Source organism: Aotus nancymaae, unplaced genomic scaffold, assembly GCF_030222135.1.
Source record: "Aotus nancymaae isolate 86718 unplaced genomic scaffold, 86718_ANA_hifiasm-v0.15.2.pri h1tg000028l, whole genome shotgun sequence".
NCBI classification, from domain to species: Eukaryota; Metazoa; Chordata; class Mammalia; order Primates; family Aotidae; genus Aotus; species Aotus nancymaae.
Genome location: NW_026988441.1, coordinates 27,215,187 through 27,284,062, shown reverse-complemented (window position 1 = coordinate 27,284,062; position 68,876 = coordinate 27,215,187). Strand labels below are relative to the sequence as shown.

Here is a 68,876-nt window from a genome sequence, read left to right as displayed (position 1 = left end):
TGGCCTCTCTGAATGTCCATTTCACAGCCAGCCCTGAGGGGGCAGCTCCAGACTCGAGTCAGGGAGACAACTTGGGGACACCTCCCACGACAAGGCACATGTCCTCCTTCTGATAAAAAAAGTCCGGGCCGGGCACGGTGGCTCACGCCTGTAATCCCAGCACTTTGGGAGGCGGAGGTAGGTGGATCACGAGGTCAGGAGATAGAGACCATCCTGGCTAACATGGTAAAACCCCGTCTCTACTAAAATACAAAATATTAGCCGGATGTGGTGGCACACGCCTGCAATCCCAGCTACTCGGGAGACTGAGGCAGGAGAATCGCTTGAACCCAGGAGGTGGAGGTTGCAGTGAGCTGAGATCACACCACTGCACTCCAGCCTGGGCGACAGAGTGAGACTGTCTCAAAAAAAGAAAAAAGGACTGGGCACGGTAGCTCACGCCTGTAATCCCAGCACTTTGGGAGGCCGAGGCGGGTGGATCACCTGAGGCCAGGAGTTCAAGATCATATTATGATTAGCCTGGCTAATATGGTGAAAATACAAAAATTAGCTGGCATGGTGGCGCACACCTGTAGTCCCAGCTACTCAGGAGACTGAGGCACAAGAATGGCTTGAGGCCAGGCGCGATGGCTCACACCTGTTATCTCAGCACTTTGGGGGGCTAAGGCGGGTGGATCACCTGATGTCAGGAGTTTGAAACTAGCCTAGCCAACATGGTGAAACCCTGTCTCTACTGAAAATACAAAAAATCAGCCAGGTGTGGTGGCAGGCTCCTGTAATCCCAGCTACTCAGGAGGCTGAGGCAGGAGAATCGTTTGAACCCGGGAGGCGGAGGTTGCAGTGAGCCGAGATTGCACCACTGCACTCCAGCCTGGGTAACAGACCGAGACTGTCTCAAAAAAGAAAAAAAGAGGGTGATGGGGTTTTGGTATGTTGCCCAATCTGGTCCCAAACTACTGAGTTCAAGCAATCTGCCTGCCTCAGCTTCCCAAAGTGCTGAAATCACAGTTGTAAGCTACCATGCCCGGCTCCCCAAATGTTTTAAATTAGCCAGGCATACTGTCATGCCCCTGTAGTCAGAGCTACTCAGGAGGCTGAAGCAGGAGGATAACTTGAGCCTGGGAGGTTGAGGCTGCAGTGAGCTGAGATTGCACCACCGCACTCCAGCCTGGCAACAGAACAAGATCCTTTACAAAAAAAAAAAGGCCGGGCGCGGTGGCTCACGCCTGTAATCCCAGCACTTTGGGAGGCCGAGACGGGTGGATCATGAGGTCAAGAGATCGAGACCATCCTGGTCAACATGGTGAAACCCCGTCTCTACTAAAAATACAAAAATTAGCTGGGCACGGTGGCGCATGCCTGTAATCCCAGCTACTCGGGAGGCTGAGGCAGGAGAATTGCCTGAACCCAGGAGGCAGAGGTTACGGTGAGCTGAGATCACGCCATTGCACTCCAGCCTGGGTAACAAGAGCGAAACTCCGTCTCAAAAAAAAAAAAAAAAAAAGTCATCTCCTCAGAGAGGCCTCCCTACCTTCTCACCAAACCTGGACAGCACAGCCCTTGTGGTATGGCCACAGTCTTAATCTGTGACTCCATGGTCCTCTGTGCCACCAGCAAAGATCTCACATGACCTCCTGATTCTTTCTTTTTTTTTTTTTTTGAGATGGAGTCTCACTCTGTTGCCAGGCTGGAGTGCAGTGGCGCCATCTCGGCTCACGCAACCTCCGCCTCCCAGGTTCAACTGATTCTCTGCCTCAGCCTCCCAAGTAGCTGGGATTATAGGTGTCCGCCACCACGCTCAGCTAATTTTTGTATTTTCAATAGAGACGGGGTTTCTCCACGTTGGCCAGGCTGGTCTTGAACTCCTTAGCTCAGGTGATCTGCCCGCCTCAGCCTCCCAAAGTGCTGGGATTATAGGCGTGAGCCACCGCGCCCAGCCAAGTGATCTCCTGATTCTTATGTGTCCCCACCTTGAGCCTGTGGATCCCCTGACAGTAAAGACATGATCCCCACTGTGACCCCAGCGCAGAGCCCAGCACATAGTAGGCACTCAGTTAATGTTCGTCACACGAATCCATGACTCAGGAGGCCTCGGATGAATGGTAGGGGTTTTATTTAATACTAATTTTTTATTTTTTTGAGACAGAATCTCAGCTCACTGCAAACTCCGCCTCCCAGGTTCAAGCTATTCTCCTGCCTCAGCCTCCTGAGTAGCTGGGATTATAGGCGCGTGCCACCATGCCCGGCTAATTTTCATAATTTTAGTAGAGACAGGGTTTCACCATGTTGGTCAGGCTGGTCTCGAACTCCTGAACTCGTGATCCGCCCGCCTCGGCCTCCCAAAGTGCTGTGATTACAGGTGTGAGCCACCACGCCCAGTCTGGGGCTTTATTTTCTCAGGTTCTGCTCCTCCCCAGGCACCCCAGCCCCACCCACGCCCCCATCTCTGTTGGCTCCTTGGGGCTCACTCCTGGAGGTGGTGGGCAAAGGCCGATCTGTCGTTCACGGACCCCTGAGGAAGGAGCACACAGGGAGGCATTCAGACACCAGAGGGTTTTGCAGCCCAGGCTGGCCCTGCTTGGGAAGGCAGCTCCCCCAACCCTCCGCCCTCCCCAATCAGCCTTGGCCCCAGGGCTGAGCCCCCAGCCCAGCCCCCACCTTACCATGGACATCTCATCCAGCCTCCCAAACTTGGACTCATCCCGGTGGCAGAACCTCACAGCCATGACCACAGACCCGATGACCAAAAGAGACACCAGCAAACACACGATCACTACCACGCCTGGGTCCCTGTGTAACTCTGGGGGCCCAGTGTCACCTGGAGCTGGGAGAAGGGACTCAGAGTCAGCCCTGTGCCCCATTCCCCCGAATCCTAAGACACCTGCCAGGGCCCAGAGCCTTTTAAGTCTGTTCTCAGGAAGCTGGGCTCTCTTTCCTCTCCCATTGAGGATGCCACCTTTTTTTTTTTTTTTTTTGAGATGGAGTTTCACTCTTGTTGCCCAGGCTGAATGGCACCGTCTCAGCTCACTGCAACCTCCGCCTCCTGGGTTCAAGGGATTCTCCTGCCTCAGCCTCCCGAAGAGCTGGGATTACAGGTATGCGCCACCATGCCGAGCTAATTTTGTATTTTTAGTAGAGACAGGGTTTCTCCATGTCGGCCAGGCTAGTCTCGAACTCTGACCTCAGGTGATCTGCCCACCTCGGCCTCCCAAAGTGCTGGGATTAAAGGCGTGAGCCACCACGCCAGGCATAGGCTGCCACCTTTTAACCATTTATTTTAGAGACAGGGTCTCACTCTATCACCCAGGTTGGAGTGCGATGGTGCGATCATGGCTCATTGCAGCCTCAATCTCCTGGGCTCGAGCAATCCTCCCACCTCAGCCTCCTGAGTACCTAGGATTACAGGCATGCACCATCATGCTAATTTTTTTTTTTTGAGATGGATTCTCACTCTGTGCCCAGGCTGGAATGCAGTGGCTCAATCTCAGCTCACTGCAACTTCCACCTCCCGGGTTTAAGCGATTCTCCTGCCTCAGCCTCCCAAGTAGCTGGACTACAGGTGCACGCCACTACACCCAGCTAATTTTTTTTTGTATTTTTAGTAGAAACAGGGTTTCACTGCATTAGCCAGGATGGTCTTGATCTCCTGACCTCGTGATCTGCCTGCCTCAGCCTCCCAAGTGCTGGGATTACAGGAGCGAGCCACCGCCACCAGACATGGTCTTGCTCTGTCACACAGGCTGGAGTGCAGTGGCACTATCCCAGCTCACTGCAACCTCCATCTCCCATGATCTAGTGATCCTCCGTCCTCAGCCTCCCCAGGACCTGAGACTACAAGTGTATGCCACCACACCCACCTAGTTTTTGTATTTTTAGTAAAGACAGGGTTTTGCCATGTTGGCCAGGCTGGTCTTGAACTCCTGACCTCAGGTGATCCGCCCACCTCAGCCTCCCAAAGTGCTGGGATTACAGGCGTGAGCTGCCACGCCCAGCCATTTTTAAATTTTTTTTGTAGAGACAAGGTCTTGCAATTTTGCCCAGGCTCAAATATGTAATGTATAACCTGTCTCCCCACCACAGAAAGTATTAGTTTCTCTGTTTGCCCATCACTGTGTGCCCAGCCCTGACATACACTAGGCGCTTAATAAATGCTCATAGCATGAAAGACTTTAGACAGTGGAGCAGACAGGGAAACCCTTCCCAGAGCATTCTCGGGGCTGTGCCCCCACCTGGTGGTCAGTTCCCAAACTGCATCCTGGTACAACCTCCCCCTCCCTACAAACACCCAAATCGCTCTCGTTTTGTTTTTTGGTTTTTTGTTTCTTTGTTTGAGATGGAGTTTCGCTCATGTTGCCCAGACTGGATTGCAATGGCGAGATCTCAGCTCACTGCAACCTCCGCCTCCCGGGTTCAAGCGATTCTCCTGCCTCAACCTCCCAAGTAGCTGGGATTACAGGCAAGTGCCATCACACCCGGCTAATTTTGCATTTTTAGTAGAGATGGAGTTTCTCCATGTTGGCCAGGCTGGTCCCAAACTCCTGACCTCAGGTGATCCACCTGCCTCGGCCTCCCACAGTGCAGGGATTACAGGTGTGAGCCACCGTGCCCAGCCCCAAATCTCTTAATACTCACCAGGGCCAGGGCCCTCTGAGGTCTGGTCAGTGGAGGTCAAGGGCATGGAGGAGGGGTCCGCTCCGGGGCTGTGGGAAGTGAGGCTCCAGTGCGGGGTCAGGGATTCAGAACTGGGGAGGGTGGAATGGGAAGAAGGGGTGAGCTCTGCACTGGGGGAGCTGGAACTGGGGAGGGTGATTGTCTCTGGTTGTGGGGAGGAGAGAGTCATCCTTGAATCTGTGGAGCTGGGGCTAGGCTGAATGGTAGGGGTTGCTTCTGAACTTGAGGGGCTGAGGTGGGTCGTGGAGACTGTCTCCAACCTCAGGGGGCTGGAATAGGTGCTGTGGGTTTCTTCTGAACTGAAGGTGCTGTGGGTGGAGGGAGAAGAAATCAGAGAGGTGAGAGTTGGCATCTCCGGACTGTTCTCCAAGGTTGCAGTATCTGGAAAGAAAAACATCATTGGAAGCTGGATGTCGTGGCTCACGCCTGTAATTCCAGCACTTTGGGAGGTCGCAGTGAGAGCATCACTTAAACCCAGGAATTAGAGACCAGCAAGACCCTCTCTCTCTCTTTTTTTTCTTTTTTTTTGAGACAGAGTCTTGTTCTGTCACCCAGGCTGGAGAGCAGTGGTGCGATCTCTGCCTCCCAGGTTGAGGCGATTCTCCTGCCTTAGCCTCCCAAGTAGCTGGAATTACAGGCGTGCACCAACACCCCTGCTAATTTTTTTTCTTTTTTGTAGATACAGGACCTGGCTATGTCTGCCCAGGCTGGTCTTGAACTCCTGGGCTCAAGCGATCCTCTCACCTCAGCCTCTCAAAGTGCTGGGGTTACAGGCATGAGCCAACCCACCTGGCCTTGTTAGTTTCAAGAGACAGAGCCTCACTCTGTTGCCCAGGCTGGATTTGAACTCCTGGGCTCAAGCGATCCTCCTGCCTCAGCTTCCCAAGTAGCTGGGAGTACAGGCGCGTGCCGCTGAGTCCGGCTCCCTTTAGTTTTAAACCTACAGTTCTATTCTCTCCATCTTTGGAAAAGATGGCTTGATTTTTCTCCTTGGTCCTTGTCACCCTCCAATATAGGATACGTTTACACTGTTATTTTCTGTTTCTCGCACTGGGGTGTCACTTAGCAAGGCAGGGATTTCTGCCCGTTTGTTAACAACTGTGTCCCCAGTGTCCACTTCAGGGTGTGGCAAAGATCAGCGCCCAGTCCATGTTTGTTTGTTTGTTTGTTTTTAAGACAGAGTTTTTGCTCTGTCGCCCAGGCTGGAGTTCAGTGGTGCGATCTTGGCTCACACAACTTCTGCCTCCCGTGTTCAAGTGATTCTCCTGCCTCAGCCTCCTGAGTAGCTGGGATTGCAGGTGCACACCACCACATCCAGCTAATATTTGTATTGTTAGTAGAGTCGGGGTTTCACCATTTTGGTCAGGCTGGTCCCGAACTCCTGACTTCATGATCCACCCTCCTTGGCCTCCCAAAGTGCTGGGATTACAGGCATGAGCCACCGCGCCTGACCCCTGTTTGTTTTTGTTTTGTTTTGTTTTTGAGATGAGTCTTGCTCTTGTCACCCAGGCTGGAGTGCAGTGGCGTGATCTCGGCTCACCGCAACCTCCGCCTCCTGGGTTCAAGGGATTCTCTTGCCTCAGCCTCCTGAGTAGCTGGGACTACAGGCGTGCGCCACCATGCCCAGCTAATTTTTGCATTTTTAGTTTCCCCGTGTTGGCCAGACTGGTCTCGAACTCTTGACCTCAGGTGATCTGCCTGCCTCGGCCTCCCAAAGTGCTGGGATTACAGGCGTGAGCCACGTGCCCGGTTTGTTTGTTTGGTTGGTTGGTTTTGCCTCTTTCAAGAAAAAACGAAAAAAGGAAAACACTGTAAAAGGTGCAGGGGGCGGATGATGAAGCCTCTGGCCTCTCTCTGGAGGCCTCTTATTCTCATAGATAGTAAATGCCCAGGTCATAGGGAGACCGGAAGGATTTCGGACACCATGTGAGCGCTCGGGGAAACTGAGGCTCCCCCTGAAATTCATGCTCCTCGTCTGAAGTCCCACAGCCCAGGTTCAAGTGCAGATCAGTGCTTCCGGCCTCTCGGCTGAGGGTTCTAGAAGCCCTCTAGACACGGGCAGTGACTGCACCCCAGGCAGTGTGTAAGGTTTGTTCTTGGGTTCTTGCCGAGTTTAAAAAGGAAGAAACTGAGGCCAGCACAAGAAGATCCAATATGAAGGTTTATTCAGGCTCCCGGGCAAGATTCCACAGCCTGACAGGAGGGGCTGGAGAAGTCACAGGGACTCCTGGCAGACGTGGGGTTTTATAGGGAGTGAAGGAGCTCGATTGGTTGTGGGAGAGCAGGACTACTATTGGGTAAAGTTACAAGCCTTTGTTTGCATACAGGACTTGGCTGCTATTGGTTAGAATTACTCGGCTGCTATTGGCTAGAAAGACTCGGCTGCTATTGGCTAGAAAGACTCGGCTGCTATTGGCTAGAAAGACTTGGCTGCTATTGGCTAGAAACACTCGACTGCTATTGGCTAGAAAGACTTGGCTGCTATTGGCTAGAATCACAAGACCCCGCTTGCATACTGGGTTCTTTAAGGGAAAGCCAGGCTGTTCGAGAAAGGGAGAAGGGAACATGCCTGAGCATGTCCGAGCTTTTGGACAAAAGGTGGGGGGGGTGTGCGTTCGAGCTCCCGGTGAGGCAACCGGCCTTACACGGTGCGCTAGGCAACTCCTTTAAACCTTCTGGGACTCAGTTTCCTTTTCTGTCAAGTGGAAATCATGAGAAGCTGGTGCCTCTGACAGTTCCTCGTCATTCAGGCTCATAGTGGGTGTCCACAAGCCAGGTGCCCCCAGCTATTGGGGAGGCTGAGGCAGGAGGATCGCCTGAGCCCAGGAATTCAAGGCTGCAGTGAGCCACGATCACACCACTGCACTCCAGCCTGGGCGACATAACGAGACCCTGTATCTACAAAAAGATAAAACAAAAATTAGCCAGGCATAATGGTGCATGCCTAGTCCCAGGTACTCAAGAGGGTGAGGTGGGAGGATTGCTTGAGCCCAGGAGTTCGAGGCTGCAGTAAACCATGATTGTGCCACTGAACTCCAGCCTGGGCAACAGAGCAAGACCCCGTCTCTAAAAAAAATACAGTAGAGGCCAGGCACAGTGGCTCATGCCTGTAATCCCAGCACTTTGGGAGGCCGAGGCAGGCAGATCATGAGGTCAAGAGATTGAGTCCATCCTGGCCAACATGGTGAAACCCCGTCTCTACTAAAAATACAAAAAATTAGCCCGGCATGTTGACATGCACCTGTAGTCCCAGCTACTCCAGAGGCTGAGTCAAGAGAATCTGTTGAACCTGGAAGGCGGAGGCTGCAGTGAGCCGAGGTCCCACCATTGCACTCAGCCTGAGCGACAGAGAGAGACTCTGTCTCAAAAAACAACAAAAATACAATAGAATAAAAACATAGTGAGTGCACAGTGACACTCAGCTATAAACATCCACTTATGGCTGGGCGAAGTCGCTCACGCCTGTAACCCCAGCACTTTGGGAGGCTGAGGCAGGCGGATGACCTTAGATCAAGAGTTCGAGACCAGCCTGGCCAATGCAGTGAAATCTCGTCTCTACTAAGAATACAAAAATGAGCCAGGCATGGTGGCAGTTGCCTGTAATCCCAGCTACTCAGGAGGCTGAGGCAGGAGAACTGCTTGAACCGAGGAGGCGGAGGTTGCAGTGAGATGAGATTGTGCCACTGCACTCCAGCCTGGGTGACAGAAAAAGACTCCATCTCAAAAAAAAAAAAAATCCACTTATGAGCTCAGAGGTCGGCCCTAACTTTCTCCAGGTACCCCAAGGCTAACCTCTACTGTAATGGAAGACACAAAGACACAGGCGCTGGGAACGTGTCTCTGGAACCCACCCTTGTGCACGTTGGTCCGGCCACTTCCTGGCTCCCACACCATCCCAGGCATGGAGTCCAGGGAGCAGGCTAAGGGTGGGTAAGCAGTTCCGGAGCCGCCTCCCACAGCTACTTCCTGCCCAGTTCCAGGTGGCTGCGCTTCTTGGGTTCCTTCATCAACTCCCTGCCCCGCCCGTCCACTCTCCCTCGGCCAACCTTCATGCTTCCTCCTTGCCGCACCCCAGGCAGCAGAAATGCGGAAATAACACTCAGCACTGGCCCTGAGAGGGGGCTGGGTCCACATGCTACCCTTCCCAGATCTCTATGTGGTCCCTCAGGCCCTGTGGGGATCACAACTGAGTCTAGAAGAGGCATGGGACTCAGGTTGGACTTCATCCCCATTTGACAGATGAGAAACTGAGGCTCAGAATAGCAGAGGGTCTGGCCTGAGGTGACTAAGAAGGTGGACAGAAGGCCCCTCAAGGAACTTCGTCCTCTGTTTCTGCTGAAATGAAGATGATTCAGAGGCCATAGTGGACCCCAAGCCAAGTCAGAATTCTGGGGAGCTGAGCACTTAGCAAACTGAGGAAAAGCAGTGGACTTGGAAAAGGAAGAGTTGGCCGGGCGCGGCGGCTCACGCCTGTAATCCCAGCACTTTGGGAGGCTGAGGTGGCCAGATCACAAGGTCAGGAGTTCGAGATCAGCCTGACCAACATGGTAAAACCCCTTTTCTACTAACAATACAAAAATTAGCCGGGTGTGGTGGCACGTGCCTATAATCCTGGCTATTCCGGAGACTGAGGCTGGAGAGTCACTTGAACCCGGGAGGTGGAGGTTGCAGTGAACCAAGATTGTGCCACTGCACTCCAGCCTGGCAACAGAGTGAGACCCTGTCTCAAAAATAGAAAAAGGCCGGGCGCGGTGGCTCAAGCCTGTAATCCCAGCACTTTGGGAGGCCGAGGCGGGTGGATCACGAGGTCAAGAGATCGAGACCATCCTGGTCAACATGGTGAAACCCCGTCTCTACTAATACAAAAAATTAGCTGGGCATGGTGGTGCATGCCTGTAATCCCAGCTACTCAGGAGGCTGAGGCAGGAAAATTGCCTCAACCCAGGAGGCGGAGGTTGCGGTGAGCCGAGATCGCGCCATTGCACTCCAGCCTGGGTAACGAGCAAAACTCCGTCTCAAAAAAAAAAAAAAAAAAAAAAAAAGAAAAAAGAAAAAAAGAAAAAAAAGGAAGAGCTGGAGGACACAAGCCCCATTGAGTGCCTGGCACCGAGTAGGCCCTGGTGAGCTGCTGGAGAGTTGACCAGAAAGTCAAAATAAGGCTGTTTCTAGGCACTGTTCTCAGTGTTCGTTTTTTCCCAGAGATTCCTAGACTGGGAGGCTTACATGAGCCAAGTCAACCAGTTCTAATCTGGGTCTGGGACAGGCTGGACTGAGCCTCGGTTTCCTGAGCTATGAAATGGGGATACGCATGGTGCCTTCTGAATGAACCCCTTCCCTGCAATGAGCATTTCAGCCATGGTGGCCTCTGCTCTGATATTATGGGTCTGGGGGCTAGGACACAAGTCAGAGAGAGTAATGACATAGTGGCAGGGGAGGGCAGAGAAAGGGGAGGTGAGAAGCTCAAGGCTCCTGCCCTCCACCCTAGACACTGTCTTTTTTTTTTTTTTTTTTTTTTTTGAAACGGAGTCTTGCTCTGTCGCCCAGGCTGAGTGCAATGGCGCGATCTCGGCTCACTGCAACCTCTGCCTCCCAGGTTTAAGCGAGTCTCCTGCCTCAGTCTCCAAAGTAGCTGGGACTACAGGTGTGCACCATCACACCTGACTAATTTTTAGTGTTTTTAGTAAAGACGGGGTTTCAGCAAGATAGCCAGCATGGTCTCGATCTCCTGACCTCATGATCTGCCCGCCTTGGCCTCCCGAAGTGTCGGGATTACAGGCGTGAGCCAGCGCGCCCAGCAGTATTTTTAGTTGAGACGGGGTTTCACCATGTTGGCCAAGATGGTCTCAATCTCTTGACCTTGTGATCTGCCCATCTTGGCCTCCCAAAGTGCTGGGATTATAGGTGTGAGTCACCACGCCCGGCTGGCACTGTGTCATAGGACAGCAGGAGGGAATTTAGTCAGACGCCCAGAAGAACTTCTCATGGGAACCACAGATGTTTGACGACCAGGAAATGAGTCCTGTTCCCTGGACCCACCATAACCCTGCAGTCTTCACCACTCTCCCTTTAGGGATTGACTGAAACAGATTTGAAAAGGAGCCCCAAACGAGGTGTGAGGTGTGAGGCCGTCAGTAACTCACTGGGGATGCAGAACCCACAGTCCCCGGGCTGTCCTCACAGCTGCTGCGTTTGTTTCTAGGGGAAAGGCCAGCCTTCCCTGGAGGGCCGGCGGACCCGTGTGGCCTGAGGGAGGGGTCCAGAAGCCAGGTGTGTGACTGGGCTGTGAGTCCCCCACCCCCACCCTTCCGCTTTCTGGAAGCCGGGCCTCCCTTCTACCTGCCCTTACCTGTGTAGGAAGCAGTGGAATTAGAACCAGAAGCTTTCAGCAGGAGCACTGGCACCGGCACCAGCACCACAAGCAGAAGCCGCGGCAGCTGGGGGCACGCCATTCCTGCACGGAGAGGGCCTGCCGCCAGCTCTGCACAGGTGTGTGGCCAGGTGTGTGCCCAGGTGCCCGCTCCTTGCACCTGCGCGTGCGCCCCTTGCTGGCGGAGCACTGCACTGTGCAGGGGTGAGGTGTAGGTGGGGCTTTTCAGGGTGTGGAGCCTCTCCTGGGCGCTCCTGCTCCCCCAGGGCGCGGTTCCCGCCCTCTTCACCTGGACTCCACTCCTTCTAAACACGATGACCCAGAAGCTCTCAAACCCAGTCATCCGCTAAAGACACCCTGCCCCTCCCGGCCGCTTTCCACTGCTCCTGACTCCATAGCTGCCCACACACTGCTGTCACTCCCTCCACCCCTCCTCCGGCCAGGCTGCCCCCTCTGGGAACCCCTAGTGCCCCCACCTCCATCCTGTCCCAGAACCTGCAGGGCTGGGGATGTCCTTGTCCTCCTCTGTCCTCTGTCTCACCCAGACTGTGGCCTTTTGAGGACATGACAAACCTTCTGGCATTTCTATCCTGGATTTCTGTCGCCCAGACTGGAGTACAATGGAGCGATCTCGGCTCACCGCAACCTCCGCCTCCCAAGTTCAAGTAATTCTCTTGCCTCAGCCTCCTGAGTAGCTGGGATTACAGGTGCGTGCCACCACGCCAGGCTAATTTTTGTATTTTTAGTAGAGACAGGGTTTCACCATGTTGGTCAGGCTGGTCTTGAACTCCTATTAGGAGGTCAGCCTCAACCTCCCAAAGTATGTTGGAATTACAGGCATGAGCCACAGTGCCCAGCGTTTGTTTTTTTTTTTTTTTAGACACAGGGTCTCACTCTGTTGCCCAGGCTGGAGTGCAGTGGCATAATCACAGCTCACTGCATCCTCGAATGCCCAGATTCAAGCAACCTCCCTCCTCAGCCTCCCAAGTAGCTGGGATTACAGGTGTGCACCACCATGCCTGGCTAATTTTTTTGTATTTTTAGTAGAGAAGGGGATTTACCATGTTGGCCAGGCTGATCTCTAACTCCTGACCTCAGGTGATCCACCCGCCTCAGCCTCCCAAGTGCTAGGATTACAGGCATGAGCCACCACACCTGGCCTATTTTTTTTTAACTTTTTTTTTTTTTTGAGATGGAGTTTTGCTTTTGTTGCCCAGGCTGGAGTGCAGTGGCGCGATCTCAGCTCACAGCAACCTCCACCTCCCAGATTCAAGCGATTCTTTTGCCTCAGCCTCCCGAGTAGCTGGGATTACAGGCGTGCACCACCACGGCCAGCTAATTTTTTGTATTTTTAGTAGAGACAGGGTTTCTTCATGTTGGCCAATCTGGTCTCGAACTCCTGACCTCAGGTGATCCGCCCACCTCGGCCTCCCAAAGTGCTGGGATTACAGGCATGAACCACCGCACCCAGCCATCCTGTAGGATTTTTAGGGGTGAGGGACTCGAGGTGTGTGCTCTGGGCCGGGTCCCAGACACGTTTCTAGAGTGCATCGGGGACAGTTTCCATCTGGGACGGGCTGGATGCCACCCCACTACCCGTAGGTGGATATGGCAAGGGCACAGGTGAGACCACATTGGCAGCCCCTGGCCTCCAGAAAAGACTTGAGGTCCCCGTCCTGGCCACAGACCCCAGATACATACTACGTGGTTGGAAACGTCAGAGTTCCTCTTCCCTCTGGGGTGTTCCAGACTCCCCCACCGTACCCAAACCGCTTCCATTAACCCAGACACATCACCCGATTTGTAGGCTGTGGAGGACTTAATTCATTAGGCCTGGGGAGCCACGAATGCCTCCCACAAAGTCCCCACTGTGGGGAGCCAGGGTCCTAGGAGCAGGGCCGATGTGTGTGCCGGGAGCTGGCCCGGGGGCCTGCTGGTCCCAAGAGTGCTTCTGGGTTCTTCAGGCAGCTCCGGGTGTAGTGGCCTCGCCAGGTGGCTTGAACCATCTTCGCTGCCATTTGCTGCTGCCTCATCTGCCGTCGGATCTTAAAGCCTCTCCAGGCGGACTGGATGACTGTGGCCGCTTTGTCCTGGTGACGCGGCTGCCTGGGACTCAGGACAGCCCTCTGGGAGACGGAGGCCCAGGACGCTGCCTCGGGGCCCCCAGCCACCCGGCCCATGCCCTGCACCACGCGGGTGGGCTGGGTGTGTCCGCAGGTGTGACAGGTGCGAGGGCTGGAGCCCACGAGCATCAGCACGCTGGGCGGGCTCCCCATTCTGGCGCTCAGGGAGTGGCAGACGCTGCACACGTGTGGCTGGCAGGACTGGAAGCAGCGATGGTCCAACACGGTCCTGGCCCTGCCATCCTGGAAGCGGCTGCCTGCCGTCGGGACCCGGACCCTGCCACCCAGCTTTGCCCACAGGATGGGATGGAGCCTCTGCCGGTGCCGGGCGAGGTTCCGGCGGGTGCAGTAGCCGCGCCAGGCAGCCTGGATGATGGTGATGGCTCTGTAGAGGTGCACCAGGTTCCGCCGTACACAGTAGCCGCGCCAAGCTGCTTGGATGACCACGGCCCTCTGGTGCCACACCCGGATCCTGCGACGCACTAGGTAGCCACGGGCGCCCGCCTGGATCGTGACCACTGCCAGGATGAGGCTCTCCTCTGCAGCCTGAATGGACACCATCAGCTCCCCGGACCATCTGGGATGCACCACCGCCTTGTGGTTCAGGGTCTCCCAGGACGCAGCACCCCTGGCCGACTCCCATGCGCTGCTCCGAGCCACGCCGCGGTCCATGGGCCTGACCACCACACTGGGCATGCCGCGGTTCCACGATTGGCCACCAGCCACACCAGCATCCGACGGGCCCTGGAGTATAGTGGAGTTCAGGGGTGTCTTGTGACTAACGGCAGGATTCTGGGGGCTACAGGAGTCCTAAGATCCCCGCGGTGACTCCTGGTTAAAAAGGGGCCGCAGGGAACCATTCGGGGAGGACTTGTAGCCTAGAGACACCCTCCAGACTCCGGGGACCAGCGGGGGAATGGCCGAGGGGTGCGTCATCTCCCCAGTGCGGATGATGGGTCTTACCTCTGCAGGGGGAGACACGTGGGGTTTGCAGCACCTCGCGCTCAGGCCTGGGATGCTTGCCTTTGCACAGCCTGGAAGAGCCTAACCCTGGCCATGGAACTTTCTAGCAGTTCCGAAACAATACTACCATGCATGGATCTGTAGGAACTTTTAGGGCCTGTGGAGTCCCAGCGGCTGCTCTGAGTCAGGTTTCCAGACACTGTTTTCTGGAGTGCATTGGGGACAGCTTCCATCTGGAAGGGACTGGACGATGCCTTTCTAGCCGAGGACAGATATGGTGGCGCGTGTGAGACCATGCTGGCGGTCCCTGACCTCTGGGGAAGACTAGGGTTCCCCACCCCGGCCACAGAACCTGGAAGCAATCTGGAAGCCTCAGGACTGCCATGGGCCAGCTGGGGTGATCCCGAGACTACATTAGAAGCCACTATACCCTGATAGTGATTTGGGGGTCTAGTGTGAGCCGACTCCTGCTGAGACACTGAGGGAGCCTTAGCTAAACCCAGGGCCTGAAAAGGGACAGGGACCATGTCACTAGCATGGCTGGGAGCCACCTCCTTGAACAGTGGTGTTTGGCCTTGGGGAATAGTCCCTTTCTCAGACGGGGACCTATGGTCATGGCCCCCATAAGCTCTCGGAGGACTGGGGTACATCCACAGAGTTGCATCAATGACCCCAGCTTTGCTGATGACGTCATTGGATCCGCTTGATCCTGACGCTTGGGACAGAGCCTCATCCAATTCTCCCAGCTCAGCTTGGTGGCCTGTGGCCCCAGATGGTATCATCGCGGCATCTCGGCTCAACTGTAAGGCTCTTGACAGAACCGTGGGCACTGGGCAAGGACTCCTGGCTGTGCCACTAGCGACTGGGGCTGGGGAGTGAACTGGAGCCAGGCTGGTGGCGTGGGACATCTGCAAAGCGACTGTCAACCTCTCCTCAGCCAGGGCTTTGTGGTAAGGACGGGCAGTGATTCCAATCAGCATGGACCTCTTGGGGCGGCTCTGAGCCACACTAGAGGTCCCCATTGTTGGCACAGAACCAGAGGGGACACCTGGGCTCGCCCCACTCACTACTGAACCTGGGAGCAAGTTTGGAGCAGCTAAGCTAGCAGAGGGTCTTATGGGTAGGCTCGGCTTCTTTCCATCTGCCAGACTGGGAGCGACCCAACTGGACACAGAACCTGCAGGGAGGCTCTGACCCGTGCCTGGGATGCTGGACCCCGGGGGAAGGCTGGAGGCTGTGCCACCGGGCGTAGTGCCTGGGACCGCGCCCGTGCCCATCCTCCCGGCTACGAAACCCCGTGCCGCACCACAACCAGCCCTGCCCTTCAGAGAGTCCTGAGGAGTGGCATCTCTCTGCTGGTAACTGGGTGGGGCCGTGGGCGCCTCAGAAGAGTGCGAGAGGTCTACGTGTGTTGGAATAACGACATTGATCTGGGAGATGCCGGGACCCGCGCTGTTCCGGGAAAGATTAGACTGAGTCACGCCCGGTCTGTTGGACGCTGAAGCCAGAGAGGGGCTGGGGGGCTTCCCTGTGGCCCCACCTGCCTCAGAGACCTGGGGTGCAAGGGAAGCCATGCCATTGGCCACCTGACACTGACTCTGGCCAGTGCCACTTACTATGGTTACTAGGCCAGGAGACGGGGTCCCCTGGCACCCACGGAGGAACATAGCATCAGCCACGGGCCCCTGGGGATGGCTTGTAGCCACGCCCCTGAACAGAGGCGTGGTTCGCTGGCCTGTACGGCAGGCCTCCTCACCATCCCAGGAGAGATCTGGTGTTGAAACACTGACCACAGAGGTTGGGCACACACGCCTCCCACGCACGCTGGGTGGGGGATGGAACCCCGGGGACATGTCGTTGAGCTTGGAGGCCTGGAGGCTGGATATCGTCTCACTAACCATCAGAGGCTCTGCACATGGGTCCACCCCGGCACCCAGGGATGGCTGCTTCAGACCCTGGCCCATGCTTCCAGCCACAGAGGGATACGGTCCACCGGGGCTAACTGAAACAAATGCCGGTGGGTGGCATGGACGTGGGGCTACCGTGCTCGCCCTTGAGCGCCGCAGACGTTTGAGTCCAGCCCAGAGCCCCAGCGTGGGTTACTGAGGCCGTGGCACATACCACTGACCACAGATGGCTGCGATGGGCTTGGGGCCAGCCTACTGCCCAAGGGTGACGGGGCCAGGCTCAGGGATTTCCTCAGGGCCACAGATGGCGGGAATAGGCCGGGGGCTGCGGCTGGCTCAGCTAGGCTGGAGGCCAGGCTACAGGATGAATGCGTCTTGGCTGGGCTGGGGGCCGCAGATGGTCGGGCTTGGCTTGGGGATTCTGCAGTGGTCTGAGGTGGGTAGGCCCGGCTGGGGGCTGCTCCACTGGCCACATACGGACGAGCTAGGCTTGGAGACAACCCACAGGGCCCTGATGGATGGGCGAGGCTTGGGGACACACCAATAGCTTGAGGTGGCTGGGCTGGGCTTGGGGACGCCACACAGGTCATAGGTTGGTGGGCTAGTCTTGAGGACGTCCCTGTGGCTTGAGATGGCTGGGCTAGGCTTCGGGCTACCCCATAGGTCATACATTGATGGGCTGGTCGTAAGGGCATCACAGTGGCTTGAGATGGCTGGGCAAGGCTTGGGGACACCTCATTGGGCATAGATCGATGAGCTCAGCTTGGGGACACCCTACAGGTCATAGATGCATAAGCTCGGCTTGGGGACACCCTGCAGGCCATTGACGGGTAATCTCGTCTAGGGGACATCCCACTGGTTTGAGATGGCTGGGCTAGGCTTGGGAAAACCCTACTGGCCACAGACTGGTGGGGTACACTTGAGGACATCCCAGTGGCCTGAGATGGCCGGGACAAGCTTGGGGATTCCCCAGTGGCCTGAGGAGGCTGAGCCAGGCTTGGAGACTCCTGAATGGCCATAGATGGGTGAGCTAGTCTTGGGGACTCTCCAATGGTCTGAGATGGCATGGCTAGGCTTGGGGGCACTCCAATAGTCTGAGATGGCTGAGCTACGCTTGGGAACACTCTGATGGTCAGAGATGGCTGGGCCAGACTTGGAGACTCCTCAGAGGGCTGAGACGGGTAGTCTGGGCTTGGGGACACCTCAGTGGGCTGAGATGACTGGGCCAGGGTTGGGTACTCCCCAATAACCTGAGATGGGTAGGCTGGACTTGGAGACACCCCAAAGGCTTGAGATGGCTGGGCTAGGCTTGAGGACTCCCCACTGACCACAGATGGCTGGGCTAGCTTTTGGGACCCCCAGTTAGCCATTGATTGGTGGCCTTGGTTTGAGGCCACTCCAAAGGTCCTTGATGGGTGTCCTTGGCTTGGGGACCTTCCGCTCACCACAGATGGTTGTGCTGGTCTCAGTGTCACTCTATTAAGCATAGAGGAGTGTGGTAGCCTTGGGGTCACCCCATTAGCCATAGATGGGGGGCTAGCCTTGCAGACACCCTACTGGATGCTATATGCTGGGATAGACTTGGGGCCAGCCCACTGGACCCTGATGCCTGTCCTGGCTTTAGGGCTACCCTGCTGGCCAGTGTAGCCTGGGACACACTTGGAGCCAAGCTGACGGCCACAGATGGTGGCTTACATGTCGTGGGGACCACAATACCTAACAACAGAGTCCTCCTCAGCTCTGTTTTGACGGTGGCCTGAGACATCTGGATCAGATTCACAGAGCTCTTGTCTAAGGAAAACTGAGGGATCGCAGTCTCTGAGCCCCAGTGAACACGCAAAGTCACGTGGTTAGACACTGAGCTGCGCTGGAAAATGGGCACTTTCTCCAAGGCTGGAGTGGGCTGGTAGGGGAAGCGTAGGGTCACGTACCTAGAGCCAGTTTCAGTCTCCTGCGTATCCTTAAACCTCTGGAGTGTCCTCATGGACTCCGGAGGAAAAAGGGGCTTCTGGGCAAGGTCCCCTTCTAAACTGCCTTCCCATGACTCATCTATCTTACTGACAGCAGGCAGGCTGGCCACGGCCACGGCTGAAAGGCTGAAGGAGCTAGAGCTCTGCAGGGAGCTTTCGGAATTGCTCTCCCGGCTATGGCTTGCAGAGCCTTGGGAGAAGCTCTTAGCCAGGTCACCGTCTCGATCCTGCGGCAAACTGCCTACCAGCTCACTGAGGATGGATGGCTGGTGGTCTGTGGCCGGCTTCTGGGGACAGAGCAGGGCAGACACGGAATCCTGCGTTCGATCCCTCCCCTGTCCACAGACGGATGTCTTCAGACGAACGTGCGTCAGTGCATCGCCTGGGGAAACTTGAAACAGACCGCAAGTCTTGCATGCCTGAGGGACTTGGGGCCCCCTTGTCGATCACCTCCCTGGTACCCGGGGAGGCCTGTTTGCAATTTGGGGGCTGAGACCTCCTCCGCAGGCTCTCCTTGGAAGCCCTAGATGGCTGCTGATGGCCCCTGGCCACTGAGGGTTGGTGGAGACCAGGATGCGCCCTGCTAACCCCTGAGGACGGACACTAATTCGGACTCCCGCACGCGGGGTGAGGCTGGTGAACATGGCCAGCGCTCCCACCGCCCACGCTGCACAGAAGCCTGCCTGAAGCCTCCCTCCCCTTCCCAGTCGACGGACGAGAGGCCATCCTGCTGACCACATGTGGCTTGTGGGAGCTCGGGGCCATGCCAAAAGTCGTGGAGGGTTGGTTTATGCTTGAGCCCACACCACTGGCGATGAGAGGCGGCCACAGACTCAGGGGTGGCTGCACGTGGGACGGCCTGGGCAAAATGGGGCCCTCCCCACTCCCTTCGGGGTTCAAATCTGATGCCAATGCACCAAGCTCTAGGCTCAGGCGTGCATTTTCATTTTGGAACTTGCGGCTCAAGTCCAGATTTGAGGAGTCTCTGCTGGGTCCCCTCTCCCGGGGCAGCACGGGACACAGCCCAGTGATCAGGGGGCATTGCTGAATGCTGGTGATTATGCCACCTGTCATGGAGGCTCCCACAGTGACCACGGATAAGCAGGGTGACCCCCCCAACATGACCCCGTCCCCCCCTTCCTCCAAGGGCCCAGCAGGCTGGCCCATGGTGAAACGCCCCCAGACCCCAACCTGGGAATCCCTGACCTTGCTGGCCCATGGTCTCATGGGGCCCGGGCAGGGCCCCCACGCAGCCGACGGACTGCCCCTGCAGGCCACCTCCGCCGGGGCCAGTGTCTTAGTCACTCTGCTTCCTGTTGATTTTGAGGTGGCCTCGGGGAGGATGATTCCAGTCCTCAGGGCCGCCTGATATAAAGACTGGCTCAGGACGGCACCCAGCTCGCCCTGGCACAGGGCCTGGCTCAGAGCCACCCGTTCCTCCTCCGTCAAAGCCTTGCTAAGCACCTCCGCCAATTTACCCTGTATGGCTTTGGTGAGTTCCGCCCGCAGCTCGCCCTGGGACAGGGCTCGGGACAGGGCCAGGCGCAGCTCACTCGAGGACAGCGTCTTCCCCAGGCTCAGCACACCCTGGGGCAGCGCTTTGGTGACAGCAGCACCCAGGACCTCTTTGGACAGGGCCTGGTTCAGAGCTGCCCGGATTTCTCCCTGGGAGAGGGCTTTGGCCAACAGAATGCGGAGATCTTCCTGGGATGCCAGGACCGTGGCCAGTTCAGCACACAGGGAGGCCAGCAGGGAGCCCACCGTGTCCTCCTGGCAGGGCACCGCCTGGCCGGGCATTGATGGCTGGGCACGTGCAGCCCCGCTGTCCCCCCAGGACTCAACATTGCATGTGGAATGTCCGGTGGGTGCCATCAGCGGCACCAGCATACCCGGGACCTCAGAGGCTGCTGGGCACGGTCCCCGCTGAGTGGTCTTCCCCGGCACCTGGCTGTGGGGCTGCGGCTGAGTCCGTCTGTCCTCCGGCTTGGCCCAGGGTGGAGCGCTGAGGGCACTTAGATGCTGGCAGGCCTGGCTGGGTGACTTGGACCTGGTTAGGAGCACCTGGGAATGGGTCTTGCTGCTGAGATCAGCAGCCTGGTGCACTGGGATGAGGGACTTGGTTATGTCTGTGACCTGCTGCCCCTGGGACTGCGTCTTGGTCAGACAGGTGGAGAGATGTGCTTGGGATTGGACCTTCATGGCACCTGCAGCCAGATGTGTCTCGGAATGCACTTTGCTCAGACAGGTGACCAGATGGTCCAGGGATGGGGTCTTGGTCAGTTCGGTGGGCAGATGTCCCTGAGATGAGGCTTTGGTCAGCGGGGGGGCCTGCTGTCTCCGGGACAGGCAGGGTGGATGTCTCTGGGATGAGGCGTTGGTCAGTGGGGCAGCCAGCTGTCCCTGGGGCAGGGTGACAGCCATTTCTTCTATAGGCACAAACAGGTGAGGTGGGTCGTCCCCTTCTTCTGCAGCTTCTGTCCCAGTCTTAAGTGCCGTGTCTATTTTCACCTGTCTCTGGGGGCCGGTCTCGATTTTCTTGGCTTCTAAAGGAAGCTTGGCTGGTGCCCTGGGGTCCCCAGCTCCCGGATGTGGTTGGGGCAGACACCTGATCTTCCTCTCAGCCACACAGGAGCGGGACGAGGCTTTGACCACCTCCACAGCCGGCTTCACGTTCACCTCGGCCTTGGCCTTGGGCTGGTTCTCGTGGGTGGAGCCTGGGGTGTTGGGAATTCCGGCTGCAACCGCCGCTGGAGGTGGAGCCTTGACGCTTCCCGCTGCTCGAGAGGCCAGACACAGGGTCCTGAGGGTGGCAGCCACCGAGCGTAACTGGGCGGGGGTCCTGGTTATGATGGCTGCCAGGCGCGTCTGGGGCGAGGGCTTCGTCACCCCGCCTGGACTCATCTGGGATGAAGTCTTGGACATGGTGGCTGCCAGACACGTCTGCATCAGGTTTTTGGCTGGGGCGGCTGCCTGGCGTGTCTGGGATGGAGTCTTTGCTATGGAAGGCCCTGGGCATATCTGGGGCGGGCTCCTCATGATGGAAGCCAGAAGGCACACTTGAGGTGGGTTCCTGGCCATGATGGTTGCAGGGTGCGTCTGCAGGGGGGTGCCGGTGCCGGAGGCTGCGGGGTGCACCTGGAGCTCTGTCACGGTGGGCATGGGGCACGCGTGAGGCGCAGTTTTGGTCACTGCGGGCCGCGGAGATGTCGGGGCTGGGGTCTTGGTTGTTGTGATTGTGGGAACCGGGCTAGTCTTGGGTGGAGTGTTGGTCACTGTGGACGCTGGACACATCTGCGGCAGGGTCATGGAGACCACTGGGTACGTGTGGAGCAGGGTCTTGGTGATCGTGGGTCCTGGGGACACCTGGAAAGGGGCTTTCAGGGTCTCTGCTGCCACAGGGCCCTGGGTTTGGTTGCTGGATGGTCCCATAACTGCCTGGCCACACCTTCCAGACAACAGTGTCTCCGGGGCCCCAGCTTTGTTGGTCCGGGCAGTGACACGTTTGGCCTTCACTGAATCACCCTCTATGCAGACGAGGCAGGTGCTTCTGATGGTTCTGGTCAGCAGGCACGGCTGGCATTTTGCGTCCGGATTCACTGGGCAGGGAAATCTGATGGTGACCATCTGGTGTGGCAGGAAGGCCATCCCCGGGACTCCGGCGGCACGAGGAGCCTGCATGCAGGGGTCTGGGGCGCCCTGAGCTGCGGGGGTCTGCAGGAGCGGGGTCGACTGGGGCCTGCAGAGGACCAGATTGTCACGGGAAGGGAACTGGGTCTCCTTGTTCACCCTGACGGGTGGGCACAGCAGGCGGTTCTCTTCCAGATGCTGGAAGCGCACCTGCTGTGGGGCGTGATAAGGGATGTCCCCCTCCTCCGCCTTCGCTTTCTTCACCGACAGCTTGCTGGAGCGAAGGATGTGTCTCGCGCTGAAGCGCCGCCAGGCCTCCTGGATGGCCTTGGCTGCCATCATCTGGGAAATGAGCTTCTGCCGGAGCTGGTAGCCCCTCCAGCTGGCTTGGATGAGCGTGGCCGCGCGGCAATGCATCACGTCCATCTCGTCTACCAGGATGTTCTTGAAGGCCTGGCTCTCGACCACAGCCCGGAGGCGTGGGATGTGGCGGGGCGTCGACTCGGCTCGGGCAGGCTGATGCAGAAGATGCTCCTTGGACTTGGGGCCCTGGTGCTGGGGCTGTGGAGTCGCTTTCTCCATTGTGTCCGGGAGACCAGGGGTGGGCGGGGGCCGGAGGACGCACTGCCCACTGGGTGACAGCTGCTTGGTGAACTGGACCTGGGTGGCCGACTGCATCGCCTTGATTCCCGGGCAGGTCAGCTCTGCCTGTGGGGGCGGCAGGGGGTGGTCAGGGCACGGCAGGTCCTGCAGACCAGAGGTCTCCTGGCTGGGGTGGACACTGGCCCCCCGGACCCAGCTCTTCTTGTTCCTGGCACCTTGAGATCTTCCTCCTCCTTCTTTCTGTCCTTCCCTCCGTCTCTCAAGTGGCCTTTGCTGTCCCTATATCCATTTCTCATCATCCTATGGTCACTTCATCCTGCACACAGTGCATGCCACCTGAATGCCCAACCACTTACCTGCTTTTTTTTGTAATTTATGTATTTATGTATTTATTTATTTTTAGAGACAGGGTTTCACCAAGTTGGCCAGGATGGTCTCCATCTCCTGACCTCGAGATCTGCCCGCCTTGGCCTCCAAAGTGCTGGGATCATAGGCATGAGCCGCCATACCCGGCCCTGTTTTTTTTTTTTTTTTTTTTTTTTGAGACAGAGTTTCACATTTGTCGCCCAGGCTAGAGTGCAGTGGTGCAATCTCAGCTCACTGCAACCTCTGCCTCCCAGGTTCAAGCGATTCTCCTGCCTCAGCCTCCCAAGTAGCTGGGGTTACAGGCGCCCACCACCACACCCAGCTAATTTTTTGTATTTTTAGTAGAGATGGGGTTTCGCTATGTTGGCCAGGCTGGTCTCGAACTCCTGACCTCAGGTGACCCACCCGGCTCAGCCTCCCAAAGTGCTGGAATGACAAGCGTGAGCCACCGCGCCCGGCCTGCTTCTCAAACTTTATCTTAGATATACCCTGAGTAAAGTACTGATCACAACGTTTTGGAAATTTCCTGTTTGCTTCTCTCGCTGTGTGTGTGTGTGTGTGTCTGTGTGTGTGCGTGCGCGTACGTGTGTGTGTGAAAGAGAGAGAGAGAGAAGTGTGGTGGGGGAGATTATTTGCCGCTCCCCATTGACTGTGAATACTAGAAGACAGTCATTTCTGTGTCCCCATCTCAGTCACAGGGCTTGGTACTGGGCGGGCAGGCACCTTGACTGATCAGCAGGGAGTGGACTGGAAGTTGGATGGACACATGGATACAGGGCTAGATACCGAATGGATGTATCAGTGGATGAGTGAATGGTGGATGGGCTGAGAAACGGATGAAGGATTGGAAGAAGAGATAAATGAAGTTGACGAATAAAGTGTTAAAGGAAAATTGGCCGGCGCGGTAGCTCACGCCTGTCATCCCAGAATTTTGGGAGGCCAAGGTGGGCAGACTGTTTGAAATCAAGAGATCAAGACCAGCCTGGCCAACGTGGTAAAACCCCATCTCGGCCGGGAGCGGTGGCTCATGCCTATAATCCCAGCACTTTGGGAGGCCAAGACGGGTGGATCACGAGGTCAAGAGATCGAGACCATCCTGGTCAACATGGTGAAACTCCGTCTCTACTAAAAATACAAAAATGAGCTGGGCATGGTGGTGCATACCTGTAGTCCCAGCTACTCAGGAGGCTGAGGCAGGAGAATTGCTTGATCCCAGGAGGAGGAAGTTGCAGTGAGCTGAGATCGTGCCACTGCACTCCAGCCTGGGTGACAAGAGTGAGACTCCGTTTCAAAAATAAATAAATAAATAAATAAGGCAGATTAACAGAAAAATGGACACATGGGTGAGTGGATGGATGGATGGATGGATGGATGGATGGATGGATGGATGAGCTGATGGGTGAATGAGCAGATGAATGGAGGGATAGGTGAATCAATTGATGAAAAGATGGGTGGATGGATAAATGGATAGAGGGAAGGAGAGAAGATATGTAAGTAGATGGATGGAGGGAGGAAGGGAAGGAGGGAGGGATAGGTAGCTGGATGGATAGATGGATGAGTGAATGGGTGAATGCATGCATGGATGGATGGATGGATACATACATAGATGAATGGATGGATGCAAGGGTTGGTGGATGAATGGATGGATGGATGGGCAGATGGGTCTATAAATAGGCAAACTGACTGGTGAATAGATAGGTGGGGCCGGGCGTGGTGGCAGCCAAGGCGGATGGATCACAAGGTCAGGAGTTCAAGACCAGCCTGGCCAAAATGGTGAAACCCCGTCTCTACTAAAAATACAAAACTTAGCCACCTGTAATTGCAGCTACTCGGGAGGCTGAAGCAGGAGAATTGCTTGAACCCAGGAGGCAAAGGTTGCAGTGAGTCGAGATCTCACCATTGCACTCCATCCTGGGTGACAGAGCGAGACTCCGTCTCAAAAAAAAAAAAAAATAGGTACGTGGATAAATGGATAGGTGGATGGACAGACAGATAGATGGATGGATTGAATGATAAATGGATAGAGGGAGGAGGACTATGTGGATGAATGGGTGGATGGATGGGTGGGTGGGTGGGTAGGTAGATGGGTAGATGGAAAATGGAATGATGGGTGGGTGGGAGGATGAATGGATACATAGATGGATGAATGACGGATGGTGGATGGGTAGGGGGAAGGACAAATGTGTGGAAAGATGAATGAATGAATGAGTGGGTGGGTACATGAATAGATGTAAGACAAGCAGATAAGTAAGATAAATTAATGTGAAATTAAAGAAGGCCAGGCTCAGTGGCTCACGTCTGTAATCCCAACACTTTGGGAGGCCAAGGTGGGTGGATCACCTGAGGTCAGGAGTTCGAGACCAGCCTGGCCAACATGGCGAAACCCTCTCTCTACTAAAAATACAAAAAAATAGCCAGGCATGGTGGTGGGTGCCTGTAATCCCAGCCACTTGGGAGGCTGAGGCAGGAGAATTGCTTGAATCTGGGAGGTGGTGAGCCAAGGTAGTGCCATTCAATTCCAGCCTGGGCAACAAGAGTGAAATTGTCAAGAAAGGAAGAAAGAAAGAGAGAGAGAGAGAAGGAAGGAAGAAAAAGAGAGAAAAGAGAAAGAAAGAAGGAAGGAAAGGAAGGAAGGAAGGAAGCCGGGTGTGGTGGCTCACGCCTGTAATCCCAGCACTTTGGGAGGCCAAGGTGGGCAGATCACTTGAGGTCAGGAGTTTGAGACCATCCTGGTCAACATGGTGAAATCCCGTCTGTACTAAAAATACAAAAATTAGCTGGGCATGGTGGCTTGTGCCTGTAATCCCAGCTACTCGGGAGGCTGAGGCAGGAGAACTGCTTGAACCCGGGAGGCAGAGGTTGCAGTGAGCCAAGATCGCGCCACTGCACTCCAACCTGGTGCCTGGAGCGAGATTCTGTCTCAAAAAAAGAAAAGAAAGAAAGAAAGAGAAAAAAAAGAAAGAAAGAAAGAAGGAAGGAAGAAAGGGAGGGAGGGAAGGAAGGAAGAAGGGAGGGAAGGAGGGGAAGGGAAGGGAAGGAGGGGAGGGGGGAGGGAGGGGAGGGAAGGGAAGGGAAGGGAAGAGAAGAGAAGGGAAGGAGGAAGGAAGAAAGGAAAATAAATGAAATTAAAGAGAGCTGGAGAGATTGGTGACATTGGTGAAGCCATAACCCAACAGGAGGTAGACTGATGGTGATGGGTGGGTGGGTGGATCAGGGGATGGACAGGTAAATGGCATATGGAAGAATGGAAAGAGGGAAGAAAAAGTGGGTGACTGTGGCTTTCAGAAGTAACTAGGATGCAGAGAGAGCTGGGACACTGTCCAGCCACCCTGATGCATAGCCTGGAGCACAGCACACTGGCTTGGCAGAAGCCCCTCTCTTCAGGCTGGACTAGCCAGACCCCTTGCCCAGGGGCCATCTTCTTACCTTGAAGGGTCATAGAGTTGGAGGAGAAGCAGGAGAAGACGGTGAAATCTCAGAAGCCAGCATGCAAGAGGAGGCAGCCTTCAGCCTTTCATCCCAGGCAATGTGCAGCCACACTGCCCTGGGCTGGCTCTGTCCTCAAGACCGACACAAAAAGAGATGTTAAAAGCAAAAACACTGAATTCTAAAAAAAAAAAAAAAAATCAAATCTGCAAAGATGAGTACACAAGGAAATTGATTCCAGTGTTAGTTTGTAGCTAGAAATCAAACAAAACATCTGGAAATGACCGAAACGGTGATTAGCAGAGGTTCTGCGAGCAACGCATAGACAAGGATGTTCAGGGATGTTTAACATTGTATTGTTTAGCAGAGGAAAAACTGGAAGGAGCCCAAACTATCAACGCAGAGATGGCTTAATCAAACAAGGGCATGGTACCCAGGCATTGGAAATGGTGTCCAGGCTAGCACAGTGATTCTTGCCTGCAATCCCAGCACTTTGGGAGGCCAAGACAGGTGGATCACTTGAGGCCAGGAGTTCGAGACCAGCCTGGGAAACAAAGCAAGAACTGTCTCTTAAAATAATAATAATTGGCCAGGCTTGGTGGGTCACGCCTGTAATCGCAGCACTCTGGGAGACTGAGGCAGGAGGATCACCTGAGCTCAGGAGTTCGAGACCAGCCTGGCTAACATGGTGAAACCCCGTCTCTACTAAAAATACAAAAAATTAGCCAGGTATGGTGGTGAATGCCTGTAATTCCAGCTACTTGGTAGGCTGAGGCAAGAGAATGTCTTGAACCCAGGAGGCAGAGGTTGCAGTGATCTGAGATTACACCATTGCACTCCAGCCTCCGTAATAAGACCAAAACTCTGTCTCAAAAAAAAAAAAAAAAAAAGCCGGGCACGGTGGCTCACGTCTGTAATCCCAGCACTTTGGGAGGCTGAGGCAGGCGGATCACCTGAGGTCAGGAGTTGGAGACTAGCCTGACCAATATGGTGAAACCCCGTCTTTAAAAAAAAAAAATAGGTCGGGCACAGTGACTCATGTCTGTAATCCCATTAATTTGTCAGGACGAGGCAGGTGGATCACTTGAGGCCAGGAGTTCCAGACCAGCCTGGGCAACATGGTAAAACCCCATCTCTACTAAAAATACTAAAATTAGTCGGGCATGGTGGCATGTGCCTGTAGTCCCAGCTACTTGGGAGGCTGAGGCAGGAGGATGATTTGAGGCCGCTAGGAGGTTGAGACCATAATAAGCTATGATGGCACCACTGCACTCCAGTCTGGTGACAGAGTGAGACCCTGTCTCTTTTTATTTTTATTTATTTTTTTATTTTTTTGAAACAGAGTCTCACTCTATGGCCCAGGCTGGAGTGCAGTGTCTCAATTTCGGCTCACTGCAACCTCCGTTTCCTGGGTTCAAGCAATTCTTGTGCCTCAGCCTCCTAAGTAGCTGGGATGACAAGTGTGAGTCACCTCGTCTGACTGAGACCCTGTCTCCAAAAAAAAAAAAAAAAAAAAAGAACGATTGTGATTAAAGGGTAAGTATAAAAGGAAATTCTATATGGTACTTTGGGGCTGAGGGAGATTCCCCAAAAAAGGGGCAAATTTGGAGAGGATTCAGACTTCTTTGGAGAAAGCGTGGACCCACCTAACCAGTAGCCGAGATGTTTGCTGGATTGGCCAAGCCAGAGCTGGTCTGGAGTCGCAGAACTAGCAAAAGGCCCGCCCTCCGGGTGCAGGTGTGGGAACAGGTAATCAACAGGTTATCACCAGCGCCCTCTACTGAGAAGGTTTAGCATTGCGCTCGCTTTGCTGCTGTGGATGTGCGCTGGAAACCTCTGTGCTGGGGGATGCAGCAGGCTTTCAGTGTGTATGGGCCACCGTGGAGGCTTTGGTTTGTTTGTTTGAGCCAGAGTTTCATTCTTGCCGCCCAGGCTGAAGTGCAGTGGTGCGATCTCGGTTCACTGCAACCTCCTCCTCTCAGGTTCAAGAGATTCTCGTGCCTCAGCCTCCCAAGTGGCTGAAATTACAGGTGCCCACCACCACAACTGGCTAACATTTGGTGGTGGTTTTTTTTTTTTTTGAGACGGAGTTTCAATCTTACTGTCCAGGCTGGAGTGCAATGGTGCAATCTCAGCTCACCGCAACCTCTGCCTCCTGGGTTCAAGCCTCAGCCTCCCAAGTAGCTGGGATTACAGGCGTGCAACACCACGCCGGGCTAATTTTGTATTTTTAGTAGAGATGGGGTTTCATCATGTTGGCCAGGCTGGTCTCGAACTCCTGACCTCAAGTGATTCGCCCACATTTAGCCTCCCAAAGTGCTGGGATTACAGGTGTCAGCCACTGTGCCCAGCCTAATTTTTGTATTTTTATTAGAGATGGGGTTTTACCACATCGGTCAGGCTGGTCTCGAACTCCTGACTGAGGCAGAAGAATCGCTTGAACCCGGGAGGCAGAGGTACAGTGAGCCGAGATTGCGCCAATGCACCCCAGCCTGGGTGACAGAGCGAGACTCCATCTCAAAAAAAAAAAAGAAAGAAAGAAATTGAAATTGGAGTCGGCAGCTTAAGGAGCTGAATGGGCCCCTTCCAGGGGCTAAGGTTTCATCCCAAACGGTACAACTCTTCAAAGGAACTCAACCAGAAGGGATGAGAAATGGGATTGTGGGAGATGAGAAGAAGGGACAGGGCCCCCCTGGACACAGAAGCCAAGTGACTGGCTCAGTAATTCTGAGTAAAACCCTCTCAGCCTCAGTTTCCCTATCTGTCACAGGAGGTAAGATCACCGTCCTCAAGTTCCCGAAGACACAACAGGCTTGGTCGGGTGCAGTGGCTCATGCCTGTAATCCTAGCACTTTGGGAGGCCAAGGTGGGAGGATCGCTGGAGCCCAGGAGTTTGAAACCAGCCTGGGCAACATATCGAGACCCTGTCTCTATTTATTTAAACAAAGAATAAAGAGGATGGGCGTGGTGGCTCATGCCTGTAATCCAAGCACTTTGGAGGCCAAGGCAGGCAGATCACCTGAGGTTGGGAGTTCAAGACCAGCCTGACCGATACGGTGAAACCCCATCTTTAAAAAAATAATAATAATAAAGAGACATAACAGGCTCTCCAGGATGTCCCCCATCACAGGTGAACAAATCCACCATCGAGGCTTTGGGGATCCCTAGAGCCCCATCATTTCGAGTCACACAGAAGGCCCAGAAGGACTCTAAAGGCACTGGGGGTCAGAGGAGAACGACAGGGTCCCCCATGAGCCCCCACAAACCAGCCCTCCACCTGCCCCATTCACCTGCCCCCGAAGCCACCAGCCCCACTCACCTGCCCCTGAAGCTGAACCCAGCAGTCTGAACAGCCAGTCTTGGGGCCCTGGTGGCATGGCAGCTTTGTGACTCAAAGCCAAGTTCCGGCCAATCCCTGCCAGCTCCTGTGGGGGAGGGGATGCTAGAAGGCACAGCCAGGGTCTGGAAGGCAGGATGCGGGGCAGGGCCAAAGGTCATGGTGGTTGCTACCTACACGTGCTCGTCCTGAGTAGAAGGGGTTCTCAGCATAGAGGGAACCCCAAATCTCCCGCTCCATGTACCTAGAGGCAGCTTCAGTCTTTCATCCCGTGGGCATTTTCTTTTCGAGACGGAGTTTCACTCTTGTTGCCCAGGCTGGAGTGCAATGGCACGATCTCAGCTCACCGCAACCTCCGCCTCCTGGGTTCAAGGGATTATCCTGCCTCAGCCTCCCAAGTAGCTGGGATTACAGGCATGAGCCACCACACCCAGCTAATTTTGTATTTTTAGTAGAGATGGGGTTTCTCCATGTCGGTCAGGCTGGTCTCAAACTCCCAACCTCAGGTGATCTGCCCACCTTGGCCTTCCAAAGTGCTGGAACTACAGGTGTGAGTCACCGCTCCCAGCCAGCTGTGGGCATTTTCTGAGCACCTACTGTATGCTACAATTTGCCCCAGGCCTGGGGATACAAAAAACTCAAAGAATTTGGGGGTGTAAAATGGCTACAAGGGAAGGAACCAAAAAGGGGGTGCCATGGGCCAGTCAGGGTTCTGACCAATGTCCTGGGTCTGGCTCGGAGACTGGGGGGTCCTTGGGGTGGGGCCGGACTTGATGTCTCTTGGGATCCCCACTAGGCCCAGCAGAAGTGGGCACTGACCCTGAGCCGCAGCCCTGTAGGGGAAGTCAGGCCACTGTCCTGGGTCACCTCCCGGGGCTGGGCTGGGGCCCAGCATGAGTCACTGCTGGCTGGGCTAAGGCTGACACATGCCTTGGACTCCGTGCAGCTGGCTCCAGCCAAAGCCAGCCTGGTCCAGAAGCCTCCGCCTGGCTTCCTTAGAGAGCCGCTGGGGGTCGCCAGGGCAGGAGCCAGCAGGGGTGCCCGGCCTCCCTCTGCAAAGACCACCCCTCCAAAACCTTCTCTATACTGTGGGTGTGGCTTTGGGCAAAATCAGGGACATGGCAGATGGCAGCTGGATGGGTTTACATCCTCTGTCTGTTTTTCTGTTTGGTTTGGTTTTTGAGATGAAGTTTTGTTCTGTCGCTGAGGCTGGACTGCAGTGGTGCAATCTCAGCTCACTGCAACCTCCACCCCCCAGGTTCATGCGATTTTTGTGCCTCAGCCTCCTGAGTAGCTGGGACTACAGGTGCCCGCCACTACACTTGGCTAATTTTTGTAGGTTTTTTCTTTTTTTTTTTTTTTGAGACAGTCTTGCTCTGTTGCCCGGGCTGGAGTGCAAAGGTGCAATCTCGGCTCACTGCAGCCTCCGCCTGCCGGGTTCAAGCGATTCTCCTGCCTCAGCCTCCTGAGTAGCAGGGATTACAGGCATGTGCCACCACACCTGGCTAATTTTGTATTCTTAGTAGAGACAGGGTTTCTCCGTGTTGGTCAGGCAGGCGTCGAACTCCCGACTTCAGGTAATCTGCCAGCCTCAGCCTCCCAAAGTGCTGGGATTACACGTGTGGTCACCTTGCCCAGCCCGTCCTTTGGATGTTTCATCAGAACAAGTCCCTTCTGTGCTGTCAACGAGGTAAACGCAACTGGGAGTGCTCAGGGCAACTGGAGGCTGTGGGAGCCCAGTAAGGTGCTGGCCCAGCCTGCAGGTTACTGGGGACAGGCTTCCGAGGAGAGAGTGTGCAGCTGAGGTTGGGAGGTGGCGCTCTGCTGGGTGACTGGGGGAGAGTAGCTGGCACAGAGCCACCGCTGCAGCTGTGCAAAGGCCCTGAGGCCAGGAGGGCAGGAATTGAGAATCTGGGTGCAGAGGTTCCCGAAGGGAGACACTGGCCAGCCCAGGACCTGGTGCAGTCAGGACTTCTTTCCAGAAAGTTTTCAAGTAGTGGGTGAGATCTGTGGTTTCAAAAAAGCCCTTCATATCACAGCTCATGCCTGCCTCACTCTCCCATCAAACTGGAGGGCTGGAGGGCTGGCCTCCAGGCAGTGGGCACCAACTAGGCGTCAGTAAATGCCGGTGAGGCCAGGCCAGGTGTGGCAGCTCACACCTGTAATCCCAGCACTTTGGGAGGCCAAGGCGGGGTGGACTGCTTGAGCTCAGGAGTTCGAGACCAGCCTGAGCAACATGGCAAAACCCCGTCTCTACTAATAATACAAAACTTAGCGAGTGCGGCGGCCAACACCTGTCATCCCAGCGACTTTGGTGGCTGAGGCAGGAGAATTGCTTGAACCTGGGAGGCAGAGGTTGAAGTGAGCCAAGATCGTGCCACTGCACTCCAGCCTGGGAGACAGAGTAAGACTCAGTCTCCAAAAAAAAAAAAAAAAATGTGTCCTCCTCCTCTCTGCAAGTTTCCTTGGAGGCCTCTTGCCTTAGACCACTAGGAGGCAGGCGGTCAGGCAGGCAAGAGACCTGGGTTCAAATCTCTGCCCTGCCATATACATTGGGCAATTCCCAAAACCTCCCTGGGCCTCCCCTTCTCTACAAATTCGGGGCTACAGAGACACCATCATTGAGTGTGATCACTGTTCAATCCCCGAGCACCTCCCAGTTCTGACTTCTGACCTGAGCGAGGTTACTCTGGATACAAACACCCATCTCACAGCACAGGATATGGAGGCCGTTGGGGGAAGAGGACTCGCCAGAGGTCACACAGATGCCAACTGGCACCTCACTGGGACCCAGTCTCCCTACCAGTGACACTCTGACCCCGGGGTGTCATTCTCAGTGTCCTGTGGATCAAGGACTTTGGAAATGAGGGGTCGAGGCTTTGGAAGTGAGGAGGCCAAGGTCGGGCTGTCTCTGCACAGTCCTTAAAAGGCTGTGTGACGTCAAGCCAGTTGCTCAACCTCTCTGAACCTTAGTTGCTCTCCCATCTCAGCCTCATTCCCTTCAGCAGGTTCCTTCAGGCCCTGCTGAAGTTTCTGCACGGCCTCCCACAAGGCAAGGTGACAGCTACAAACCAAACCCTGGCTGGGTACGGGGGCTCAGGCCTGGAATCCCAGCACTTTGGGAGGCCGAGGCAGACAGATCACTTGAGGTTAGGAGTTTGAGACCAGCCTGGCCAACATGGTGAAACCCCATCTCTACTAAAAATACAAAATACTAGCTGGGCATGGTGGCGCGTGCCTGTAATCCCAGCTACTCAGGAGGCTGAGGCAGGAGAATTGCCTGAACCCAGGAGGCGGAGGTTGCGGTGAGCCGAGATCGCGCCATTGCACTCCAGCCTGGGTAACAAGAGCGAAACTCTGTCTCAAAAAAAAAAAAAAAAAAAAAAAATTAAGTCACGCGTGGTGGTGTGCACCTGCAATCCCAGCTACTTGGGAGGCTGAGGCAGGAGAATCGCTTGAACCCAGGAGGCAGAGGCTGCTGGGAGCCAAGATGGCGCCACTGCACTCCAGCCTGGGTGACAGAGCAAGACTCTGTCTCAAGCAAACAAATAAAGCCCAATATAGCTCTTGGTGGGAAGGCCCGACTTTCTCCCTGGCCAAGGACAGCGGCCCTTCTCTGCAAGTTTCTTCATCTGCAAAATGGGTACAATTCAGCGGCCTTCCCTAACAGGGCTGGACAGGTACACATGACCACCAGCCCTACTTGCTGTGTGACCTTGGCCCCTCATGTCACATCCCTCGGGGCTCCCAATGAGTCGGAAGCCCAAGGTTCAAGGTCTTAACAGCAAAGGCCAGAGCAGGCAGGAGAAGCAGGAAACCTAGGGTCAAGGCTCTGAAGTGAAGAAGCCAAGGTCGGGCTGTCTCTGCACAGTCTCCTTAAAAGGCTGTGTGATGTCAAGCCAGTTGCTCAACCTCTCTGAACCTTAGGTTTCCCTAAGCGGGAAGTAGGATGTTGGGAGGAGGAGCGAACTTCAGGGAGATAATTTCTGTGCCACCTTCCTCCTGGTCCTGGGTCCATCAGCTTGTCCTGGGCCTCAGCATCCCCCAATTCAACAAATGAGAATAAAAGCTTACACTGTAAGCCAAGCACTGCTCTGTAAACAGAAACTCCCTTAATTGTCACAACTTTATGGGGCAAGTTTTTCGGTTCTTCTCCCCATCTTACAGACAGGCAGACCAAGGCCCAAAAGGTTAAATAAAAAGTTTTGTAAGTTTCTGCCTCTTTCTTACTCTCTTGGGCTGGGGCTATGCCGTTTCCACCTCCAAATCTCTCCTTCCCAAAAGGCAAGGGGGCATTAGCTAGTTCCAAACGCCGGTCAAAGACCCCAATCTGGACTTCAGCCGGCCCCGCGCCCAGGCGCGTCTAGAGGGCGCTCGCTGCACGCCGGAAGCGCGGGCCCCTCCCGGACGCCCGCTCCTTGCTTCCTCCCAACGAGGGGAGGAGCTCGGACCGAAGGAGGAGAGAGAGGCGGGGGTGTGGGGGGAAGCGGGCCAGGCTCCGCCCAGCCCGCCAGGCCCCGGCGGGGGAAGAAGGAGGCGGAGAGCCGAGCTGGCGTAACGAGACTTTACTGAAAACAGAAAACCGGGCGGGCGAACCAAGGATTACAAACAGGAATGTGGACTCGTAGCAAAACAAAACAAAAAACAAACAGAACAAAAAGGGAGAGGGGGAGCCGGTCCAAAGAACGGAAGGGGGAGCGAGATCGAGGAAAGGGGCGGAGAATTTTTTTTCTTCTTCCCATTTCTTTAAAAAAACCAACACAAGAAAACACACACACACACAACCAACGTTTGTTCCCGAGTAGAAACATAAATAGGGCATAATCGAACACTCTGTTCTTCTCTCTTCCAAAGGAAAAAAAAAAAGTTAAAGAAAAGGAAAGGCAGGGTTTGAGGCTGCGCCCCCTCGGAGCCCCTTCCGCGGCGCGGTGTACAAAGGGGCAGCCGAGACGCGCGGGTTTGTGCAACACGGGGCGGCCGCGCGGAGGACAGAGGCAGCGCGAGGGCGGGGGGTCATGCGCTCGCCCCCCCTGGTGCAGGGGGTCCAGCTTGTCGAGTCCGGGGCGCCCCTTCCGAGTCCTGGGCACCCTCGGGGGCATCCCCCGGGGGCCGCACCCTCTCTGAGTTCCTGGGTACACTCTGGGGAAGGGGGGTCCCCAGAGCCGCACCCTCTCCAAGTCCGGGGCGCCCACGACACCCCCCCCCGCGAGCCCGCCCCTCGGGGAAGGTGGCCGCGCATGCGCCCCGCGCGCCGACTCAGTACGCGGACACCTGGTGCTGGGGCAGCAGCTGGCAGCCGCTGTTGACGTGGCTGAGGACTTTCTGCTTGAGCTGCGCCACCTGCTCGCGCAGCAGGCTCGCCGTGGATGCCAGCTCCGTGTTCTGGCTCTTGAGGGTCTTCACTTTCTCCTCCAGGCGCGAGATGCGTTCCAGCTTGCGCTTGCGGCACTTGGAGGCGGCGATGCGGTTGCGCAGCCGCTTGCGCTCCGCCTTGATGCGCTCCTGCGTGTCCATATCGATGGGCGACAGCGGCGGGCTCTCGCCGAAGCTCGGCACGTCGGGCACCGTCTGTGGCTCGTCCTTGAGCGCAGCCAGGCGCGGCGGCCCCAAAGCGCCCGGGGGCGGCGGCGGCGGGAAGGGCACGGGCTCGGCGGCGAAGGCGACCGTCGCGGCGCCCCCCGCGCCCCCCGCGCCGCCCGCGTAGCTGCTCAGGTTCGCGTAGACGGGCGCCTCGGGCGCGGCCGCCGCCGGGGCCAGCTCGCCGGGGGGCGCGGAGCCCGCGGCCGTGCCCGAGGGCCCGCCGGCGGCGGCGGCGGCGGCGGCGGCAGCAGCGGCGGCCGCGCCCGGGCCGAGCTGGTTCTGCTTGTGCAAATCCTCCAGGGCCTTGACGAAGCCCTCGGCGAACTCCTGCTCCTCGCTGGCCGCCACCTTGGGGTAGAGAAACTGCGTGCTCGTCGGCGTGGTGGTGACCAGCCCGTTGGACTGGATGATGAGGCGCTCGAGCTCGGGGGAGGCGAGCTTCAGCAGCCCCAGGTCGGGCGAGGCGAGCAGGCCGTCGGGGGGTGCCGCGCTGGGGGCGCCGTCGGCGCGCAAGGGGGTCGGAGGCGGCGCGGCCGTGGGCTTGAGTGCCGCCGCCACCTGCTCGCTCAGGCTCAGCGTCAGCGCGTCCTTCTTCATCATGCTGCCGGCCGCCGCCGTCGGGGGCGCCCCCGGGAACAGGCGGCCCGGGGACGCGAAGCTGCCGCCGCTGCCACTGGCGCCGCCGCCCAGGCCGCTCAGCGCCTCATCGCCGTAGAAGGGTGTTTCCATCCTCCGCCTCCCCCGCCGCGCCGACCCGGGGGGGAGTGGCCGCGGCCTCCCGGGGGGCCCGCGCCCCCCCCGTCCGCTCGGCCCTGCGCCCTCCCCGGCCGCGGCCGCTGCGCCCGGCCTTCCGCTGGCGGCGGCTCCTGCGCCGCGCGGCTTGTGCGCCCTCTTATAGCCTCGGCTCCGCGCGATGAGCTCACCGCCCCCGCTCGCCATTGGGTGCGGGTGACGTCGCTCATTTGCATGGAGGGGCGGGGCCAAGCCGCCGACGCCCGCCCGGCCGCCGTTGCCCCGGCGACGCGCGGTAAACGGCACAACAGCGCGCTGCCTTGTGGGTTGACGTCATGGGGGCAGGCCGCGCGCCCGGGCCGGGTCACCCCGCCCCGGGACCGCTGTGTATGACCGATCTCCCCGGCGCTGCCTCCACCAAGGGACATCCCGGGTGGCGTGATGGGCCCGGGCGCCCGCCCGCCCCGAGGCCCCGCCCCGTATCCGCGCGTGGGGCCCCGGCTGGGCGGGGGCGGGGGTGGTGCCGCCCTCCGGGGACTGGCGGGGGATGGGGTCCCGCATGGATAAATAACTCCTTGGCGCCTCCCCTAGCGCGCCTTCTGGAGCGGCTTTGTGTGCACTCGGGGTTGGAGGCCTGGTGGGGCTGTGTCCGGGGGCTCGCCGGGGGTGTGGGGCAGGTCTGAGTTCCCCACCCTCCCTTCTTTCCTCCCCCTCTCCACCCCGCTTGTGATCGCTCCAGGAGAGACGGGGGAGGGGAGTGGAGGGTCGCCAGAAGTTGCTGGAAGCGCTTGGATCCTGATCATTTTCACTGAGTGCGTTCTAGAACCAGGAGTCCGACTTCCTGCCTTTACAGATGGGAAACTGGGCTCAGAGAAGTGGAGTGACCACCCCGCTCCGGCCCCCGAGAGTTAGCTAGGAGTCACAGCAGGGCCAGGGCTGTGGCTAGGCTGAGCTCTCTTCCACCCTGAGAATCCTAGAACTTGGGAGTCCAGGCCCCTGCACAGCCCCTTCCCCCCGCCGCCCACGCTTTAACCCCGGGTCTGCCAGGGCTGTGATGTCCTGGCCGAGGGTGCCCAACTCCAGGGGCTGGGCTGATGAGGCAGGAATGCCAGCTAGTAATTATTACATGTTTGTTACCACTATCATGGCTCTCAGGGCTTAATGAACCACTATTAAGGCTGGCTGGAAAGGGAGTGTGAGGGAGGAGAGTGGACCCACCCCTCCAGCACTCCAGATCCTTAGGACATCTGGATCTGACCTGCAGCCTCTGCATGCACCCCTCCAGCTCCCCACCTATGTCCGAATGGAACCCACACCCTCCTTTTCCCTGACCTCCTTCCCTTCACTCTCTCTGAGCCTTGGCCTCCCAGTTGCAAAACTAGTCCTACCTCTGGACCTTTGCGCGGGCTATCTGTCCGGTACTCCCATCCCCCGGTGCAAAGGTGTGTCTTCAGACTTTATTCCTTTATTGTAGCCTCTGAATCTGCCAGAATGATGGGGTGGGACATAGTCCCTGGAGGTCAGGGACACAGTCTATGCTGAGCCTGCTGACAGAGGGCATAGTATAGAACGGATGCTTGGTATTAAAGGTGAATGCAGGGCCGGGCGCGGTGGCTCATGCCTGTAATCCCAGCACTTTGGGAGGCCGAGGCGGGTAGATCACTTGACGTCAGGAGTTCAAGAGCAGCCTGGCCGACGTGGTAAAACCCTGTCTCTACCAAAAATACAAACATTAGCCGTGTGTGGTGGTGCGCACCTGCAATCCCAGCTACTCAGGAGGCTGAGACATGAGACTCCTGTCTCAAAAATAGTAATAATAATAAAGGCGTGGCCTGGCAGGTCTGGAATCTGAATTGCCAGGGCAGGGAGCTGGGGGAGTGGGTTTGTTTTCTCTCTAGATAGTAACGGAGGTATCTGTCTGTGCCTGTTGGAGTCTGTGTCTATGTGTTTTTGTGTTGTATAGACAGACACAGGTACACACACACAGATACACACTCGGATGCATGGGTCTCTGTGCTCCCTAGCCCAGGTTCTAGCCTGGACAAAGAGATCCCTAGTGGGTAAGATCCAGCCCGGAGACCTGTAGCCAGCCCTGCCCTGGGAACCCCTCTCTGGGCCTCCAGCGGTGGGGCCAGAGTGGAGGAGATGGGGTCATGCCCCTCCCTGAGGCAAGAGGTGAGTAGGCGGCCTCCAGAGGCCCTGCCCTAACCTTGGGCCTCAGCCTTGGCAGCTGGGGGTATGGTCTGGTGAACTCTAGGCTGAGCCAGCCTGAGCTGAATGGTGCCCTTTCCTGGAGACAGGCAGGTGAGATGCTGGGGCCTGTTACCTCTTTGAGCCTGTTTGTCTGTCATGAAAATTGAGCAAATAAACCTACCTACTTGTGGAGTATTTCGATTTTTATTGGATTTGAAGAATTAGTAAGTGGTCAATAAATGTTTTCTATGATTGTATTATTCAGCCAAACTTAACTGCAGTTCTTTGGTTTTGAGTTCTCTCAGCTTGGAATACCCTTACTTACGCTTCTGGCAAACTCCTATGCATCCTTCAAAACCTACCACGAGTGCCCTTCTTTCCAAGAAACCCTTCCTGACCATGTACCCTATCTGTGTCTCGTTCTGTCTCCTTGATAGAAGGGGAGGAGAGGTCTTTGGGCTGGATGGAGAAGGCCTGTCCTGGCCTCTTAAGTGTGGGAAGCTGCCTTTGCCACCCCCAAGGGCTCCTTTTACTTTGTTCTTTTTTTTTTTTTTTTTTTTTTTTGAGACAGAGTTTTGCTCTGTTGCCAGGCTGGAGTGCAATGGCGCGATCTCGGCTCACTGCAACCTCCGCCTCCCAGGTTCGAGCAATTCTCCTGCCTCAGCCTCCCAAGTAGGTAGGATTACAGGTGCTCACCACCATGCCCGGCTAATTTTTGTATTTTTTAGTAGAGACGGGGTTTCACCATGTTGGCCAGGATGGTCTCGATCTCTTGACCTCGTGATAAGCCTGCCTCGGCCTCCCAAAGTGCTGGGATTACAGGCGTGAGCCCCCAGGCCCAGCCTTATCCTTTTTTTTTTTGAGTCGGAGTCTCACTCTGTCAGGCTGGAGTGCAGCGGCGCACTCTTGACTCACTGCAATCTCCACCTCCCAGGTTCAAGCAATTCTCCTGCCTCCACCTCCCTAAGCAGCTGGGATTACAGGCGCCTACCAACACACTCAGCTAATTTTTTTGTATTTTTGGTAGAGACAGTGGTTTTGTTGGTCAAACTGGTCTCAAACTCCTGACCTCCTGATCCGCCTGCCTCAGCCTCCCGAAGTGCTGGGATTGCAGGCTTGAGCCACTGCACCCGGCCTCCCTTTTTATTTTTCTTTGCATTTGCTGTTGCTCTGGCTCCATGCCCTTTCCCACCCTCTTCTTCGTCCTCCTAGCCTGAGAGCCCTCCGGAAACCCCATTCCTGCCCTTCCATTTGTCCCGGCCCTGATCCCACACAGCAGCTGTTGGTCCAGCTCTGTCCTCCCAGAATGGGGGCTCCTCAGGGGCAGATCTGAAGCCACTTGGGACAAGTAGGCGGGATGGTGGGTGGTGTCTCTAACTCCATCAGCTAGTCCCATGCAATGAACTAGAAAGAACTCTCATTCATTGACTCCACATACACTGATTGAGCACCTGCTGTAAGCCAGGGGAAAGGACCCACACGAGGCAGACCAACACCAAGACTCCTGTCTCTTAAAAAAAAAGCCGGGCGCGGTGGCTCACGCCTGTAATCCCAGCACTTTGGGAGGCCAAGGCGGGTGGATCACAAGGTCAAGAGATCGAGACCATCCTGGTCAACATGGTGAAACCCCGTCTCTACTAAAAATACAAGAAATTAGCTGGGCATGGTGGCGCGTGCCTGTAATCCCAGCTACTCAGGAGGCTGAGGCAGGAGAATTGCCTGAACCCAGGAGGCGGAGGTTGCAGTGAGCCGAGATCACGCCATTGCACTCCAGCCTGGGTAACAAGAGCGAAACTCCGTCTCAAAAAAAAAAAAAAAAAAAAAAAAAACATAAATTGCTTTGTAGTCCGGGCAGGGTGGTTCATGCTTGTAATCCCTGCTTTTTGGGAGGCATAGACAGGAGGATCTCCTGAGCCCAGAGGTTCAAGAGCAGCCTGGGCAACATAGGTGAGACCGCATCTCTACAAAAGGATGGAAAAATTAGCTGGGTGTGGTGACCACTGCACCTTTGCAGGCCCCCGCACCAAGGGACAGCCAGACCGGCGCAGTTTTCAGGAGAATTGATGATGTCCTGCTATAGCAGGTAAGGGAGGGGCTGATGTTTTAGAGTCGGGTAATCGGTAGGGGTGGCCCGGGACTTAATACCACATGAACGACAAGCCGGACCTAATTGCCAAATATTGGGGAATCAGAGCGTTTTGGTAGTGGGAACAATCAGTTCAAAGGCCCCTGGGCAGGAACCAGTTGGACACATTTCTAGAAGGTGCAGAGGCAGGTGGGACTGGATTGGGAAGCCAGTGAGTGCCAAGGGAAGAGAAGGGGAGTGCCCAGGCTTCCACCTCTGCTCAGGAGGGATTTGCCCCCAAGGCAGCGAAAGTTGCAGATAGGGTTGGGGCAACAATAGGGCTCGGCCTGGGACTCTGCATTTTCGCCTTTATCCCTGTAGCAGCTCCACCAGTGGTGAGGGATGTTATCCCACTTCTCAGAGCAGTGTCCAGAGGGGGCACACGACATGCCCAGGCCAAAGAGAACCCTGCCCTCCAAACAAGCCGAACCCGACGCCCCACTGCCGCCAGGGTTTGAATCTCTGCAGTGGCTGCAGTGCTTCCCCAGCACAAAGAGTTTTTTTTTTGTTTTTTTTTGTTTTTTTTGAGACGGAGTTTCGCTCTCGTTACCCAGGCTGGAGTGCAATGGCGCGATCTCGGCTCACCGCAACCTCCGCCTCCTGGGTTCAGGCAATTCTCCTGCCTCAGCTTCCTGAGTAGCTGGGATTACAGGCATGCGCCACCATGCCCAGCTAATTTTTTGTATTTTTAGTAGAGACGGGGTTTCACCATGTTGACCAGGATGGTCTCGATCTCTTGACCTCGTGATCCACCCGCCTCGGCCTCCCAAAGTGCTGGGATTACAGGCTTGAGCCACCGCGCCCGGCCTTTTTTTTTTTTTTTTTTTTTTTTTTTTTTTTTTTTTGAGACGGAGTTTCACTCTTGTTGCCCAGGCTGGAGTGCAATGGCGAGATCTGGGCTCACCACAACCTCCGCCTCCTGTGTTCAGGCAATTCTCCTGCCTCAGCCTCCCGAGTAGCTGGGATTATAGGCATGCACCACCACACCTGGCTAATGTTGTATTTTCAGTAGAGACAGGGTTTCTCCATGTTGATCAGGCTGGTCTCGAACTCCCGATCTCAGGTGATCCGCCCGCCTCAGCCTCCCAAAGTGCTGAGATTACAGGTGTGAGCTATGGCGTCCAACTGAGATTTCTTGTTTAAAGTAACCTGCAGACCAGGCACGGTGGCTCATGTCAGCAATCCCAGCACTACTTTGGGAGGCCAAGGAGGGAGGATCACTTGAGCCCAGGAGTTTGAGACCAGCCTGAGCAATGTAGTGAGACCTCTTCTCTACAAAAATAAAAATGTTAGCCAGGAATGATGGCATATGCCTGTGGCCCCAGCTACTTTGGGAGGCTGAAGTGGGAGGATGGCTTGGGCCCGGGCAATTTGAGGCCGCAGTTTAATTTTGTCTTTATTTGAACACCCAGAAACCAAAAATCGCCTTGTTAAATCGGAAAGCCCCAAAGAAAAACGAGTTAAGCAGGCAGCCGAAGGGGTGAGGTGGAGGGGGCCTCTGTGGAGGGTGTAGGACCTGCCGGGCTTGGTCCCCAGGCGCTCAGGACCCCACAGCGGGGAGGTGGGGCTTGTGAGGGCCCTAAGCCCGCGCTTAGGACCCACGGGCTGGTAGGGGCGGGGCTTGCAGGGAAAGTGCCCGGACCGCCGAACCCCCGCAGGGCGGCCGGGGGCGGGGCGCCAGGCTCGGGCTTGGGGCACTGTCTGGCCCGGTACATTCCTGAGGATCAGGTTACCCGGGAAGGCTGAGGCCTCTGTGTTCCCCTCCTGCGTCCTCTCCACGAGCAGGAACCGCAGTCTCTCCTCAGTCCAGCGCAGGTGTCTGCCCAGCCGCGCGCGGAGGGGAACCAGGCCCTGCCCTCTGGACTGGCACCGGCTCCATCTTGCCTCATAAAACCATTTTACAGATGAGGAAACTGAAGCACAGTCAGTCCCCGACTTCAGCATCGATGCAACCAGATTGAACCTCCTTCTGCCAGGTTTATGACCTTTTTTACTAACTGGGCAGGCCTAGAAAAACGGCTCAGTCCAGTGTTTGTTGACTGACTTACTGACCATCTAGAACCAGCCCCGAAACCCTCTCATTATAGCACAAGGAGAAAAGAACTTCCCATACCACTTACCCTCCCACCTCCACCCCAGGACAGGCAGGACCCCTGCGCTTATCCAACATGCTTTAATGTGCACTTGCTGTGTGCCAGGCCTAGGTTAGGCCATTTCACAGGTGGATATTGAAGAGGGTTTGGGGGTCAGAGGGTAGTGAATTTGCTTTCTTTAGATCAACTTCAGAAATTGGTTTGGGCCAGGCCGGGCGCGGTGGCTCACGCCTATAATCCCAGCACTTTGGGAGGCCGAGGCGGGTGGATCACGAGGTCAAGAGATCGAGACCATGCTGGTTAACAAGGTGAAACCCCATCTCTACTAAAAGTACAAAAATTAGCTGAGCATGGTGGTGCGGCGCCTGTAGTCTCAGCTACTCGGGAGGCTGAGGCAGGAGAATTGCTTGAATCCAGGAGGCAGAGATTGCGGTGAGCCAAGATCGTGCCATTGCGCTCCAGTCTGGGTAACAACAGCGAAACTCCGTCTCAAAAAAAAAAAAGAAAAAGAAAGAAAGAAATTGGTTTGGGCCAATTCTAGCACTTTGGCTCAGCCCTGTAATCCCAGCACTTTAGGAGGCCGAGGCAGGAGGATTGCTTGATGCCAAGTGTTCAAGACCAACCTAGACAACATAACAAGACCCCTGTCTCTTTAAAAAAAAAAAAAAAAGATAAATTGCTTTGTAGTCTGGGCAGGGTGGCTCATGCTTGTAATCCCAGCTCTTTGGGAGGCAGAGATAGGAGGATCTCCTGAGCCCACAGGTGCAAGAGCAGCCTGGGCAACATAGTGAGACCCCATCTCTACGAAAGGATGGAAAAATTAGCTGGCCGTGGTGACCTGTAGCTGTAGTCCCACCTACTTGAGAGGCTGAGGTGGGAGGCTCACCTGAGCCTGGGAAGCATAAGGCAGCAGTGAGCTATGATCACGCCACTACACACCAGCTTGGGTGTCAGAGCGAGTCCCTGTCTCAAAAAAAAAAAAAAAAAAAAGCTGATATGTTTTTTGTGTTTCTTAGTTGTTTTGGGCCAAACTCACATACCATCATTCATCTATTCGACCATGCTCTTTTTTTTTATTTTTATTTTTTGAGACGGAGTTTCGCTCTTGTTACCCAGGCTGGAGTGCAATGGCGCGATCTCGGCTCACCGCAACCTCTGCCCCTCAGCCTCCTGAGTAGCTGAGACTACAGGCACGCGCCACCACGCCCAGCTAATTTTTTGTATTTTTAGTAGAGACGGGGTTTCACCATGTTGACCAGGATGGTCTCGATCTCTTGACCTCGTGATCCACCCGCCTCGAACTCCCAAAGTGCTGGGATTACAGGCGTGAGCCACCTCGCCCGGCTCTTTTTTTTTTTTTTTTTTTTTGAGACAGAGTCTCACTGTGTCTCCCAGGCTGAAGTGCTGTGGCACATCTTGGTTCCCGGGTTCAAGCAATTCCCGCGCCTCACCCACCAGAGCAGCTGGGATTACAGGCATGCGCCACCACGCTGGCTAATTTTTGTATTTTTAGTAGAGACAGGGTTTCTCCATGTTGGCCAGGCTGGTCTCGAACTCCTGACTTCAAGTGATCCGCCGGCCTCCGGCTCCCAACGTTTTGGGATTACAGGCGTGAGCCGCTGCACCCGGCGACCGTGCTCTATTGAGTGCCCGCTGTGTGCTGGACAGGTGGGTTCTCACCTCCCGGACCCGATGTTCTAGGGGACTGGAAGCAAGGTCATGATCGAAGAGCATGCTGTAGGTTGGCCTCAGTGTCTTCCCTTTGCGTTTTTACTTCAGTAAATACATTTCAAAAGGAAACCTTCATGTCACCACCAAGAATGGAAAACCAGTTTCTCTTGCTATAAATAGAAGGAAACCAAAAAACTATGAAATGAGAGCAAAGACAGGCATTCCCTCCTCAGGAGCACTCAGGACTGGGGCTGGACCTTGAATTTCTGCGTGGTATCAAAGGCAGGGGAGCCCCAGGCAGAAGGGCAGGAGAGGTCACAGGGACCGCCCGCTGATTTGTTAACATGGAACCCCGTATTGTGGGTGCCCCCCACCGTGATGTGTGGGTTTTGCCTGCATGCGACCACATACTGGTGGCTTTTCCAGGTACTGAGCCATTTCCTGGCTGACAGACTGAGGGCTGGGTGGTGCATGAATGGGAAGAGGCGGGGAGGTGGCAGGCAGCTGCCTCTTGAGCAGGGGATCCCACCGGGCCTCTCTGGGGAGGTTTCGGTTTGGTTTGGTGACATGCCAGGACGCAGCTGGGGCAAACGTTTATTTGCAGCCTTGGGGCTGTCCCCACCCACGGTCCTGTGGGCCCTGACGTCTGTCCACACCGAAATGTGGGCCCCTGTGGCCCACCGAAACCCCCCAGGCTCTCTGTGGTGTTTGAATCAATGAATGAGTGAATGAGTAGAAGGGAAAATGAATTAAGTAGCATAATGGATGAGTTCCTGAAATAATGACTCCATGAGTGAATGAATGAATGAGCGGAAGTATTCATGCTGCCAAGATCGGAAACCCATTCTTCAGGTATTCTCTTTCTTTTCTTTCTTTCTTTCTTTTTTTTTTTTTTTTTTGAGACGGAATCTTGTTCTGTGGCCCAGGCTGGAGTGCAGTGGCGCAATCTCAGCTCACTGCAGCCTCCACCTCCCGAGTTCAAGCGATTGTCCCGCCTCAGCCTCCTGAGTAGCTGGGATTACAGGCCTGCGACAATATGCCTGGCTAATTTTTGTGTTTTTGTAGAGATGGGGTTTCACCATGTTGGCCAGGCTGGTCTGGAACTCCTGACCTTAAGCAATCCGTCCATCTAGGCCTCCCAAAGTGCTAGGATTACAGGTGTGAGCCATCTAGATATGCCTTGTCCCCATTTTTTGCATGGACAAACTGAGGCTCTCAGCCAAGAAAGGCAGATTCGAAGCCAGTTGGCCTTGCACACCGTGGGGTGCATTTTTGCGCCAGGACTGGGGGCTCCCGGAGCGAGCTTAGGGGTCCGGACTGGTGCAAAGTAGGGCGCTGAACCTGGCCCCCAGCCAGCAGAAGGGATTCATCTACTTGGGCAGTAGATGGAAGGGGAGCAAGGCAGGCGGCAGAGGGGGCGGGGAGGCACCGCCAGAGTCCGCGTTGATTCAGAAAGGACCCCCAAGGAAGGAGCAACTTTGGGGGACGCCGTGCACATGGGCCCTTAAACACTGCATCGGGATAACAGCCCAGACCCCCGCCTGCCGTACCCGAGGCCGATCCCCTGGACTCCCACGCCTCCCCGCCTCCTTCCCGCTGCTCCCCCATCCCCTTCCTCCCGCCTCCCCCTGCTCCTCGCCTCTCGCGCTCCTGGGGAGGAAGTGGCGAGAATGCGGGGGTGGGCGCCCTATTCTCACTTCCCCTGGGGCAGGGCGGGGCCTGCGCGGTCCTCTCCACCGCCCGGAGACTGGGCCCCCTACAGGGGTCGGGGCCGCCCCTAAGTTCCCTGGGCTTCGGAGGTTCTCGATGGAAAAGTGGGGGCAAAGACACTGACTTCGAAACCGCGAGTTGCTGGGGAGAGAGGACCCCACCCCGGGCCGCCAGACACGGACACGCCCTGCCCCGAGGGGTCAGGGCCAGGCCGGAGGGAGGGCCGAACCCGCAGTAAACACGGGCTGGGGTTGGGGCGGGAGGCGCATTCCAGGCGGAGGGACCCGCCGAGGTCCGGAGGCTGGTCGGGGTCCCGGCGCCTGCCCCTCCCCTGATGGGCGGGAGAGGGAGGAGCCGGGTGCAGGGGCCTCGGCGCCGTCCGCGGCGGTGGAGGAGTTAATTTCCCCGGGCGGCCGGACCCCGCCGCGAGCTGGCGGGTGGCGTCAGCGCCGACGTCAGGGCGAGGTGGTGCCGCGTAGACGCGGACGCTTCGGCCGCGCGGCCCCCACCCCACGCAGCGCTGGAGTGGGGGCGGGGGCGGTCGGCCCTGCAAGCAGTTTACTGGGCCCTGTGCAGAGAGGGAAACTGAGGCACGGGAACGGGGGTGGCCTGGCTGGGGCTTAGCCCGCGCCCCACGCTGTCCTCCCCGTCCCAGCTCTTCCAGGTCGCCCGACGGCCAGGAGCTGGTTTGGGCTTTGTTTGTTTGTTTGTGTTTCCATTGCGCAAACAACCTGCAAGTAACGTCTGCCCGGAGCTGCGACCTGGCACAGCGCCACCTCTGCGCGACCTCAGTTTCCTCAGCCGGATAATGGGGAGAGTTGACATTTAGTGTGGGCGCTGGGCTTGGCCTTGAAAAGGGGGTGTGGGAGGGGGCTCCACCCCAAGAAAGAGGCTGGAGCGGAGGCACCTGCGAGGCGGGCTACGAATCCCGGGCTGGTTCCCTGCCCCGCTCCTCTCCCCTCCCCTCCCCTCCCCTCCCCTCCCCTCCCCTCCTCTCCTCTCCTCTCCCTCCCCTCCTCTCCTCTCCCTCCCCTCCCCTCCTCTCCTCTCCCTCCCCTCCTCTCCTCTCCCTCCCCCTTCCCCTCCCCCCCCCCGCTTCAGCTTCCCCTCCCCTTCTCCTCCCTCGCTGCTCCCCCGATCCCCTCTCCACCCCCTCCCTCCCTTTCCCCCACCCTCCCGGCACGGCCGCCCCACTGGACTGCTAATTAAATGCAGAGCTGGAGGGAGGAGACGGCGCGCGGTTAACCCCTTCCCCTCCCGGGTCCGGGTCCTGAACCGGGGATGGGGAAGGGTGTCCTCCACTGGAATTCCTTTCCCCCCGGGGGCGGGCCTCAGACTCTGGGACAAGCCCATTTGTTGAGTGGGTATATCGAGGCCAAGGGAACGGTCCCAAGGTTTGGGCGAGGCTCTACTAAATCGGGTCTCCTGATTGGAGGGCCAGAGCTTCGAGATGGAGGAAGAGAAAAGCTATCTCATGGCTTGGAAATAAACCAAGAGAAAAAAATGAGTTGGAGGGAAAGACAGTGGGAGAGAGAGGGAGGAAGAAAATCTAGGAGCAAGACAGAGACAGACAACCAGGTAAAAGAGGTGGAACCCCGGGTGTGGCCTGGAGGCACCCAGGCAGGCTTCCCGGGGGAGGAGACTTCCTGGGGGAGGCTGTGGTGGGATAACTCCAGGCCCTGGTCTTATCCTCCAGGCCTGGCTCACCCACTGACTGCTGATTTCTGACAAGGCCTTGTGGCCTGAAAGGAAGGTCATCCCTGCCTTGAGAGCCGAGTCCCCACCCTGTCCCTGAAGCTTCACAGAGGGGCCCAGCAAGGCGAGGTGTGGGCCATGTACTGGGAGGTGACTCAGTGGCCCTTCATTCTTGGGACGGGAGCAACTGAAAGAAATGAAGGATACAAAGTAAGGCAGTGACAAGCAAATGACAGCAGGGAGTGGGGAGTGTGATGTGATGGCGGGGCAGAGGATCCATGATACCAGCAGCAGGGCCACCATGAGGATGCCTCAGGGAAGGGTGTTCCTGAAAGCTGGAATAGCACGTGCAAAGGCCCTGGGGTAGGAATTTGAGGTATGTTAAGGGAACTCCAGGAGCAGCTGGCATGTGGTGAGGAGAGATGGGGGATTACAAGGGCCTCCAGATCCTAAGCAGGGAGGGTCGAGGGGTGGCTTGAGTCCTTGGCCAGCCCAAGTGGAGCCCGTAACTGCTCTCCCTGCCTCAGTTTCTCCACCATTATCCATGCTCCAGAAGCGGCAGGGGTGTCTTTGGGCCCAGGGTCACAGGGACCCGTGTTGTGCCCTCTGCAAGTGCCCTCTGGCCTCCCCAACCCTCTGTGGCTCCCTAGACTGGCTGTGACCAGTCTTCCCCATCGTGACCTCCCGACTCTGTTCTCTGCTACAGTCCAGCCACTCAGCCCTTGTGCTTGTCCCTCATCTGTTCTCACAATGCCACTCCCTTCAGGATGGTGGGGCTGACGTGAACAGGGGAGGGGGGATGGGGAAGGTGATTGTCCTGGCCCCTGCGTGCTGCACACAACCTGGGTAAAAATAGCTGCTCCCCCGGCCCCTGCCCCCTGTGAGGAGGCGGCCGTGACGGTGGTGGCTGCAGTGACGGGGATGTGCCCAGAGAAGCATCCGGCAGGGCCAGTTGCCATGGTGATGCTGACTCAGCGGCAGAGGCAGGTAGTGGCATCTGGTACCCAGCCGGCCCGCCCCTATTTGGCCTGCACTCAGAGCACCCTGTCCAGCCCCCACTTTGCAGCCTCCACCCCGGGGGTGTCTTCTGAGGCTACAGAGGGGTGGGTGAGACCTCAGGAATGGTTGGACACGTTCCTCCACCAGACACCGCTCAGTGTTCTGCTGGAAGGTGGGAGGCACTGCTTCTCATGGGGCTGACCTGAGTGTCAGCTCTTCCTCCCTCTGTCTACTCATTTGTCCATCCATCTACCCACTCACCCAACCATCCACCCACCCACCCATCTATCCACCCGTCCACCATCCACTCATCCACCCTGCATCCACCATCTACCCACCATCTACCCATCCATCCACCATCTACCCATCTATCCATCCCTCCACCCATCCACCCACCCAGCCATTCACCATCCCCTCATCCATCCACCATCTACCCATCCATCTATCCCTCCACCCACCCACCATCCATCTACCATCCACCATTCAGGAACACCCTTCCCTGGGGCACCCACCATCTACCCATCCACCATCTACCTATCCACCATCCATCTACCATCCACCCATCCACCATCCATCCATCCACCATCTACCCATCCACCATCCACCCATCCACCATCTACCCATCCACCATCCACCCATCCACCATCTACCCATCCACCATCCATCCATCCACCACCCACCCATCCACCATCCATCCATCCACCATCTACCCATCCACCATCCACCCATCCACCATCTACCCATCCACCATCCACCCATCCACCATCTACCCATCCACCATCCATCCATCCACCATCCATCCATCCACCCATCCATCCACTTATCTACTCACCCACCCATCCATCCACCATCCATCCATCCACCATCCACCTACCCACCATCCACTCATCCATCATCCAGCCATCCACCCGCCCACCCATCTGTCTACCCATTCATCCACCAGTCCACCTATTTGTCCACCCACCCATCCATCCACCATCCATCCATCCACCCGCCCACCCATCTGTCTACCCATTCATCCACCAGTCCACCTATTTGTCTACCCACCCATCCATCCACCAGGCACCCGCCCATCCGCCCATTCCTGCGTTCATCCATTCACCCAGCATTTATGGAGCACTTACCGTGTACTGACATGCTTCTGGGCGCGTGCTGGTTGCCACTGCCGGTGCAGTCAGGGTGTCAGGGAGCAGTCAGGGGCGGAGGGACTTGGGTGAAGCCAAGGCCTCCTCGGCCACCTGGGACGAGGCCTTGAGATGCTGAGGCCCCATCTCTCTCTTGCTCTCCCAGTCTTGTCCCTCTGTCTTCTTGCATCTCCCAGTCTCTCTGTGTTTTCCCATCGGAGTCCATCGGAGATCCTTCCCTGTACCGTAAGCCCCCCAGCAGCTGCCATCTATCCCTCTCTTCTCCCCGTCACTTCCTCCACACCTGCTTTCCCTTGAGTACATCTGTGTATTCCCACCTCGGGGCCTTTGCACATGCGGCTCCCACTGCCGGGAAGACTCATTCATCCGGAATTGATCATATTTAAATCTTGGCTGGCTGGCTGGCTGGCTTGCCTTCTCTTTCTTTCTTTTTCTCTTTCTTCCTTTCTTCTCTGTTCTCTCTGTCTCTCTCTTCTTTCTTTTTTCTGGAGTCTCACTCTGTCTCCCAGGCTGGAGTACAGTGGCGCCATCACAGCTCACTGCCACCTCCATCTCCCGGGTTCAAGTGATTCTCCTGCCTCAGCCTCCCAAGTAGCTGGGATTATAGGCACACGCTATCATACCCTGCTAATTTTTTCTTTTTTTTTTTTTTGGAGACAGTCTTGCACTGTTGCCCAGGCTGGAGTGCGGTGGTGGCGGTGCGATCTCGGCTCACTGCAACCTCCGCCTCCCCGGTTCAAGCAATTCTCTTGTCTCAGCATCCCGAGTAGCTGGGATTACAGGCACCTGCCACCACGCCTGGCTAAGTTTTGTATTTTTAGTAGAGATGGGGTTTCACCACATTGGCCAGGCTGGTCTCGAACTCCTGACCTCATGATCCACCCACCTCGGCCTCCCATAGTGCTGGGATTACAGGCATGAGCCACTGCGCCCAGCAATTTTTGTATTTTTAGTAGAGACAGGGTTTCACCATGTTGGCCAGGATGGTCTCGAACTCCTGACCTCAGGTGATCTGCCTGCCTCGACCTCACAAAGTGCTGGGATTACCGTATTTAATTCTTGGCTTCCTTAGTGTCTGCCTCTGTTCCCATCACCAGAGTATACAGGTCTAAGAGCTGACCTGTAGTTCTTTTGGGGGCCTGTTTGTACCTTCATTTCTCCAGCTACGAAATGGGTAAATGGGCATGGTGCTTACAGGATGACCTCATAGCTGGGGTGGGAGTGGGGAGGAAGCCTTAGACCTGCGCCCACTGCAGAGTAAACACTCAGCAAACTCCCTTCCTTGGAAACAGCCCAAATGTCCATCAGCTGATGAAGGATCATCAAAATGTGGTCCAGCCACACAGTGGAATGTGATGCAGCCACAGAAAGGCATTGAGCCCTGGCCATCCAGGCTGCGGTGAGCTGAGATCCAACCACTGCACCCCAGCCTGAACGACAGAGGAAGACCTTGTCTCTGAAAAAATACACTGAAGGCCAGGGTAGCTCACGCCTGTAATCCCAGCTACTCGGGAGGCTGAGGCAGGAGAATGGCTTGAATCCGGGAGGCAGAGGTTGCTGTGAGCCTAGATCGCGCCACAGCACTACTCCAGCTTCATCGACAGAGCGAGACTCTGTCTCAAAAAAAAAAAAAATTGCTGGGTGAGGTGGCTCATCCCTGTAACCCCAGCACTTTGGGAGCCCAAGGTGGCTGAATCACTAGGTCAGGAGTTCAAGACCAGCCTGGCCAAGATGGTGAAACCCCGTCTCTACTAAAAATACAAAAAAATTAGCCAGGTGTGGTGGCAAGTGCCTGTAATCCCAGCTACTCAGGAGGCTGAGACAGAGAATTGCTTCAACCTGGGAAGCAGAGGTTACAGTGATCCGAGATTGCGCTGCTGCACTCCAGTCTGGGCAAAAGAGGGAGACTCCATGTCAAAAAAAAAAAGGCATGAAGCACTGATCTGTGCTACCACGTGCACGAAACTGGAGAACATGATGCTGAGTGAGAGGAGCCAGGCATGAAAGACCACACAGTGTGAGACTCCATTGATACGAAGTGCCCAGAACAGGCGAATCCACAGACACAGGAAGCAGCTTCCTGGCTGCCAGGGGCTGGGAGTGACTGCTGGTGGGGACGAGGTCTTCTTTGGAAGGGATGGACATGTTCTAGAATTAGACAGAGGCAATGGTTGCACAACAGCGTGGGTGTATTCAATGACCCTGAATTGTACGCTTTAAAGTGGTTCCTTTTATATTATGTGACTCCTGCCTCAATTTATTTAATTTTTTGAGACAGGGTCTCACTCTGTCACCCAGGCTGGAGTGCAGTGGTATGATCTCAGCTCACTGCAAACTCCGCCTCCCAGGTTCAAGAGATTCTCCTGCCTCAGCCTCCCAGGTAGCTGGGATCACAGGCGTGCGCCATCATGACATCCAGCTAATTTTTGTATTTTTAGTAGAGATGGGGTTTCACCATGCTGACCAGGCTGGACTTGAACTCCTGGCCTCTAGCGATCCACCCGCCCCAGCCTTCCAAAGTTCTGAGATTACAGGCGTGAGCCATCCTGGGCTTCAGTTTATTTTTGTAGAAACAAGGTCTTCCTCTGTCGTTCAGGCTGGGGTGCGGTGGTTCGATCTCAGCTCACTGCAGCCTGGATTGCCAGGGCTCAATCAATCCTCTCACCTCAGCCTCCGGAGCAGCTGGGACTAGGGGGCCACACCACCATACCAGGTTAATTTTGTTTATTTTGTATAGAGATGAGGTTTCACTATGTTGCCCAGGCTGGTCTCAAATTCCTGGATTCAAGCGATCCTCCTGCCTTGGCCTCCTAAAGTGCTGGGATTACCCGCGTGAGCCACTACGCCAGACACCGTAATTTTTTTTGAAAGTACATTAGGAAAAAAAAACAAGGAAATCTGAGTCAAGTAAGGAATTTAGTTATTACGAACAAAACAAAACTGCTTCTTATATGGTTCAGAGAGGTCGGCTCTCTGAAGGTGTTTATGGGTTGACTCAATCCTCTCTAAGGGAGAACAGAGGGCCGGGGAGGCCCTCACACCCACAGTGTGGCATGCCCAGTATCCTCACCCTCACTTTTTTTTTTGGAGATGGACTCTTGTCACCCAGGCTGGAGTGCAGTGGCACGATCTCAGCTCACTGCAACCTCTGTCTCCCAGGTTCAAGCAATTCTCCTGCCTCAGCCTCCCAAGTAGCTCGGACTACAGGTGCGCACAGCCACGCCCTGCTAATTTTTGTAGTTTTAGTAGAGACAGGGTTTCACTATGTTGGCCAGGCTGGTCTGAAACTCCTGACTCCAGATGATCTGCCTGCCTCAGCCTCCCAAAGTGCTGAGATTACAGGCATGAGCCAGCCCGCCCGGCCCCCTCAGCGTAGCTTTGCTCGCCAGCTAGCTGACTGCCTCCGGGTCTTGGCGCCTGCCTTTCTCTCTAGTTGGAAGCCTCAGGTTATTGAGAAAGGCTGGATCCCAACCCAGCAGGCGGAACTGAGGGCCAATTCTATGTGCTTTCCTACCCCCACCTTCCTTAGGCCACCGGAAAGGTCAAGGGTACCTATAATCCCAGCTCCTAGGACAAAACTGGCCGCGACTTGGGGCCACAGAGGCCGTTGAGCACCACCGGGGAGGCTGAGAGCCTGAGAGGACAGCAGGGCGTGAGTGTTCTTGAAGGGCACACTGCATGCCCCTCTCCCACTCTGGGAGGGAGAAAACCCCAGTGGGGTCTTGAAGCCGGTGGGAGGGTGAGGAGGTGGAATTCAGGCCAGCCAGGGGCTCTGTTGAAAGGGCCTGCTTCTGGCTGCCTCATCAATGCAAACAACAAGAATTTTTTATTTTTATTTTTTGAGACCCAGGCTGGAGTGCAGTGGCACAATCCCGGCTCACTGCAACCTCTACCTCCTGGGTTCAAGTGATTCTCCTGCCTCAGCCTCCTGAGTAGCTGGGATTATAGACATGCATGTCACCATGCCCAGCTCATTTTTGTATTTTTGTAGAGACGGGGTTTCACCATCTTGGCCAGGATGGTCTCCATCTCTCCCAAAGTGCTGGGATTACAGGTGTGAGCCACCACGCCCGGCCAAGAATTTTTTTTTTTCTGGTGTGTGTGGGGGTTCTTGGTCTGTTGCCCAGGCTGGAGTGCAGTGGCGCAATCATGGCTCACTGTAGCCTCGAGATCCCAACTCAAGGGGTCCTCCCACTTCAGCCTCCTCAGCAGCTGGGACTACAGGTGTGTACCACCATGCCTGGCTAATTTCGTTTGTTTTGCAGAGGTAGGGTCTCGCTACGTTGCCCAGACTGGGCTTCTGGGCTCAAGCCATCCACCTGCCTTGGCTTCCCAAAGTGCTGGGATTACATGCCTGAGCTACTGTGACCGGCCAAGAACCATTTTTTAATTTTTTTTTGAGACGGTGTTTCACTCTTGTTGCTTAGGCTGGAGTGCAGTGGCGAGATCACGGCTTACTGCAACCTCTGCCTCCCGGGTTAAAGTGATTCTAGTGCCTCAGCCTCCCAAGTAGCTGGGATTACAGAAGCCCACCACCACACCTGGCTAATTTTTGTAATTTTGAAATACAAAAATTAGCCAGGCGTGGTGGTGGGTTTCACCATGTTGGACAGGCTGGTCTCAAACTCCTGATCTCAGGTGATCCACCCACCTCAGCCTCCCAAAGTTCTGGGATTATAGGCATGAGCCACCGTGCCCAGCCCATTATTTTAATTTTTTTTTTTTTGAGATGGAGTCTCACTCTGTTGCCAGGCTGGAGTGCACTGACATGATCTCGGCTCACTGCAACCTCCGCCTCCCGGGTTCAAGTGATTCTCCAGCCTCAGCCTCCCAAGTAGCTGGGACTACAGGCACCCACCACAACGCCTGGCTAATTTTTATATTTTTAGTAGAGACAGGGTTTCATCATGTTGGCCTTGATCTCTTGACCTCGTGATCCGCCCACCTCGGCCTCCCAAAGTGCCGGGATTGTAAGCCTGAGCCACCACGCCCAGCTCATGTTTTTAATTTTAAAGGAAAACTGCTGGGCAGTGAAGGTCTCCCCAGACAATGTCACTAAGCCCCGGCCTCCCCAACCTGGGAACTGAGATTTCAGGGGGTTTCAGAAGAGGCTGACCTTCGAGAAGGCTCTGGGGCCAGGACCTCTGAGTTACTTGATGCTGGAGGGGTGCAGCGTGGAGGGTCTGGCCCTGGTGGTGCAGGAGGGGAGATGAGGGAGGGGAAGACGCTTGAGGACGTGAGTAGTATTTTTAGGTACTGAATGCAGCCCTGAAATATTTCCACGGCCACTCCCGAGAGCGAACTGGGTGACTATTTCGGTGCCCGGTTCCAGTGGAGGCGGGGCAGGGGTGAGTCACCGCCGGGTGGCCACAGAGGCCAGACCCAGGCTGGGAGGCGGCTCACAGGGCAGGATCGCAGGCTTGCGAGGTGAACAGTCACTGGCCTGGGGCCAGGCTTCCTGAGCCAGCCTCCAGGGCACAGAGGACAGCGGCATGGCACGGGCCAGTCCGGTGGGCCATTGCCTGGGTCCCCCGGGACAATGAGCCACTCACGCCAACCTCATAGCTGTAAAGATGGAGATTCCCTATTGAGGTTCTGGACACCCCAGAGGTGCTACGTGAGATGCCACTCTTAGAGGATTTCAAGCAGTTATTGAGCACTTGCTGTCTACCAGGCCGGTCCTAAAATGATTACCGGTGTCCTCCCTTCATGCAATTCGACCAACAGCCCCCATGAGGTAGAGCTGCTGTTATCCCCTCCACCCCCACCAGGGAGGAAACTGAGCCACAGTAGGCTTAAGCCCTCCAGGCCCCTAATTTACGTGCCTCAAATCCTGTCCCTCAGCTGATCTGATGTTACAATCAGGGGAGTGAAGTTTTTTTTTTTTTTGAGTTGGAGTTTTGCTCTTGTTGCCCAGGCTGGAGTGCAGTGGCACAGTCTCGGCTCACTGCAACCTCCACCTCCCGGGTTCAAGCAATTCTCCTGCCTCAGCCTCCTGAGTAGCTGGGATTACAGGCATGAGCCACCATGTCCGGCTAATTTTCTATTTTTTTTTTTTTTTTTTTTTGAGATGGAGTTTTGCTCTTGTTACCCAGGCTGGAGTGCAATGATGCGATCTCGGCTCACCGCAACCTCCGCCTCCTGGGTTCAGGCAATTCTCCTGCCTCAGCCTCCCGAGTAGCTGGGATTACAGGCATGCGCCACCATGCCCAGCTAATTTTTTGTATTTTTAGTAGAGACAGGGTTTCACCATGTTGACCAGGATGGTCTCGATCTCTTGACCTCATGATCCACCTGCCTCGCACTCCCAAAGTGCTGGGATTACAGGCATGAGCCACCGCACCCGGCCCCCTAATCTTCTGTTTTTAGTAGAGATGGGGTTTCCCCATGTTGGTCAGGTTGGTCTCAAACTCTCGACCTCAGGTGATCCCCCTGCTTCGGCCTCCCAGAGTGCTGGGATTACAGGCTTGAGCCACTACGCCTGGCCAGGAGTTAGTTTTTTTTTTTTATTTAAAGATGGGGTTTCACCATGATGGCCAGGCTGGTGTTGAACTCCTGACCTCAGGTGATCCACCCACCTCAGCCTCCCAAAGTGCTAGGATTACAGGCGTGAGCCACCGCGCCCAGCTCTTTTTTTTTGAGACGGAGTCTTGCTCTGTCGCCAGGCTGGAGTGCAGTGGTGCAGTCTCGGCTCACCACAACCTCTGCCTCCTGTGTTCAAGAAACTCTCCTGCCTCAACCTCCCAAGTAGCTGGGACTACAGGCACATGCCACCACGCCCAGCTAATTTTTGTATTTTTAGTAAAGACGGGGTTTCACCATGTTGACCAGGATGATCTCAATCTCTTGACCTCGTGATCTGCCGGCCTCGGCCTCCCAAAGTGCTGGGATTACAGGCATGAGCCACCGCGCTCAGCCAGGAGTGAGTTTTAAAGCAGCAGCCAATCTTGCTTACCCTCTACACCCCATTCCCAACCAGTTTTGGGGTCCTGACTGTGCCTGAGCTGGAAGGTCAATGGATCCTTCAAGTTTAAGGAGGCACTGAAAGAGGTCACACATTGCTATGTCACCTGGGGGAGGTTCCTCATCCTCTCTGTGCCTGAGCAGTGAATGACGATGCCACCACATGAGTGAATCCCGTTGCTGTCTGGCACACACTCGTGAAAGATGAACAATGGCTGGCTGGGTATACTGGCTCAGGCCTGTAATCCCAGAACTTTGGGAGGCTGAGGTGGGAGGATCATTTGAGCCTTGGAGTTTAAGAACAGCCTGGACAACATGGTGAGACCCCCTAGCTGTAAAACAATGAAAAATAAAGAACAATGGTCAGCTGTTGCTGGGATCGGATTGTGTGCCTGTCCTGAGGCTTCAGCTCTCCACCTGTGAGGACCCTCGGAGGTGATGGGTTGGAAGTGGCTTTGGAAACCCACAGGGCTGAGCAGCAGGGCTGAGTGGGAGCTTGGAGGATCTTTGCCCTCACTCAAAGATTCCGGGCGAAGTAGCTGAGGGCAAAGAAGTAGCCGAGGGCATGGTGGCTCATGCCTGTAATCCCAGCACTTTGGGAGGCTGAGGCGGGAGGATCGCCTGAGGTAAGGAGTTCGAGACCAGCCTGGCCCACATATCAAAACCCCGTCTCTACTAAAAAATGCAAAAATTCGCCGGGCATGGTGGCAAGTGCCTGTAATACCAGCTATTCAGGAGGCTGCGGCAGGAGAATCACTTGAACCCAGAAGGCGGAAGTTGCAGTGAGTGGAGATCACGCCACTGCATCCCAGGCTGGGCGACAGAGCAAGACTCTGTCTCAAAAAAAAAAAAAAAAGGTTGGGTGCAATGGCTCAGGCCTGTAATCCCAGAACTTTGGGAGGCCGAGGTGGGAGGATCACCTGAGGTCAGGAGTTTGAGACCAGCCTGGCCAACATGGCAAAACCCCATCTCTACTAAAAAATGCAAAAATTAGCCCGGCATGGTGGCAGGTGCCTGTAATCCCAGCTACTTAAGAGGCTGTGGAAGGAGAATCACTTGAACCCAGGAGATGGAGGTTGCAGTGAGTGGAGATCGTGCCACTGCACCCCAGCCTGGGCAACAGAGCGAGACTCTGTCTCAAAAAAAAAAAAAAAATGCCGGTCGCGATGGCTCACACCTCTAATCCCAGCACTTTGGGAGGTTCACGTGGGCAGATTGCCTGAGGTCAGGAGTTGGAGACTTGCCTGGCCCACATGGTGAAACCCTGTCTCTACTAAAAAATGTAAAAATTAGCTGGGCGTGGTGGCGGGCGCCTGTAATCCCAGCTATTTAGGAGGCTGAGGCAGGAGAATGGCTCGAACCCGGGAGACGGAGGTTGCAGTGAGCCAAGATTGTGCCACTGCACGCCAGCCTGGGTGACAGAGCAAGACTCCGTCTTGAGAAAAAAAAAAAAAGTGGCTGATGCCACACGTCAGAAACAGATTCCTACACGCGCTCACCCCAGCTCCTGTAGGGGCTTCTGAGTAAGCCCTGGCCTCACCTCTGCCCCTGCCCCACGGAAGTTCAGAGGCTCCATACTTGCATTTCCTCTGCGTGTCCCAGGCTCTCTCTGTGTGGCCAGCAGCTTCTTGTCCACTTGGGACTTCATTTGACTGGACTTCCTCTTACTCTTAAATTAAAAAAAAAAATTAATTTATTGTTATTTTTTGAGATGGAGTCTCGCTCTGTTGCCCAGGAGGCTGGAGTGCACTGGTGCAATCTTGGTTCACTGCAACCTCCGCCTCTTGGGTTTAAGCAGTTCTCCTGCCTCAGCATCCTGAGTAGCTGGGATTACCGGTGCCCACCACACCTAGCTAAATTTTGTATTCTTAGCAGAGATGGGGGTTTCACCTTGTTGGGCAGGCTGGTCTTAAACTCCGGCCTCAGGTGATCTGCCCGCCTTGGCTTCCCAAGGTGCTGAGATTACAATCGTGAGCCAGTGCACCTGGCCTTTTTTGTTTGTTTTTGTGATGGAGTTTCACTCCTGTTGCCCAGGCTGGAGTGCAGTGGTACGATCTCGGCTCATTGCAACCTCCGCCTCCCAGGCTCAAGTGATTCACCTGCCTCAGCCTCCCGAGTAGCTGGGATTCCAGGTTTGTGCCACCATGCCCAGCTAATTTTTATACTTTTAGTAGAGTCAGGGTTTCACCATGATGGCCAGGCTGGTCTTGAACTCCTGACCTCAGGCGATCCACCTGCCTCAGCCTCCCAAAGTGCTGGGATTACAGAAGCTACCGCTCCCGGCCTGGTTTCTTATTTTTTACAGCATTTATGCATTTGATGTGCATATGCTTGTGGCTGGCTCACTCCTGTGGAAGTGAAGGACTGCCGGGGTTTCACCAGCACCTGGGACAAGGCAAGTGGCCCTAGTGCCAGGCTTGTGCCAGGCCCTGGGCTTCGACAAGGTGGGGAGGGATATGACAGGGACACAGGCCATCTGGGGGTGGCCAGAGTAGCTCTGGGAGCAGCAGGTGAAGCCCAGAGGAGAAGGAGGAGGGAGAGGAAGAAGGGGGGGGAGAGGGAGGAGGAGGGGGATGGGGAGGAGGGGGATGGGGAGGAGGGGCTGGGGAGGAGGGGGCTGGGGAGGAGAGGGCTGGGGAGGAGGGGGCTGGGGAGGAGGGGGATGGGAAGGAGGAGGATGGCGAGGAGGGGGCTGGGGAGGAGGGGGCTGGGGAGGAGGGGGATGGGGAGGAGGAAGAGGAGGGAGAGGAGGGAGGAGGAGGGGGAGGAGGAGAGAGGGATGCTTTCCCACAGCTGCCTCTCCGGGGCCACTGCCCAAGGCTAGCCTCTGCACTTTTGTCCCTGAAGCGGGAGCTTGGCTCCAGGATGAGGTGGCGTCAGCAGCAGACCAGGGCCTGTCTCGCTCTGGCTGGGGGACGGTGGGCTGGCCCTGCAGAGCTCAGCCCTGGGCTGAGTCACAGCACAGCGCCCGGTGGGGGCCTCCCTGACAGAAAGCAAACTCCAGGCGAGAAGGTCTGGGGGCGGGTGGGGACCATCTGTGGTAAAGTCAGCTCTAGTTGGGTGACGAGAGGGCGCAGACCCCCGGCTCAGCAGACCGTCAGAGGGCAGAAAGACCTGGAAGCTTTGGATTTAGGAACTAGACTGGTGTGCTTTCAGTTTCTTTTCTTGTTGAGGAGGCTGAGGATGGGGCTTCATGAAACCAACCAGGAAGAATGAAACACAGAGCTGGTCCGATACCCAGCTCGAGGGAGGGGGCCCAGAAGCTTCTGGAAGTCCGCTACCCCTAAGCAGGGGCCACTCCAGCCCACGAGGCCAAGTTGGCGGAGGCAGGAGAGGGGACTTTGCAGCTCAAGTCACAGGCTAGGAGGGACTGGGCCTGGAGCCTGCAGCTGCCGGGCTGGAAAGGTCAGAGCTGGCTCTGTGTCTAGCTGTGCCGGCGAGAAGCCGGGAGTCCGGGGATTAACCCCCGCAAAGGAAGACCCGGCAGTTTGGGAGCCCGGGACCATGAATGGTGAGAAGGCACTTGGGGGCGCTGGATAACATTCTGGGTTCAGAGTCTGGTCAGGGAGGAAAAACCAAATGGAGATCAGCAGGAGGAGGAAGGGGCCTTCAAGGGCTTTCCCGTCCCAGCTTCCCAGGACACCTGACCCAAGCTCCTGGATGTCCTCCATGCCTCATGACAGACACGACCCCTGGGAGGAAGGGGCCCAGGCCTCCTGAAGCAGAGCCCCAGAGGCCTCTAAGGGCCAGTGAGTCTAGGACCAGGGGCGGGAGCTGCAAATGGGGCCTCCCTGCTCCCCACCCTTCCTTCCCTCCTTCCCTGAGATTGCCCCACCCACCCGGCCCTGTGAGCCCAGCCCCCTGCCTGGCCCACACTGCAAGGGCGTGGGATATGCCAAGAGATGCTCCTTTCTGTCGGGCACGGTGGCTTGCTCCTGTAGTCCCAGCACTTTGGGAGGCCGAGGCGGGCGGATCACGAGGTCAGGAGTTTGAGACCAACCTGACCAACATAGTGTAACCCTGTCTCTACTAAAAATACAAAAAAATTAGCCGGGTGTGGTGGCATGCACCTGTAATCCCAGCTACTCAGCAGGCTGAGGCAGGAGAATCACTTGAACCCAGAAGGCAGAGGTTGTAGTGAGCAGATTGCGCCACTGCACTCCAGCCTGGGCAACAGAATGAGACTTCATCTCCAACAAAAAAAATTAGCCAGGCATGTTGGTGCACACCTGTAATCCCAGCTACTCTAGCTACTCAGGAGGCTGAGGCAAGAGAATCGCTTGAACCCGGAAGGCAGAGATTGCAGCGAGCCGAGATGGCAACAGAGTGAGACTCTATCTCAAAAACAAATGCTCTTATCCAGCAGGCAGGTGGATCCGTGCATCCCAAGGCCCCAGGCCTGAGCCCCCAACTGCGGCCCCTGCCTGTGTTGAGGGGGTGGGTTTGTGAGGCTCAGGGGAGGCCGCAGCTCGGACCCCACATGCCCCGTATCTAACCCTCAATAAAGTGCTGCTGGGTCAGCACAGCAGAGAGCAGGTGACGGCAGATATCCATCCCAGTCCTCCCACCCACCCGCAAAGGGAGTACCCCGGGTGCCAGGCTAGGAAATTGTAAATGCATAATCTGTCCGATGGCAAATAACTCTGAAGACTCAAGAAGCCGTCACCCACTGACCTGCGGGGCCGGGCTGCTGTGTGCCTCTGGGCTTCCCTGTGGCTGCTTCCCTCTCCGCAGATGCTACCAGGAGCTTTTCCCCAAAGTGCTGACTCAGCATCTCAGGGCACCCCTGACAAGCCCGGCCTGGCTCAGAAAGGGGGCAGCAGCCTCGTGACTCTTCCACGCGCATTCCTGTCCCCAGTCTTCTCTGCGTGAACGCCACCGTGGACAGATGATGGAGCCCAGGCCACCCGGGAGGGGGTGATGGGGACCACAGGTGGCCCCTGCCCAGCACTTCCCTCCCCACACCCACCCCCAGCATTAATATCTCCACAGAGGGGAAGGGGTTACCGGGGACCCTCAGGAGCCCCCACTATCCAGATGCGGGTACTGATGTCCTTCAGTGCCCCGCTGTGATGCTGACGCCTGGTGGGAACCTTTAAAAGGAAGCTTCCCTTACTGGGCTGGCGATTTCCTGAGAGCCCAGCCATGGACAGAGGGCGGGAGACCTGCTAGGTGCGCCCAGAGGCTCAAAAGGAACGTTGGATGTGAAGTGTGTAGTTTTGTTTATTTTTATTTTTGTAACACAAGAGAGAGGAAGCGAAGGGCCAGGGCCCGTCAGCGTCCCCTGCACGGGCTCTAAAGCATTCGTCCATCCCCGGGTTTGTTTTGAAAGGCAATTTTGGGGCCGCGCTCAAGGAAACTCTCCAGGCTGTCAATCCCAGCGTCAACAGCTTAAAATAAAAATTTCCCGTCTGTTCGCTGCTCCGAGAGGCTCCGAGAAACGCAAAACAAACCACTCTGGAAAATGCCGCCCTGAGAACCAGAGCGAGGCTTGAAGGATGCTTTCAACAAAGAATCTTCCAGGAATCCAGCCAGCTCTGGACGGCCACTTCACAAAACCAAAAACACCAAACATTTCCAACCAGAGAACTGCTGGCTTTAGCAACAAAAAGGGGCTTCGCCTAAAAGGGAGAGTCACAAAATGCGAGGGGGATTCTCCCTGAGGCCCGCTTCTTCCTTTCTGAGCAGATCCGTCCATCTGTGGAGTGGAACCGCGGTCCTGGCGGGAGGGCGCAGCGGCCGGTCTGGGTGGGCACTCACTGTTTGCCCGCCTGTCTGCCCGGCTTCTTCTCCGGCTGGCCTCTGCCTGTGCCTGGGATCCCGCCTCGGCCCCGGCCACCAAACACACCTGTGGGACAGAGAGAGGGGGCTGCAGCTGAGCCAGATGGGTGGGACCTTTGACGGGATCCCAACACATCGAAACGCTAGGCCAGGTCACCTAGGTCTCCAGCCTCAGCTTCCTCCTGTGTGACGTGGAGACTGAGGGTGTCTCCGATCTGCCCTTCGGGGCAGAGCATTTGAGCAAGGCAGGCACTCCAGGGCATCCTCATTATGGGACTAGACTCAGTCCCCCAGGGCTGCAGGGTGGGGACAGGTGACACAGGGCACTAAATCACACAGCGGAGTTGGGACAGGCTTTCTAAAGGACAAAGCCAGAAGGGCTTCCTGGAGGAGGGGGAGGTGGGAGAGGGGTGGAGCAGAGACCAGGGCAGTAGGCTAGGCTAGGGGCTGCATCATGGGGGGCCTCCCATGCTCCAGAACCACCCACGGCCCCTCATCCACCTGCCAGGAGGAAAACAGGAAGAGGGGTTATTATGTATCCAGCCCCAGGCACAGGGAAGGGGAGGGGACTCCTCAGCAGGCCCGAGGCCACAGGGACAGGAGACTATGAGACCAAATGACATTTTCCATGAGGCCCCTGAGGTGGAAACACACAGCCGCTGGGGAGGTATGTGGGGGGTGTCCCGGGAGATGAGGGCCCCGCGCAGGGACTCACTGAGTGGACACTGCGGCAGCACCTACAGTAACCCTGAGCAGGCTGCAGGCAGGGGACCTGTCCCCACACCCTCCGTGTGCCCAGTGCCCCCAATGCCACCCCCACCACAGGCCAGGCCTGAGTGCAGCAGGCTGGGTGGGCAGGGACCCAACACTGAGCCCTCCTTCTCCCTCTCCCTCTCCCTCAGGGATCCCAGCTGTGACCCCCGTCTAGGGAGCCATTTCGGAGAACTTTCTAGCTGGACTGACTAACGCTTGAGGAAATCAAAGCTGGAGCTTCGAACAGCAGGAGAGTCAACGCCAGCAGGAGGCCCATGTGCCGGGTGCCAGAGGCCAGCGCTGCGGGCAGCACAGCTCCGGCCTCCAAGAGCCCCAGCGGAGGCTCAGCCCCGGGCCGGGGAGGTCTGGGGACCGGAGGACTGACATCCTCAGGAGCTGGAATCACCATCTCTGCAGACCTGAACCCCGTGAAGGCGGGGTCAGCAGTCCAGATTCAGAGGATCCAAGAGGTCGTGGCTCTCACCAGCTAGGGACCACCAGGTCTTGTGGGGACAGGGCCCAGGGGCCAACAATGGCCTAGGGCCACCGACCTCCCCTCTCCCAGGCAGGACCAGCTGTGCCAGGGCACACGGCCTGGTGGGGGCCCCTGTGAGGCTGCTGTCTGCAACCCATGGCCCCATGGCTTCCTGCAGAGCAGCCAGAGGAAGCCCCCTCACTTCCCTAGGTAGGACCCAACCTACTCTCTCAACAACCTTGACCCCAAGTGCTGCGTAGGAGCCAGGCCTGGGACCCCAGAGGCCCCACCCACCTTGAGACCCCCAAATCACCTCACCTGGAATACTGCCCCCACCCCTCCCTCGGGCTCACTCCTGACCACTTAGTGAGTCTGCACTCAAAGCTGGTGCCTGGGGCCTTCTGGGGGCAGCCATCCTGTGCCACAAGCCCCCAGGCTGGCACCTGAGCCCAGCATGCAGGCGGTACCCACTGATGGAAGAAACAAAGCCCAGGCCCCCCGAGAACACAGAGCTTGAGAGAGGTGAGGAGGGGCAGGGGCTACAGATGGCCCCTGGGCCTAACAGATGGCATTTTATGCCCAATTCATCATCTCTGGTGGGGGCGGGCAACCTTGGCTTAGGACAGAGCCACGGCAGGGAAAGGGCCCCACGCCGGGCCCCGAGTAAATCCTTGCCAGTGGCTGGACAGGTGGGCACTGCCAGACCCTCTCTGCAGAGGGGAAACTGAGGCTGGGGGAGGTGCAGTGAGAGGAGGGCTGAGTCCTGGGTCTCGGGGCTCCTCCGGCTGGGCCTTGGCTCACGGCCAAGGACCAGGAGGAGGGCTGGGAGGGTCGGGAGGCTCCAAGGCAGTGCTTCGAAGGCACCAGCCAAGAAGGCCAATGAAGGAGGAATGCCCCGTGTGGCCGCCCTCCCGCCCCAGGTGTGTCCGCTGGGATGGGAGCCCCACCTCGGCCGGCACCGCCCATGCCGCGGCCCTTCTGCTGCTTCTGCTGCTGCAGGCCTCCGCGGCCGCGGCCCTTGGCCACCACCTCCTCCTTGACCATGTCGATGATCTCGTCGGGGATGCGCAGGTACTTGATGGTGCTGCCGCGGATGTAGCACTCGGGCATCCGCCAGAACTTGTCCCCGTCCTGCAGAGAAGGGGGCGGGTTATTACTGGGCCACCTGGCCCAGTCCTGGGAGTGGGGTCTCAGATCTGCAGGAGGCCCTGCAGAGCTGGGTGCAGAGGGCGGGGGCAGCATCCACCCCACACAGGCCGCAGTTCCACCCAGCCTGCACAGCGCACCACCCCAGGAAGCAGCACAGTCTCGGTCCCGGGACACAGCATGGAAATGGGTCCAGCCTCCAGGCAGGATCTCCTCTGACCCCAGGCAATCCTTCACCCAGGAGCAAGAGTGGGTGTGGTAGGCGCAGCCCCCAGTGTGGGTCCACAAGGAAGACTGGCTCTTATCCTCTGCCCGTGGGCCTGGCTCAGGAGTGACTGACTTGGGCTCCCTCTGGTCAGGGTTGGGGTTTTTTACCTGCAACCCAAAGCCCAGAGCAGGTGGGGGCTTCCCTGTGCACCAAACACAGCTGAAGCCCAGCTACTCCTCCTCCTGCCCCGGCCCACCACCCTTCTGGAAGCCTCTCTATGCGCCCTGACTCATTCATTCATTCAAGAAGCATCTCCCAACAGGGACATGCTACAGGCTGGGTGGGGTGGGGGATGGGGAACCTGGTTCCTGCTAGGGTGGCTCAAGGGCAGTTCCCAGCGATGCCAGTTTCAGGAGAGCTAACTGAGGCTGGAGAAATGGGGGCCTCGCAAAATCACAGACTCATGCTGCAATGCCGCCCCAAGGCCCCCACTGGGACATATCGAGGGCTCAGCAGGGGCCAGAGCCCCTCCTACTGTATCAGTTCCCCAGCCCTGCCCCGCTGCCCAGGTTCCTGGACAGATCCATGCGGGACACCTGGATGGCCTTCTCCCCCGATGCCCGTAGAAGTCAGATCACAGTATCTTCCTGCTTGGAATCCACTCAGGGCCCCTCTGGCCTGGGGGCAAGGTCTAAGAGCCTCAGCAAGGCTATCGAGGGCCCCGCCCTAGCTGTCCTCTCCCAGCCCTTGACGACGCTCCCTCCAAATGGAACTTTCTGTTTCTGGAACACCCGCCATGGGCCTGCCCCCAGAACTTTGCATGTGGTGTTCCCGCTTCTCCTCATCTGGCCAACTCTGGCCCCAAAAAGGCTTCACCTACCCAAATCCCCAAGTCCTCCCGTCAGACACTCTCCTCCAAGCCTGAGTGAGTCTGGCCTGGCCCAGCGCCAGGCAGGGATGAACAGACCCTTTCGGGTGCTCACTCTTCCAGGACTCCTCAAGGGCTCGTGGGACGGAAACACTACGGTTCTGTAGGAGCTCTGGGCCGGGCAGGCAGCTCGGCACCCAGCTCTCCCCAGCAGGGCCCAGAGGCTTCCTTGTGCAGGAACCTGGACAGGGCCGGAGCTCACTACAGGGAGGCCCCTGCCTCCTGCCCGCAACGCTCCTGAGGTCTCAGCCCAGGGTCTCTGCATCTGGCGGCCTGCCTCTGAGGGACGGAGGGCCCACTTAGGGACGATGTGAGTTTCCGTCACCTCTCCTCCCAGCGCCCAGCCACAGATGCAGGCTGCCCAGGGAAAGCCACGTGTCCACTGGAAGCTGGTGGCAGAGGCTGGACCCAACCCCTGGAGACCTCGTAGCCTCTGAATGAATGGGCTTCTCATGTCTAAGACATGGAGGTGTCCACAAAACTGCATGTGCTCATGCACATGACACACCCGATGATTCCAGCGCCCGACGCAGACACAGCCCCACTGGCAGCAGGCGGGAAGCACCGAGGCACCGTCCGACACGGCCAGACGGGACCCACCCAGACACCCTCCCACATGCTGCGGCACGAAACCCAGCAAGCAGCTTCCGGAGCTTCTATCGCTGCTGCACAGCGACCCCACCACCTGCCCCCACCTCACCGACCCAGTGCTGACGAGAGGCCCAGTCCCGGTGGGGATGGGGGTCAGGGCAAGACAAGGCCACTTCAGGAAGGAGCACCTCCCTCCTCAAGCCCTGTGGTCCTGTCAAGGCCACCTCAGGCAGGCGCTTCCAGCTCCCCAACAGTTTCCTCCCTATACCATGGGGGGCTGTCACCCACATGGAGACAAGTCAGATGGTGTCAGGGAAGGCTGGCGGGAGGAAGCCAAGGGAGCTGCTGCCTTCAGCGCCATCCCCGACCTCCTCCTCAGTGCTCTGTGGGTCACCCCAGGGGCGAGAAGGCCTGTGACACCAGAGGAAGCCACCTTCCAGCCCCGGCCGGCTCCACAGCGCTCCTAGCCAGGCACTTGCAGTCTCGGGCTCTGGAGGGCGGCTCCTGGCCTGCCGTGGCGCTGCTCCTGCCCACTGTAGCCTGGGCATCCCATACATCCCACGGCCACACCACCATGGTCCATAGAGTCTAGGCAACATCCGGGCTGGACTAAAGGCAGCAGAGTCCGGGGGGCTCGGGCCTCCCCTGGAGGTAGCTGCCCTGACCTGAGCCACAGAAAGTCCCAAGGCCTAGGTCCTTCCAGGTCAGGGTGGCGCCAACAGATACACAGCAGGAAAGGCCAGGTGAGGGGGGCAGCCTCCCACAGGGTCAAAGTCCAGGGCGAGCCGGGGCCTCCCGCCCTGCCCTGTCCCTCCTATGCCCCACTGGCCCCTGCAGGATGAGCAGGCCTAGGTGGCCTCCCCAACTGACTCCTCCCATGAGGCCCAAGGAGGGAGGATGCTGAGTGTGCACCCCCGCCCCCACCCCCAGCCCCCGCTGGTGGGTGCAGCACCCACCCTGGACGTGCAGATGACCTCTCGCAGGTTAATGTTCATCCAGTTGTCGCAGCTCACCAGGTGCCCGTTGTATGTCTCCCCATTTTTCAGCTCCACCAACTGGAAGAGAGACAGGCCAGAGGTCAGCTGTGGCCCCGGAGCCTGTGCCACGGGCTCCCCAGGAGGTACATCTCTGCCTCTTGAGACGGGCCACCATCTCTGGGCCTCAGCCCACGGCTCCCAGACCCCCAAATGGCCTTCCTTACAGGCGACAGGCTCTGCCTTCTTTCATGATGCCAACCTTTGTGCAATTAAAAATGATACTGGGCCAGGTTTGGTGGCTCACGCCTGTAATTCCAGAACTTTGGGAGGCCGAGGTGGGCGGATCACCTGAGGTCAGGAGTTTGAGACCAGTCTGACCAACATGGACAAACCCCATCTCTCTCTCTTTTTTTTTTTTCTAAAGACAGGGTTTCACCATATTGGTCAGGCTGGTCTCAAACTCCTGACCTCAGGTGATCCGCCTGCCTCAGCCTCCCAAAGTGCTGGGATTACAGGCCTGAGCCACCGCGCCCGGCGACAAACCCCGTCTCTACTAAAAATTTGCCAGGTGTGGTGGTACGTGCGTGTAGTCCCAGCTATTCGGGAGCCTGAGGCAGAAGAATCGTTTGAACCCAAGAGGTGGAGGTTACAATGAGCTGAGGTTGTGTCACTGCACTCCGGCCTGAGCAACAGAGTAAGACTCGGTCTCAAAAAAAACAAAACAATAACAACAACTAAGAAACAGAGAAGGCCGGGCGTGGTGGCTCACGCTTGTAATCCAAGCACTTTGGAGGCCAAGGTGGGCAGATCACCTGAGGTCAGGAGTTCAAGACCAGCCTGACCAACATGGAGAAACCACCCCCGTCTTAAAAAAAAAAAAAAAAGAAAGAAACAGAGAAATATTTAAAGGAATGAGTGAGACGATAGTAACGGTGGCCACTGACCCAGGGTGGTCACCAGATAGCTGGGCTTTGGTGTTCTGGAAATGCTGCTTTTCACTGCAATAATTACTTATTTATTTTTATATGTTTTGAGAACAAAGGTAAGTAGCACATCATTCTGAAGATATGCTGCTGTTAGGAAAAGTCTGAGATTGTTTCAGTCTTTTTTGAGACAGAGTCTTGCTCTGTTGCCCAGGCAGGAGTGCAGTGTTGTGATCAAACTCACTGCAGCCTCGACCGCCTGGGCTCAGGCCATTCTCTCACCTCAGCTTCTCTGTAGCTGAGATTACAGGTGTGCACTACCACGCGTGGTTAATTTTTTTTCTTTTGGTGGGTGGTGGTGGGGGGTCTCACTGTTGTCCAGACTGGTCCCAGACTCCTGGGCTCAGGTGATCCTCCTGTCTTGGCCTCCCAGAGTGCTGGGGTTACCAGCATGAGCCACCACGTGCTCGGCCCAAGGCTGAGGTTTTTTTTTTTTTTTTTTTTTTTTTTTGAGACAGAATCTTACTCTTGTTGCCAGGATGGCACAACACTGCACTCAGTGGTGTGATTTCAGCTCACTGCCACCTCCATCTCCCTGGTTCAAACGATTCTCCTGCCTCAGCCTCCCAAGTAAGTAGAATTGCAGGTGCCTGCCACCACACCCGGCTAATTTTTTATGTTTTTAGTAGAGACGGGGGTTTCACCATGTTGGCCAGGCTGGTCTTGAACTCCTGACCTCAGGTGATCCACCCGCCTCAGCCTCCCACCAAGGCTGAGATTTTTAAACGATTCAACTTGGGCATCTGCCCAAGAGAAATGAACACAGTA

General features: G+C 56.5%; 4 protein-coding genes across 5 annotated transcripts in view; all 4 read right to left on the bottom strand.

Annotated features, from left to right (window-relative positions):
- Positions 1 to 2,094: 2,094 nt before the first annotated feature.
- On the bottom strand, positions 2,095 to 11,196 carry CIST1 (colon, intestine and stomach enriched 1). 2 transcript variants are annotated; one of them, XM_064380703.1, is made up of 4 exons: positions 11,018 to 11,196; positions 4,633 to 5,052; positions 2,664 to 2,824; positions 2,095 to 2,512 (listed from the first exon to the last, which is right to left on the bottom strand). In XM_064380703.1, exons 1-4 carry the CDS (start codon positions 11,118 to 11,120, stop codon positions 2,465 to 2,467), a joined length of 732 nt encoding a protein of 243 aa, XP_064236773.1. In that variant the 5' UTR covers positions 11,121 to 11,196; the 3' UTR covers positions 2,095 to 2,464. The 2 variants fall into 2 exon arrangements, with proteins under 2 accessions (XP_064236773.1, XP_064236774.1); XM_064380704.1 differs by having other exon boundaries at positions 2,664 to 2,818.
- Positions 11,197 to 12,924: 1,728 nt separating this feature from the next.
- IQCN (IQ motif containing N) lies at positions 12,925 to 26,036 on the bottom strand. Its single transcript, XM_064382133.1, is given in 4 exon segments — positions 12,925 to 13,905; positions 19,208 to 22,228; positions 22,230 to 22,336; positions 26,024 to 26,036. Coding segments are annotated over 4 exon segments (4,122 nt in total).
- A 7,874-nt stretch (positions 26,037 to 33,910) lies between these two features.
- JUND (JunD proto-oncogene, AP-1 transcription factor subunit) lies at positions 33,911 to 35,808 on the bottom strand. The gene has a single exon (XM_012443627.3). It carries the CDS (start codon positions 35,667 to 35,669, stop codon positions 34,617 to 34,619), a length of 1,053 nt encoding a protein of 350 aa, XP_012299050.3. The 5' UTR covers positions 35,670 to 35,808; the 3' UTR covers positions 33,911 to 34,616.
- A 25,663-nt stretch (positions 35,809 to 61,471) lies between these two features.
- LSM4 (LSM4 homolog, U6 small nuclear RNA and mRNA degradation associated) overlaps positions 61,472 to 68,876 on the bottom strand; it is a 17,338-nt gene continuing 9,933 nt past the window's right edge. The window contains exons 3-5 of the mRNA XM_012443601.3: positions 67,105 to 67,203; positions 64,223 to 64,406; positions 61,472 to 62,114 (exon numbers count right to left, since the gene is read on the bottom strand). Coding sequence (XP_012299024.1) covers positions 62,023 to 62,114; positions 64,223 to 64,406; positions 67,105 to 67,203 — 375 coding nt within the window. The 3' untranslated portion in view covers positions 61,472 to 62,022. The remainder of the gene's footprint in view (positions 62,115 to 64,222; positions 64,407 to 67,104; positions 67,204 to 68,876) is intronic.

Bases quoted from the DNA above. Each gene is read 5' to 3' on its own strand.
- JUND (XM_012443627.3), bottom strand. From the start codon at position 35,669: ATGGAAACACCCTTCTACGGCGATGAGGCGCTGAGCGGCCTGGGCGGC.
- CIST1 (XM_064380703.1), bottom strand. From the start codon at position 11,120: ATGGCGTGCCCCCAGCTGCCGCGGCTTCTGCTTGTGGTGCTGGTGCCG. The intron at 2,825-4,632 runs GTGAGTATTAAG...CCCTTCTCCCAG, and splicing joins CTCAGAGGGCCCTGGCCCTG to CTCCAGGTGACACTGGGCCC. The intron at 2,513-2,663 runs GTAAGGTGGGGG...CTCCTTCCTCAG, and splicing joins GGCTGGATGAGATGTCCATG to GGGTCCGTGAACGACAGATC.